Raw genomic sequence first — 71664 nt, 5'->3', positions numbered from 1 at the left:
GTTCAAAACAGGATAGAGACCCATGTGTACAGGGCGGCTTCACACTGATGGCTTTCCAGGGTGATTCCAATCCCCATCGCACACAGGGTTCTGTGATCCAGGTGAGTGGGATTTTTACTGCCGGACACTTTTGGTTGTGGTCCTCCAGCAGGAAACAGATGGTGCATACAAACGAGGCCATTTGAAGATGGTTTAACGAAGGAAATGGAGGGGTTCCGACATGAGATAATTTATTTTGGATCTCTTGTGGTTCTGAGGGGTGACTGGGAATAGTGGGGTGGATCTTGCTTGTGATTTCTCATGTCGTCACAGTCATCTTGATAGGGTGCATTCTGAAGGCTCTGATGGGCTAAACTCCCCAGCTGGTTTCCTCACCTACCTGCCTGGAACCTCGGTGCTTCCCTAGGTCCTTCTCCAGCAGAATAAACTGGATTCTTACATGGAGGCTCAGGGTCCCAAGAGCAGGAAGCAGAAGTTGGTAGACCTGTTAAGAACTAGATCCAGAACTGACACGGTACATTTCCCCCCAACTTACTCAAAACAGTCACAGAGTGTGCCTAGATTTATAAGGGTGGAGAAATAGACTCCACCTTTTTTTTTTCATAGATTTTTATTGATTTCAGAGAGGAAGGGAGAGGGAAAGAGAGAGATAGAAACATCAATGATGAGAGAGAATCATTGATAGGCTGCCTCCTGCACACCCCCTACTGGGGATCCAGCCGACAACTCAGGCATGTGTCCTTGACTGGAATTGAACCCGGGACCCTTCTGTCCACAGGCTGACACTCTATCCACTGAGCCAAACCAGCTAGGGCTAGACTCCACCTCTCAATGGAGAAATGGCAAAGCCACATTGTTGAAGAGCATGTGGAGTGGGAGTATTGTTGTAGCCATTTGTGGGACGTAGAGTGTGAGTAGGGAGTGAAGAAATCAACAGGGGAGCTCTCCCCACTGAGGCCTGAAAGGGAAAGGGGAAGAAATGATGACAAGAACCTAGAAAGAAGAGTTGTGTGGAATGGCCTCCTGACAGTAGCCGTGGCCTTCAGAAATGCAACCTAACAGGAAGGGAGCCAAAGGATTAATTACCCAACCTGTGCACACCCTCCCCCTACTTCAAATCTCCTGCCAGTGACCCACAATGGCCAAGGGACCCCATTGATGGGGGATCAGCCTGCTGGGGCACAGAGAAGGGTGGGGAAGGGCAAAGAATGGGTCTGTAGAGGCAAAGGGATGGTAAGACCAGTGGACAAGAAAATAGCTAGAATCTGTTACCTGAGGGCAAGAACGAGGTTCAGGACCAGAATTGCTACTCATGGGACTGGCAGGAAAATTGCCTGATTTTGAGCAGCTTGAAGGATGTCTAAATACCGTGGTGCATTGGAAAGCAGTAAGCCTACTGCTTTTGGCAAGAAGATGCTGCTGCAGCTACTGATCACCTTACCTATCAGCATCATCTGGCCAGACCCCTCTTCCCTTCTCCAGCCTCATTGTCTACTATTTTCCTCTTATTCATAGCGCCCCACCACTTCCTCGTAAGTCCCTACCCCATCAAGGCTTTCAGCATGGTATGTTCATGGCTTGGACTCTCTCCCTCCCTTCTGGACAAATATTTTCACAACTTGGACTCTCTATTCCTCCCTTTTTCTGGACAAGTATTTCCACAGCTTGGACTCTCTCTCCCTCTCTTCTTCTGGACAAATCCTTATCTTCACAACTCAACTTAAATGCAACTTCTTCAGGGAAGGCTCCTTCAACATCTGTCCTCACCCTGGGCTGTTCTTCCTGCACTTCTCCTCTGTGGCACTTATCCTAAGAGCAGTTTACATATCTACTTGTGTAATGATTTGCTTAATGCCTATCTGAGTCACTCGATTCCAGTTCCCTGAGAGCAGGCTCTGTATTTTCTTGAACCTCAAACGGTAGAACCTCAAACAGTGCTTAACACATAGGTACTCAGTAACTATATGTGAATCCGTTAGTAAATGAATATGGTAGAAAAATCAGCGATGATTTCTATAGAGTTGGTCTTTGGTGTGATTTTTTTTATGTGTTGTTTTCAGCAATAGCCACTGTTTGGATATATTTTGTTGGAGATAACATATGGATGGGGATTAAGAATTAGGAAGGCTAGGTATGATTCCAGGAGCTGAGTCAGTTAGCAAGTATTAAGCAGCTATCAAAACACAATCAACTGCCCTGGCTGGGTAGCTCAGTTGGTTGGAGCACTGTCCCATACACCAAAATGTTGTGGATTTCATTGCTATTCAGAGCAAATACCTAGATTGTGGGTTTGATCCCTGGTCAGAGTGGGTATGGGAGCCAACTGATATCTATCTCTCTCTCTCTCTCTCTCTCTCTCTCTCTCTCTCTCTGTCAAATCAATACACATATCCTAGGGTGAGCATAAAAAAAGCACACCACAATCAACTAAGGAATAGCCTTAATGTCTTTCAGCTGGTGAACGGATGAACAAAATGTGCTATATTTATACAGTGGAATATTATTCAACCATACAAGGAATGAAGTGCTGATACATGCTATGACATGGATGAAACTTGAGGATGTATGCTAAGTGAAAGAAGTCAGACACAAAAGACCACACAGTGTACTATTTCATTCAGAGGAAATATCCAGAATATCCATCGGGGTAAAAAGTAAATTAGCGGTGCCAGGGGCAAGGTGCAGTGGTGGGGAGTGGGAAGTGATGGCTAATAGGTATAGGGCTTCTTTTTGGAGTGATGCCAATGTTGTGGAGTTAGAGAGTGGTGATGATTCTACAACTTTGTGAACATACAAAAAAACCAGTGAATGGTACATTTGGAAAAGATGAATTTTATGGCATATGTATTATATCTCAGTTTTTTTAAAACACAGTCAACCTATATAATTATACAAATAATGAGAACTTCTGAGATAGGAGGGATTGGATTGGAGCATGGTTTAGACTCTTGATTATCCTGGACATCAGAATGGCAAGACACAGAATTACTTCCCAAGAATCTAGGCTCATTGTCTGGTGGCTACCTCGGTGAGTACAAATGACACTCGTTCTCCATGAATGTGGGACTGAGATTTCAGCCATCCACAAATGAAGGAACACCGAGTTCCGACCAGAGAAAAATGACTGCGATAATAGGGCATGATTTCAATGGTTATGTAAAGCACAAAACAAACAAGATGGTGTTATTTGCCAGGCTTCATGCCAGCAGTTATTTCAATCAGCAAATAGATGAAAGTTTTATGTCCTTTTTAACCGTTAGAGCTCTGATATGAAGTGAATGGCCATTACATTAAAGCTCCACTGGTCCTCCCTTCTAACCAGGAGAAAAACATCAGATGAACGCAAATGGAGGGACCTTCTGCATCGCAACTGCCAAGGTCATGAAAAATAAGAAAAGTCTGAGAAACTGTCATAGGTCAGAGGAAACTGTCTAAGATCAGATTAGTTTCAGGAGACAGAAAAAAAAAGGATATTAGTAGAAAAACTAGTGAGGTCCAAATAAAATGTGGAATTTAGTTAATATTAATGGACCAAGGTTTATTTCTTAGTGTGACTAAAAATGTATCATAGTAACATAGACATGAAAAATAGGGAAAAACTTTGTACTCCTTTTGCAACTTTTCTGTAGATCTTAAACTATTCTAAAATAAAAAGTTTAGTTAAAAAATTTAAAGCTCAACCAGGTTCACCTCTCTGTTCTGACAGCCTTTTCTCAGATATAAGTTATTTGTGTTTTTTTTTCTTTTTTAAACATATATTTTATTGTTTTTTTTACAGAGAGGAAGGGAGAGGGATAGAGAGTTAGAAACATCGATGAGAGAGAAACATCCATCAGCTGCCTTCTGCACACCCCCAACTGGGGATGTACCCGCAACCAAGGTACATGCCCTTGACCAGAATTGAACCTGGGACCCTTCAGTCCTCAGACCGACGCTCTATCCACTGAGCCAAACCAGTTAGGGCAGTGGTGTGTTTTTTTCATTTTGATTTTGTAAAAATTATATGTGGGGACAAAGTACAAAGCTCTCTCTATGAATTAAGATGGCATTATGAGTGATCAAAGTCCAATCTAGCCTCCTAATCCCTCCTAAATTCCTTACCCCACCCTCCCTAACTATGCAAAGGCTTTGGTTTCCTTCATCTACCATTTCTTTCCTCTAATTTATGTACTATCCATTGTCACCTGGCAAGCAAGCATTGAACATGGCTCATATGAGGCTCCATGCCAGAGGCTGTGGAGAAGTACAGGATAAGGGGTGCCCCCGCGTACTTTCTCAGGGAAATTACGGTCCGCTAGGGGAATTAAAACCTCAGTACCCAACTGATGAATGATCATTGATAATGGGTTAGGACGAGAACGCACAAAGTAACTATTAAGGAAATAAGCAGTAAAAAGCAGGTGAATAGTCCATGCTTAATCCACATAGTTAATTCAGTATTTTCTTAAAGTTATCACCAGCTGCCTGTCTCTTCATGTTTTCTATTTATTTATTTTTTCCTATTTATCGAAGAAAGGACTCTACTTTTCAACTTACGTTGTCCTCTAAAGAGAGGCAGACTTGTGTAGTGAGATCTGGAACTCCAATTCACCACTCATTACCTGTGTGACTCATGTCCACCTGTAAAGTGGGCAGAGCCCAGGCCCGACTCCTCGAACGGATTTGAGGATTCTGAGCTGATTCAGCTAGAGTGTGTCAAATAGTGCTTGGTATGGGATAGTTGTCCAGTGAGTATGCTCTGTTATGCCGCCCTGCATGGGTAAAGGAAGGGTGTAAGAATTAGATCTCTAGACATGAAGAGCCCAGGCAATCATTAAAAAATAAGTTTAGCCTTGGCCAGTGTGGCTCAATTGGTTGGGCGTCATCCTGTGCACCGAAGGGTTGCCGGTTCAATTCCCGGTCAGGGCACATGCTTGGGTTACAGGCTTGATCCCTGGTAGGGTGCGTGCAAGAGGCAGCCGATCAATGTTTCAGCCTCACGTTGATATTTCTTTCTCTCCCTCTAAAACTTGATAAAAAATAATATTTTTTTTGAAAAAGTAAGTATATAAAAATTTTATAGTTGTAGGAAAATGTTCATAATACCATGTAAAATGGGACTCACTGAACATTGTGATACATAAAGCCTATGGATGTACGCCTGGAAAAAGATACATTTCAAAATGTTAATTGTTGGGAAAATGGTTAACAGTGGTTATCTTTGGGTCGTGGCACTATTTAAAAATTAGTTTTCTATCCAAAAAGCAGAAAGCTTTAATGTAGAAAGGTGGTTGCCAAGAGCTGGGAAGAGGATGGAGGGAGAATGAGTGTTTAACGGATGTAGACTTTCAGTTTTGCAATATGAAAAAGCTCTAGAGATCTGTTGCCCAGCAGTGTGAATATACCTAACACTACTTATTGAACTGTACACTTAAAAATAATTAAATTGATAGATTTAACCCTTTGAGTGCCAACCAATATCCTAGGAACTATGCTAAAACTGCCAAGGCATTTTTGCTGATTTTACAGCAGTTTAGGAAAAAAATTATGAATCGCAAGTAAATGAAGTTACATAGTCAAAAACTTAAGGAAACCTTTACTACATTGACATATTTAGCAATATCATCATCACTAATAAAAGCAGACTTAGAACTGGACGCCATTTCAAAGCTTTGATAGCGCTCCCGGCACTTTTGGCGAAAGACAGGAGGAGCACGATTGCGCTCCCTGGCACTCTAGGGGTTGATGTTATGTGTTGTTGTTGTTTTTTACCACAATTGAAAAAATACTTTTCTATGGCAATCACAATCCTATCTAATAAAGAGGGAATATGCTAATTGACCCTCATGCAGTTGAAAAGATGGCGGCACCCACAGCCAATAAGGAGGGAATATGCTAATTGACTGACCCACACTCAAAGATGGCGGTGCCACAGGCACAAGATGGCCACCAGGGTAGGGCAGTTATGGGCGACCAGGCCAGCAGGGGAGGGCAGTTGGGGGAGACCAGGCTGGCAGGGCAGGGCAGTTGGGGGCAACCGGGCTGGCAGGGGAGGGCTGTTGGGGGTGACCAGGCCAGCAGGGGAGCAGTTAGGCATCGATCAGGCTGGCAGGGAGTGGTTAGGGGGTGATCAGGCTGGCAGGCCGAAGCAGTTAGGGGCAATCAGGCAGGCAGGCAGGCAGGCAGGCGAACGGTTGGGAGCCAGCAGTCCCAGATTGTGAGAGGGATGTCTGACTGCCGGTTTAGGCCCGATCCCTATTCAGGGTCCCAGATTGGAGAGGGTGCGGCTGGGCTGAGGGACACCCCCCCCCCCAGTGCACAAATTTTGTGCACCGGGCCTCTAGTAGTTTTATATTTAAGAAAAAAATCAATGAAAGGTGTTCTTTGATTTTGAAATGAACATCTTAACTGTGGCTGGGTGGTGCAGGTTGTATGAGTATTTCTACAGTGTACTGGCCTTGGCTGCCAGCGGAGTTCACCTGGTAGTTGTAACTTCCTAGATAGAGCGGGGTGGGGTCCTCTCACTTGTTCCCTACCCCGCTCCACCCTCGCCCCCTCCCCAGCTTTCTACCAGAGAAAACATGAGCTACAGAAGAGGGGTATTACCAAAACTGTTTGCTTTGTCTGTTTTTCCTTCTGACGTAGGTTCAGTTGTCAGCTACTGAATGAGGGCGGTACCACAGCCCCTGCCCCCTCAACCCACCTTGGGTCCTGCAGAATCTGCGTCAGCTGCTCTGTTTGCAGACTGCCCTCCACTGTCTTGTGCTGCTGGCTCTTTATTGATCTGTAAACCCGAGTCTGAGCCAGACTAGTTGAGACAGAGGAGGCTGGGCTGATGATCTCAGAGCAGCTGTTTTGTTGCCTTGGGTGGCTTCCTAGGCCCAGGTGTTACCTAAGGAAAACATGAGTCCCCCTGCAAGACAGGTGAGGGACCGATAATTCACAGACCACCAAGAGCTAATAAATACTTAAAAAGTGACCCCCCTCCCCCCCCCCACACACACTAAAATAAAAATAACAGAAATAACAGCAACCTTTTCTTTCCTGTCAATCAAGGAGCAAAGGTGTTTTTTTTTTTAAGAAAACCATTTCCAGGGTTTGCAAACAATGACTGATAGGTAGGAATTGGCCTTTCTGAAAGCGAGCTCACAATGTGTATCGAGAACTGTAGAAACATTTGTTCTAGGAATATCCCATAAAAGTTTCAGGAAGACTCACTCGGGAATTCCGTGTAAGGTAAAGGGGACGTTTCAAATTAACAAGGAGAGAGACTTCCATTTCTGACAACACCGAGCTGAGGATGACTTGAAAAACCTGTAATTATAAAAATATTGAGAAGCGTTGGATAAAATATAACAAAATGCTTGAGCTCCAACGGTAAAAAGAGGCCAAGCAACAGGAACAGAACACCAGTGACAAGGGCGGGCTGACCAGCGGCTGCCCTAGGTTATTTATTTGAACAATCTAAGGCTACCGTTTGAATGTCCGGGTGAGGACAGGACACCAGGCCTTGAGGCGGTGTGGGTGTGTGGGAGGAGGAGTTGAACCTGAGTCTCATATGTAGCTGGGGCCCTTGAAAGTCCAACCCTTGAGGGGCAGAAATCAGTCACAATAGCTTCTCCCTTCAAGGAAATCCCACCTTGACTCTTTGCGAAGGCCAATGTCAAGAAGGGTCTTAACCTCGGAGAGTCTGTCCACCATGAGAACGCTCGGCTGATTCCCTGTGTCACCCCTGAAGGTAGACATGTTATCCAGAACAGGCAGTCTCAAGTCCAAGAGGTTGCCAAAATAAGACATATTTGTATGTTTTCTCTCCCTAGTGGCCTACCTGTGGATCAGTTTGGCAGGTCTATCAGTGTTTGAAATATGATTCTATCCTCCAGGAAACTATCCCATAAATCACGCGATTCTTATAACAATTGGGTTCATTATGCTTCATCTGTAATAGAAAAACGTAGAAGCTTCCCATGTCCAAAAGCCAGGAATGGTTAAACAAACACTATTAAAAGGAGTGAAGTGGATCTCAATGCATGAACAAGGAAAGAATATCCACACTACACATCATTTATTAAGGCGTTTTAAAAAGTAAACAGCATTGTCCAATAAGAACAGAGTGCAAACACATAGTAATTTCAGATTTTCTAGTAAAAATATCTTAAAACATAAAAAGGAAATAGGTGAAAGTAATTTTAATAATATACTTTATTTCTCCCAATGTACCCAGAATACTAGTTAAGCATGTAATTAATAGATCATAATTGATGAGATAGCTTACATTACTTTTATAGGTCTTTGAAACCTGGTGTGTATTTTATACCAACAATACATCTCATTTCAGACAAATCACATCTACAAGCACTCAAGAGCCACTTATGACCAGTGGCTGTACTAAGGGACAGTGCAGCGAGAGAACAAATGTAGAGTATAAAATGGAGTTAAAATATATATATAAACTCCAGGGCCAGTTATATAGTACTGTACAGACAAAGGAAACACTTGGAAAGATACACAAGAAATGGTTATAGGGTCTATCTCTTCAGAGTGGGATTGTGGGGAAAGAAGGTGTTCAGAGTTTAGAAAATCTATATTTGAATTTATTACATGAGGACATATCATGCTTTAACTACTCAAAAAAAAAAAAACACCACCTAAAAGTAAAATGTTTATTTTCTTCAATGCAGTAAATCAATGTACAGAAAAATTTATCTTAAGGAAATAATAACTATACAAACCAACATTTTTGCGGCATTACTCACAATGATATAAACTAGACTCCACATTGTGTCCAACAATAGGAAAATTATTTAATAAATTCTGATACTTTATGATGGATGTTTTGCATAACATGGGAAAATAAATATTCATGACACAATTTTAAAATTCACAGAACAAAAACTATCCAAATGAATTAGAATAGATATATGTCCAAACAAAAAAATTGTGTACAAATGTTAATAGTAGCATAATTCATAGTAGCCAAAAAGTATAAACAAAGCAGTGTCCACCAGCTGGTGAGTGGATAAATAAATGCGGTACATCCATGCATAGAATATTAATCAGCTATGAAAAGGAATGGAATATTGATACAAGCACCACATGGATGAACCTTGAAAACATTTGCTAAATGACAGAAGTCAGACACAAAAAGCCACATATGGTATGAATCCATTGATATGAAATGTCAGGAATAGGCAAATCCATAGGGACAGAAAGCAGATTTGTGGTTGCCAGGGGCTGGGAGGAGGGGAGGGGGAGTGGCTTTTCAATGAAAATGTCTTGGAATTAGATGGCGATGATGGTTACACGACATCGTGAGTACCACTGAATCTTCTACTTTGAAATGGCTAAAACGATGGACTTTTTGTTATGTGAAAAAGATGTCTATAGAATAAGATCCCAATGTGTCAAGAATGGTGGTGGGGTTATAAATGCTTTTTAACTCCTTTCTGACTTTCTGCAGCACACACGCACTATATTTTAAATGGAGGGCAATGGAATAAAAGCACTTAGAAAAGAATGGTCTCTCTGGATAAAATCTGTGTGCTTTGGAAACAATGCCATGTTCTCGCTGTATTAGCTACTACACAAAGGGCCGGCCTATCTAACCTGTGGAGTACGCTCCCACCTATGCGATGTGTAACGGCATTTGCTACAACAAACAAGCCGTAGGTGCCGAGTAGTAGAGTTGACTCCAGTCTTTCCTTTTCTGTATCTGTGGATGTTGTAGAGATGGGGTTATCTATTCATCTTTTGAAACAGGGTTGCCCTGATGATGTACCTTAATGCTCAGGGCTCCAGCTTCAGAACTTGAACTCGCTTTGCGCAGGCTGGCTTCCCGCCCTTTTAAGAAATCCTGGTGATTTCTGCCACTCCACTGGTAAGATGAGGTGGTAAATGCTTGCTTCACCGGAGTGGAGAAGAGAATGTATTAGATAAGATCTTCAACGCACTAAGAAACGAAAAGGTCCAGAAAAACAAAAGGTTATTCAACCCCTCTGGAGACTGGAATCACTGAAAAGTAGATGGAGGAGAAAGAACTTACATAATGACCCCTCATCACCCAATAAATAAACAGATAGGATCTGAGGAGGGTTAAAGGGGGTGTCACCGAGGTTTCTCTTAACCCTTGAATGGGTGGCATTTTTCATAGGGTCACAGGAATGATGGGATCTCGGCTGTGCTTGCTTAGTGATGTTTTGCTTAAATCTCACCTGATGTCTTATTCTTCCAATAACCCCATAGCAGGCAAATGAAAGAAAATGCCCAGGATAAGGATAACATTGCACAGGTTTTGGTTGCCCGGAAGACCCCGTGCTTTTAAGATATTTGCTGAGTGGGCCTTAAGTCACTTCAGCTGTCCAGTTTGTTTTGACTGGGGTAGAACTTTGTAGACTGACAGGGAAGGGAGCCCCAGATGTAGGAAGCAAACAAACATGTCGTGGGACAAGTTGCAGAGCATGATCCCATCTGTGTTTTGAAAATCTAAAATCTATATGTATCTATGTACCCTCTACCTACCTACCTACCTACCTACCTACCTACTTATCTACCTAGCTGCCTATCATCTCTCTACCTTGGTGAATGGATAGAAAAGGCCCTATTATTACCACTGCTTACCCCTGAGAGCGAGAATGGAGTGTGGGTTAGCAAAAGGCAAGGAAGGACTCTCACTTTCTACTTTGCACATTTCTGTACTGTTATAAAATGTTAATAAGTTGTTTTGTAACAAAAAAATTAATAAAAATTACCAATTGTAATCACAACTAACACCCCCCTCCCCCCGCGCACACACACACACATACATACAGTCCTCTCCAGCATCTCACCACATGCCTAGAAAGAGTTAACACAGAAAATTCCAGGTGTTTGATGAGGACAAATTCCTGATTTGGTCCCTGGGGGTGGGAGGAGGGTTAGAGGTGAGAAGCGCCAAAAAGTGAAAAGGGGAGGAACGCAGAGGGTTGGCTGCCCGGCTCTCCACCCAACCAATAGCACAAAAGCTTCAGGCCCAACGCCCACCTGTGGAGGGTATTTCAGGAGACAGGACTTGCATCGGAGTTCATTGTCACCTGTCAGAGAAGAATTAAGACAGCTTTCTGGTTTGGCTCCCCGGAGGCTGCTTGCTACTCCTTCACTCAGAGGTAAAATTTAAAGCGTCAGCTGTTCTGCTGGTGGGGATGGGGGTGTATGCTTTTTCCTCTGTGGTGTATTGACTTCTTTTTCCACAGGGCAGACGTGTGTTCATAGCAGTGGTTCTCAACCTGTGGGTCGCGACCCCTTTGGCGGTCGAACGACCCTTTCACAGGGGTCGCCTAAGACCATCCTGCCTATCAGATATTTACATGATGATTCATAACAGTAGCAGCATTACACTTATGAAGTAGCAACGAAAATAATTTTATGGTTGGGTCACAACAGGAGGAACTGTATTTAAAGGGCCAGAAGGTTGAGAACCACTGGTTTATAGGATAGCGCTTGATTTTGACAACACTATTAACACCAAATCCCTAACGTGGAATGAGTCTTCCTGGTTCTTACTTGCAGAAGGCAAGATACAGTCCGTTGATGTGTTAGGGAGACGTGTTGCTTGGACAGGCACTGCATGGGAAAGAGAAAACACCTATTCTTTGATTGTTTAAGAGTTATCGTGTCAGTCCCCCTGTTTCATTGAGAGCCCGGTTAAACGTTTATGAGGACTAGGGTTGCAAACAGCGAATCTCACCGTAGATAAGTATTCAACAGAATGCTAACATTATAGAATGGGCTCTTGTTTGATTTTCCATCTCAGCAAAAGGTCTTAAAACTCCCCTCATTCATAACACAGCTACTCTTCACGAGAGAGCAGCAAAACAAAGAAAAAAGTTTGAAAAGGGATGTCCAATGAAATCACCCCTATGTTTAGGTCCAAATATAGCCTCCCAGGATGGTGCTCTCTGCTTAGTATCCCTGCGACCTCCTTTCCTCTCCCTTCTCCCCCACAGACTTTGCTAGTGATGGACCCATACGTGATCGAGATGAATGGCAGCGGCGACCACCCCTCCGTTCTGGATGTGCATGTCAACGTCGGTGGGAGAGGCTCCACGCCAGGAAAAGTGAAAAGCAGGAAGGCGCGGTGGTCTGTGAAGCCCTCGGACATGTCCAACAACACTTTCAATCCCATCCGGGCCATCGTGGACAGCATGAAGGTGAAGCCAAACCCGGACAAAACCATGATTTCTCTGTCAATTGGTGAGTTGGGGACACTCGACTGAGGGGTGGGCATTGTTCCCCTCTCCCCCATCCTCGTAGGCTGATGGGAGAAGACGGGAGAGGAGGGTGAGTCTGAGCACTGGGCGTGGAAGAGTAACCTCTTGGTGGCTTTTCTTTTTCCTCCCATGAAAAGGGGACCCTACTGTGTTTGGAAACCTGCCCACGGACCCAGAAGTTACCCAGGCGATGAAAGATGCCCTGGACTCCGGGAAGTATAATGGCTACGCCCCCTCCATTGGTAAGCTTCTCCTGAGATCCTAAGTGGCTTCTGAATCTTTGGTGCACTTCCAATAGGAATACATTTCTAGCAATTCTCCTTGCTTTCCCGACGCGTGGTTCCTCAGGAGAGGCTAAGATAAATGGCCGGCTGGATTTGGGGAAAAGGGTCTAGGATGCTTAAACACAAGCTTCAAGGTCCAACTTCTTGCCTGGCTTTCTTGGGCACACTGGTATCTCCCTCTAGGCTCCCATCACATACTTTATTATTCTTTCTCAAATAATGCTCCTATCCTATCATGGCTAATTCTCAAATGAAGGCCTCGAACTTGGCTGCTTGTTTACTGAGCTCTCTGGGTCCTAAGTTAATCGGCTTGGCTTTATTTCTCCTCCTCTGTGTATTCAGGCTTATCTTATTTACTAGAGGCCTGGTGCACGAAATTCATGCACTGGGGTGGGGGGGGTGGGGGAGGCAGTCCTTCAGCCCAGCCTGCGCCCTCTCACAGTCTGGGAGTCCTTGGAGGATGTCTGGGTGATGTCAGCCAGACACCTTAGTGCTGCCGCGGAGGTGGGAGAGGCTGCTGTGGAGGTGGGAGAGGCTCCCACCACCGCCGCTGCGCTCGCCAGCCGTGAGCCCAGCTTCTGGCTGAGAGGTGCTCTCCCTGTGGGGGCGCACTGACCACCAGGGGGCAGCTCCTGCATTGAGCATCTACCCCCTGGTGGTCAGTGAGCATCATAGCGAGCAGTTGAGTGGCCTTAGCATATCATTAGCATATTATGCTTTGATTGGTTGAACAGCCAACTGGATGACCAGACACTTATCATATTAGGCTTTTATTATATAGAATGGTCCTGATCACACTCCTAATGAAGTTGTAATTGTTTCATATTAAAGAGGAATAAATACCACCCACACCACCAACAAAGAATAGACTGTCCTATTGAAGAATAGAGGGTTGTTTCTGACAGAAAGAAATTATTCTTATTTATGTTTAACCCTCTCCATCTATGAAACATTTCTACACTACACATTTTGGTAAAATACGTGATTCCTTGGCTTTGTTTCAGTGTTGCACATTTTTCTCCTGTGTTTATGTGCACATAGAAACATATTCTTAAGGCAGAATAAAAGTTCAGCTTCATGCTAAAATAGAATTTTAAAAACACTTCAAAGAGGTTTCAGGGGCATGAGTTTTAGGTTGCTTATTTACATTTTATAAAGCTTCGTACAACAAAAATAAAGACAAAATAAAACCAAAAATTAGGTTATAAAGAACGTTTGTAGTGATTTTTATAACCAAAGCATTAGAGAATTGATTCAACCTGAAAAACCAAAAACAAGTTTCATAAATATTCAAAGGATATGAGCGCTCAGGCCAAAGAAAACACAGATAAGAATAGACAGTGTATCTTGGGAAATGCTCTTCCTTGTTAGTAATTAAAGAAGTGCTGATATCTGTAACTTCAAGAGATCTTCCTCTACCTTTTAAGTTAACAAACATTGTAAAATATTGCCTCTGGCCCTGCCAATGAAAGACAATCTTTTTGAAGAGCAGTTTTGCAAAACATGGTCATTTGCATGAAACTGTCTATACTTTCAGCTTCTAAGCCAACATTTGGAAGTAATGTATGAGACTATGATTTTAAAGGTAAAAATTGTACAAAAACAGTAATAGGGATATAATATGAAAAACTTAAGATGGACTGAATGAAACACACTCTTTGATTATAACTTTTCAAGAAATATAGTCCCTGGGTGGGACTAGGGAATAATTGAAATCCTGTATTTTATGGAGAATAAACACATAATCATAGTAACCAAGACGGTGCAGAGTGTCCTATAGTTTGGTGAGCTCTTTCTTGTTATTATTTATATAGTTGTGCTTATTTCACAAATTTCAAATATAAACTTAATTTCCTTTGTCAATAGCGGCTGAGAGCTAACCTGAGTAGTATGTGCTCTGAGCAGGGGCGAAAGGAAGCCTACAGCCCTGTGACTCTGGTAGAGCTGTCAGTCCTGGGATGGAAACATCCAGCTTCCTCCTTCTGTTTCTTTCTTCCAGGTTACCTGTCAAGCCGGGAAGAGGTCGCGTCCTATTACCACTGTCCCGAGGCACCCCTGGAAGCTAAGGTGAGCCTGAGACAGGGTTCCAGCTCTGAAGCAACACTGGGCAAACTATACCCTTTTCATTGTTTCTGTTCTGCAAATAAAGGTTTCTAGGGAAACAGAAGCCGGGGATAGTTTCCCTTTAACAACTCGAGGACTTCTTATATAATGAGGACACTAATCAGTGATTACATTTAATGTCGTTACAGTATGAGGATGACACTGCATACAGTTTATATGGTATCAATCTCAAGGAGGCTCAAATGACTCAGAGATCATTCCATGTTTGATTCATAAATACCCAAGAGTTAAAACTGTCAATTTTACCAATAGGATCTTTTTATTTTGGTAATCCTCACTTGAGGATATTTTCCCACTGATTTTTAGGAAGAGTGGCAGAGAGAGAGAAAGACAGAGAGAAACATCGATGTGAGAGAAACACATCGATTGGTTGCCTTCTGCATGAGCTCTGACCAGGGTTCGGGCCTGGGAGGAGCCTGCAACCAAGGTATGTGCCCTTGACCGGAATCGAACCTGGGACCCTTTGGTCCGAAGGCCGACTGAAGTTCTATCCACTGAGCCAAACCGGCGAGGGCCCAATAGGATCTTTTTAAAGCTTCCCTCATTCACTTTAGGTTCCTCAAATAGGAAGACTGAGCTACCATGACATATTGAATAGATGGCAGTGCCAAGTTTAAATACCACCCTCACCTCTATTGTTTACCCTTCACCTACATTTTAGAGAAGAGCTAGGCTTCAAATCTCTGGTCAAAAGTAAATAAATAACCAGGTGAAAATACCCAAGGTTATAATGACCACTCATGGAAGTTGGCTGAATCAGAGATGACCTGTCCTTTTTTTTTTTTAAATGATTTGTTTACTTATTTTAAGTAGCCAGCATTTTCAACAATCTTTAGATCAGCGGTTCTCAACCTGTGGGTCGCGACCCCTTTGGGGGTCGAACGACCCTTTCACAGGGTTCGCCTAAGGCCATTGGAAAACACATATATAATTACATATTGTTTTTGTGATTAATCACTATGCTTTAATTATGTTCAATTTGTAACAATGAAAATACATCCTGCATATCAGATATTTACATTACGATTCATAACAGTAGCAAAATTACAGTTATGAAGTAGCAATGAAAATAATTTTATGGTTGGGGGTCACCACAACATGAGGAACTGTATTAAAGGGTCGCGGCATTAGGAAGGTTGAGAACCACTGCTTTAGATAGAGACATATGTATAAGGCTGTTAAATTCTTTTCTTTCTGGCTTAGTACAATCCTTTGTACTAAGTACTACTCCTTTACTTAGAAGTTGTGAAAGTCAGTTTATCTTTGTCCCCCACACACCCATCTGACAATTTCCTTTCTCCTGTTGCTGTTGGAACCGCTAACAAAATGAACCTTTTATTTTTTTTCTTCACAGGATGTCATTCTGACAAGTGGCTGCAGTCAGGCTATTGAACTTTGTTTAGCTGTGTTGGCCAACCCAGGGCAAAACATCCTCGTTCCGAGACCCGGTTTCTCTCTCTACAGGACTTTGGCTGAATCTATGGGGATTGAGGTCAAACTCTACAACTTATTGGTAAATGACTTTTTAATTTTAGACACAAGTGCTCAATTACTACTAATGTTAGCAGGAAAAGATCTGGAAGTGGGTGGTTGAAACCACAGACATATTTTATTATTTATATTACGCCATTGATTTAAATGAGTTTTCTCCTTAAATTTCTCAGAATCATCTTTTTTTAAAAAAAAATATATATGTATAATTTTTTTTATTGATTTCAGAGAGGAAGGGAGAGGGAGAGAGAGATAGAAACCTCAGTGATGAGAGAGAATCATTGATCGGCTGCATCCTGCACGCTCCACACTGGGGATGGAGCCTGCAACCGGGAATCAAACAGTGACCTCCTGTTTCATAGGTCAATGCTCAACCACTGAGCAACACTGGCCGGGCTCAGAATCATCTTAACCTCACCCTTTCTTCCTCCCCAGCCAGAGAAGTCTTGGGAAATTGACCTGAAGCAATTGGAATCTCTGATTGATGAAAAGACAGCTTGTCTCATTGTCAATAATCCATCAAACCCCTGTGGGTCAGTGTTCAGCAGAAGTCATCTTCAGAAGATTCTGGCTGGTGAGTCCAGCAGGGGAGAAGATGAGGATGCAATCCTTTAGTCATTGATCCAAATGAGAAAAGAGTCCGTCACTACGTTCCAAGCCTAGGATGGAGGTTGGGGCGCTCCACTAGGGTCTCTAGTGTGCCGTTGGAATGGTAGGACTTGCTTAAAAGAAGGAGAAAGAGAGGAAATACTTGACACATCACCACTCCCATCATATGGAAGAAAGGGTCTGAAATATCTAGTTAATTAAATGGCAAATTTAGGCCTTGTACCCTGCAAGAATATGTATCCATTTAGTTCTTAATGAGCAAGACAAAGTACAAAAACATGAAAAGCAAAGTACAGTAAGCTCAGGTAAATAATAAATGCACAGGCAATTCACATGAATGATTTCTGCATGTTTCTTTTATTTTCAGTGGCTGCAAGGCAGTGTGTCCCCATCTTAGCTGATGAGATCTATGGAGACATGGTGAGTCCTGGGCAGGAAATCTCACTGCAATAATCTCCATTCCAAATTATTTCATGGGACCTTCAGAGGTGGCATCTAAATAATCAGAAGCAACTCCTAATCACTTCAGTACAGCCAATCAAGATCCCTGTACTCTTCACAGATACATAGATCTATGACTCCTCAGCCGGAGGTCTGAAATCCAGAAAAGCTATGAAAATCCAAAGATTTTTTACAATTCATTTGGTGGCAAACCCTGACTTGGCTGATATAAAGATATTTGTAGATTTCTATTTTTCTCACTTGTGGATCTGTATGAGCGTAGGGGAAGGGGCAGAGACGTTAATATGCTTGATTAGGTGTGCTATCCCAGAGTGCTCTGGGACTGTTACATAATAGATGGTGACATGTGCTATATAACCTTTCTAAAATCCAAATAATTCTGCAACATATTTGGGCCCAGGGATTTCAGCTAAGTGTCTGTGGACCCATATTATATTTCTAAATCTATAGCTCCAAAGGTCATGCCTTCTCTAGAACTGGCTTCAAGGCGTTGTCCATATTTCAGGGCTAGGGCCAGTTTCCTCACTTTAGGCTTCCTTTAATCCAGACCAGACACCAGGTTCAATGTCTTCCCATAGCCCCCTTGGAAGCCCCTTGGGGTCCCAATCATGCTTCAGCGTAGGGATGAGCCCCCAAATCCGAGTGATATAAGGAAAAGGGGAGGAGGTGTGGGATTTGGAGGAGAGTAAGCAAGAAGACAACTACAGCAAGCTCTTCTCCACAGGTGTTTTCGGGTTCCAAATTTGAGCCTCTGGCCACCCTCAGCAGCAACGTCCCCATCCTGTCCTGCGGAGGGTTGGCCAAGCGCTGGCTGGTTCCTGGCTGGAGGTTGGGCTGGATCCTCATCCATGACCGCAGGGACATTTTTGGCAATGAGGTGAGAGCCACGTGGTGTGTCTACTGTGGGGTACATACTTACTTGGGGTGCACAGTGAGTGGGAAGTAGATTTGTTTTTTCCCCCTTTCTTCCTGGCCCTGTCGTAATGGGTGCCTGGAAAGATGCTAGATAAAGATGGTACTGCTTCCTCTCCAAACTCAGTTTTTCTTTCTGTACCTGGCTCTGTGAAGAAGTTATATCTGTCTCCAATTTTTGGACCACCAAAAGGGAAACAATAGCAGTAATAACCCTAATACTGTTTGCAGGCATACAATGTGCCAGTACTTTATATGCATTATTTGAATTTAATCTTCCCAACAACCCCATGAGGCCAGTATTAGTATTATCTCCATTTTACAGAGAGTTGAGAAAAACGAGGCACAGAGAAGTTGTATACTTTTCCTAGAGTCACACAGCAGGATTGTGGCAGAGCTGGGCTACAAACACAAGTGGTCTGATCTAAGCATGACACTAGGCACCATCACTTCTCCAGAAATATAAGAACCGATAGAAAGAATGGTCAGCACCAGAGTTCCCAAGGCCAGGGTGCTTAAGAAAGGCTAAATACTGTGTTTGCTGGGGGGGGGCTTTTAGATCCGAGATGGGCTGGTGAAGCTGAGTCAGCGGATCCTGGGCCCCTGCACCATTGTCCAGGGAGCTTTGAAAAGCATCCTGCGTCGCACCCCTCAAGAGTTCTACCACGACACCCTAAGCTTCCTCAAGGTAAGGGCAGCCTGTGGTCTTTCACTTTGGGGGTCAGGGAATGCTACCAGTGGAATTAGGAATAATGGGTCATTTCTGGAGCAGCGTTCCATGATGGTACGTCCAAATCCGGGGGTGGCATCCGTGCAGGTGTCTGTCCACCCATACATTTCCTACTTCTGGCAATTCACTCTGCTCCTGGCCAAAGTTTCATGTAGCAGGTTTTTGCCTTATTGACTCCTTATGCCTTAACTTTGATGTGAACTCTCCTTAAAAATAATGTTTTTTAAATTGATTACAGAGAGAGGAAGGGAGATGGAGACAGAAACATCAATGATGAGAATCATTGATCAGCTGCCTCCTGCACACCCCCGACCGGGGATCGAGCCTCTAATCCGGGCATAAACCCTGACCGGGAATCGAACTGTAACCTCCTGGTTCATAGGCAGAGGTTCAACCAATGAGTCACACCGGTTGCTCTGGGTTCTTCTTTTAATGACTTTTTTCTTTTACTTAACTTTTAATCTGCCTTCTCTTGTAGTCCAATGCTGATCTGTGCTATGGGGCATTGGCTGCCATCCCTGGACTCCGGCCAGTCCGCCCTTCTGGGGCCATGTACCTCATGGTAAGAATGCGGGGGGCAGTCACTTGTGGAAAGCCAGTGTGCAGGGCTCACAAAGAGCTAGGCTCCTGTGTCAGTCAGTTTAGGAATTACTGTGTTCCTAACTGTTCCACGGACACATGATCTAAGCTCAGTGTTAGACAAAACAAAACCCTCTTAAGATGAGTTAATTCCTTAATATACTCACTTTGTATATACACATAGAGAAGAATAAGACAGAAGAGGCTCTCTACACATTGTCGTTCTCAATTTGGAATGATACTGGTTCCCTAGGGATGTTTGGGAATGTACGGGAATCTTGTTTTTAGAATGACCGGGGGGTGCTGTTGGCATTTCGTGGGCCAGGCCTGCTAAATATCTTGCAATGGGTGGGAACGTTCCATGCAATTCTGAATTGCCTGACCCATGAGGCTTATAGTTTACTTTTCGAGAAATACTGGCATTCTATTTCCAGCTGTCATTTATCAGCATACAGGAAGGAACCGCTCAATAAACTAAAATATTAATATAAATATATTCTCTCTTCATTATGAAAAATTCCATGAGTTCGTAAGGGCTAGAACTTACTTATCAAGCTAGTTATCAGTTGCAGAGTTCCAAGGTATTTTTTAGAGCCGTCCCTACCTTACTTTCTGGCATAGGGAGTTGGCCCGTTTTCCCTCCTTCTGCTAAGTTTGCCTCTCCCTGTTATTGGTATAGGTTGAAATTGAGATGGAACATTTCCCAGAATTTGAGAATGATGTGGAGTTCACGGAGCGGTTAGTTGCTGAACAATCTGTCCACTGCCTCCCGGCAACGGTGAGTGTTTCTACGCCTCCCAGGACATTCTCCACAGCCTCAGGAGCTCTCCCTGAGCTGGTTTTTATCACCACCTTTCCTCCCCCAACAAAGTGTATTCTCATTTGATAAGATCCAACCGGATGTGTCTTGCGGCCTCTATTTAAAATTTGTTTCTCTCCGTCATTATCCCATCAGTACTGGGAAGGGGAGGGGCAATCAAGCTTTTAAGATGAATTAACTCAGTGACTGACTTAGTGTCCCAATGATGCCCCGAGTCAGTGGCGCTGCTTCTTGCTGTTGGGGCCCTGGCCATTTTAGGGTGGTCCCGGACCGGGTTGCACAGCTCTGAGAATAACAGGCTCTTCTTTTTGCAGTGCTTCGAGTACCCGAATTTCTTCCGAGTGGTAATCACTGTCCCTGAAGTGATGATGCTGGAGGCCTGCAGCCGGATCCAGGAGTTCTGTGAGCAGCACTACCACTGTGCTGAAGGGAGCCCCGAGGAGTGTGACAAATAGGCCTGAGCCCACGCTCCTGACTACGTCCCCTCCAGGGAGGGCCGGACTGGGCCCTGCTGCTCCTCAGGGAGTCAGGCGCCCCTGTTGGGAGAGGAGCCTCAAAAACACATCGAGGGTTCAGAATTGTCCCTGCTTTACCCCAGCCATATCCATGTGCACGCTCTGAATCCCAGAGTCTTCTCTCACTCTGCCCTGCTGGAGTGACTGATTCATTAACTTGCCCCACTTCCATGACTTCCTCCTTTTTTTCTGAGAGTACCAGGTGAGCAAAATTCACCAGCAAGCAATAGAGACAAGAAAATTCAGAGCTCCAGATGAGAGAAACAAAAGAGTGAGAGAACTTGGGCCCCCAACCATTTCCTCACACTATAAGAACATAGTCTCTCTAGTCAGATCTGAAGCCCAGTTCTGTTACTGCCCAGCTTAAGGTATTCCTCACTTTATGTGCTAGAGTTATGATGAAAGAAGTTGAGGACATATGTATTTGGTTTATTATATTCTAAACCCATTAGGAAAATTTGCTAATTCAAAGGATCCTTTACAGAAACACTTTTTTGGGGGTACAGAATTACTTTTCAATACAAATCAATATCCTTTGATGATTGCCTTTCTAAATTTAGATATGTGTGTATCAAGTTTTCTTAAAATGAAGACACATCAATACTAAAAAATAAAAAAAAGGGAGGAATCATTGGATCTTCCAGAAACACTGCTCTGTAAGGGTCACAAATATCCCTACTTGTCATTGTTATAGAATCATTGTTACTTTGCCTGTAATGTTATTGATTTATTAATATATATATTATATTATCTTTTCATATGTTTTCTAAGGAACATTTATATTGACAAGATCCTTTATTTTGGCAAAGGCATAAATTATTGTCTCTTTTTATACAAAAAATAAAATTTACTAAGTACGTTCTCTGGTTTTGTGTTTTTTTTTCCTCTTCTGTGGAGAATTTCTATCCCCAGGTGCTGCTCATTGCTCAGTTTGATTGATGCCTTACCCATCAGGCTTCATTTATTTCTTTGTAGCTGTACTACTGACATTTGGAGTTACTTAAGAAACACTATTCCTAAAATATTTTATTTGGGAACTCAACTTCTGGCTTCCTACTTACACACAAGGCAAACTAAGAAGCAACATTATTAACTTCTGGCCTTAGACTTTACACTTTCAACCTTTTGGGCCCCCAATCTCTGGTCCCAATTTCCTACACTTGTCCAGATCCACTAACTCCCTTGGGAACGAAGGCGAACTGGTTCCGTTAACCCAGGGAATGAAGGTGCCCAGGGTCTCCTTTCATTATGAGCTTTTCTTCTGCAATCCCTCTTTAGGCACAGCTGCCTAATTTTTTGCCTCACCATTTCCTTTAGAGGAGGGAGTCTGCAGTTATCTTGCAATTGTTGGGGGCAGAAATATACTATAATTCCGCACGAAGGGACATTTTCCTTATCTGAAAGAGGAACTTCAGTATCAACAGCTGGCAGTCACAACCAAGTAATTTCCTTTACAAAAATAAACATCACATGTCCCCTGTTCAGGGACCTCACACTTCAATTTACCTTTCCATTTTCTTCAGCAAATCCAAAAGGAATATGCAATGATTGAGATGATAAAGATTGGTTTCCTGTATGGTGCCACTGCTGATAATTTTCCGAAAAAGCCTGGCTCCTCTTTTCCTGTATACCCCGTGGCCCCCCAATTCCCCCGCCCCCCCCCAGAGATCTCTGTTCAGAAATAAACAGGAAGACTTGGTGGGTTACACAAGACATTTCTTCTTCAAACATACATATTCTATCAAGCATTACTCAATTCTACTCAGACTTCTTACATTTCCGAATTTCCTTGGTGTCTACATTTTGATGGAGTCAAACATTTACAAAACAATCCATGCGCATTGGACAAACTTAAAACAATACAACCCACTTCCCCCATCCCCCCCCAAAACCCCCACTCTGACCAGTTAGCAGTTGCTGGTTCATTCTTTGAGATTACCCTGTGTATATGCATATGTAAACGTGTGTGTGTGTGAGTGTGTGTGTGTGTGTGTGTGTGTGTGTGTGTAGGGTAGTTTTCCTTTTTACTTCCTTTCTGCAAAGTATCACTCAACTTTATAATTCAGTTTCCTATTGAAGAAATGACATTTGAGGCATCCCTCACGTCCGGGATGCTTCTGTAAACATTCTTAAAAAATTGTATTTTTTTAAAATGTGTTGATCTGAGAGAGAGTCACGGACTTGTTGCTCTAGTTATGCATTCGTTGGTGGATTCTTCTTTGTGCCCTGGCCGAGATCCAACTGCAAACTTGGATGGGGAGGACCAACTGCGCCACCCGGCCAGGGCCGTCCTGGATGTTTCTAGATTAAAAAAAAAAAAAAAAAAAAAAAAGGAACCTCGCGCCAAGGCTGCTTCCAAACAAGTTAAAAATTCCCCGAGAGGCGACTTCCAGCTGCTTGGCGGATAACGGAGAAGAAAACAGGAGAGGCGGCGGTGCCTGGGGTCCTGGGGTAAACAAAGGATGCACAACAAGGCTGGAGACACGGGCTCCGGACGGCAGGTTCCCCTTTCCCGCTGGGCCGGTGCAGCGCCTGCGGGAAGCTACCCACGGAGGGTGCAACAAGGCAGCCCACTCGGTCCGCGGCCGCCACCGACGCCCCACGCGGGGGAAGACGCGGGAGACCCGGCTGCGCAGGCGCGGAGGCGAGCGCGGCGGGCGTTGCGCTGCGCTGCGCGGGGCGCATGCGTCGTCGCGAGGCTGCGAGGCGCCGCTCTGGATGCTGGCGCCGCACGGGAGGAGACGGTGAGGGTCAGTTCCTTTAAGCGGGCGCGGACTTTCCTCAGTGATGGCTTTGGGTTTTATTTCCTCCTGGACCCGCGCCCTGTTGAGTGATTCTCTTCCTCCTCCGTGTCCTGCTGCTTGGGCCGCGGCCAGCAGGCGGCTCCGGGAAGTCGACAGGCCATCCCTCGGTAAACCCTTAACCTTTCCCAGCTCTGGGCCCGGCCCAGCAAGGCCGAGGTTTGTGCAACAGAAGCAGAAATGCCGTCCCAGGAGCGGTTGCCGGTTTCCAAACGTTTGGTCCCTGGAACTTTGCCCCCAGAGAACCGTGGACTTCACGCTCCCACGTGCCTGGTGAATGTCCCCATCTCGCAGCCAGCATGTCCCGGCCCCGCCCCGCCCACCAGCGCATCACCACGCGCCAGGGGCCACGCTTTACGCTACAAGTCGAAGTCGAATTATTGCGTCTGTTGGAGGAGAACTGAGTTCCCAGTACATCTTACCGGTTTTCAGCAATGTTGGTGTATTTACGAACAAGTTCCAGACCGTATCGTGGCAGCGGCAAATATGGATGCTCCCTGTGGGTCAAATTGTTGCACAGCGCCTTCCATCCCATTGAGGTATGTTGTGTAGGAGGCGATGCCAAGTCTGCAAGGAAAAGGATCAGAAGTCGCAAGTGTGTCTTCATTTTTGTTAATGCTCCAAGCAGGGGAAAAGCTGCTTGCTCCGTGAGACATTTGCTCATTGATAACTGAAATCCAATGTGTATTATAAAATTCGGAGTGCATTGTGCCCCGTTACAAAAATAAAGCCACTTGGAGTTTTTGCTTTGGCAGCCCATATACTAAAATTGAAACAATGTAGAGACGTTAGCAGTTTGAATGCAACAGCACATTAAGAGGATTATACATCCTGACTAAGTGGGATTTATTCCTGGAATGCGGGAATAAATATGAAAAATCAATCAATGTGATATACCACAATAACAGAATGAATGACAAAAAGATGACCACCTATAGGAAAAAATCTTTTTAAAAAATCTGTATGAGATAATGGATACTAACTGAACTTCATGTGGTCATCACCTCACAATATACATATTCATATACAATATACATAGTCAAGTCAGTAGGCTGTACACCAAGCATGTGAAACTCAAAGGCTAACATGGGCCAATAAAATGAGGCATACGGCCCATGGGCTGCACGTTTTGACATGCTTGCTGTACACTTTAAACTTACACAGTTTTGTATGTCAATTATAGCTCGATAAAACTGGAAAAAATTTAAACCACGAAAATGTAAGTTTTATGGGGCAAGAATTTTTTGGTCTGTTTTAGTCTCTTCTATATGCTCAGTAACCGGAACAGCCTCTGGCATATAATAGGTACTCAATCATATTTGATGAATGAATGAATGAGAAAATACAAAGACTAATGTATTGCCATTACTTTTTATCTTTTAAGTGAACTACAGCAAGGAGATATGAAGATTAACTAAAGATAGTACTAACATAGAAGGAAGATTCAGGGATAGAGGTATTTATTTATTTATTTATTTATTTATTTATTTATTTATGAGAGAGAAAGAGAAAGAGAAAGGGAGAAAGAAACATCAATTTGTTGTTCCACTTATTTATGCATTCATTAGTTGTTTCTTGTATGTGCCCTGACTAGGGATCAAACCCACAACCTTGGCATACCAGATGATGCTATAACCAACTGAGCTCCATGGCCAGGGCAGAGACAAAGATATTTAGAAAATTTATTTTCAAAGAGGTACAAGGAAGTGGTCAAAAAGCACTTGAAAAGTTGCTCAACATCATTAGCCATTAGGCAGATGCAAATCAAAATCACAGTGGGGTCATACCCACTACAATGGCTATCATAAACATACACACACACTCCCCCAATAGCAAGTATTGGCCAGGATGTGAAGAAATTGGAATACTCATACATTGCTGATATGAATGTAAATGATTCAGCCACTTTGGAAGACAGTTTGGCAGTTTTTCAAAAGGATGAACACACAGTTACCATGTGACCCATCACTTCCACTCCTAGAGAAAAGAAACCAAGAGAAATGAAAACCTGTGTGCACATAAAACTTTTACAAGACCGTTCATAGCAACATTATTCATAATAATAAAAAAAATGGAAATAACCTAAATGTCCATGAGCTGATGAATGGATAAATAAAATGTGATATAGCCATAAAATGGAATATTTTTTGGCAGTAAAAAGAAATGAAGTACTGATGTAGGCTGCAACATGAATGAACCTTGAAAACATTGTGCTAAGTCAGTGCTTCTCAACCTTCTGGCCCTTTAAATACAGTTCCTCATGTTGTGACCCAACCATAAAATTATTTTTGTTGCTACTTCGTAACTGTCATGTTGCTACTGTTATGAATCGTAGTGTAAATATCTGATAGGCAGGATGGTCTTAGGCGACCCCTGTGAAAGGGTCGTTCGACCGCCAAAGGGGTCGCGGCCCACAGGTTGAGAACCGCTGTGCTAAGTGAAAGGAGCCAATCAAAAAGACTAGTTTGTGTGATTCCATTTATATTAAATGTCCAGAATAGGCAAATTCAGAGACAGAAAACAAGATTAGTGGTTGCCTAGAGTTCAGGGTGAGGGTCTATGTGGGTTCTGGGTTGGACAATGACTGCTTACAGGTATAGGGTTTCTCTTTGGGGTGATGAAAGTGTTCTAAAATTGATTGTATTGATGGTTGCACAACTGTGAAAATACTAAGAATCATTGAATGGTACACTTAAATGGGTGAATTGTATGGAATGTGTGGTTTCTCTAGACATATACAAGCCAATTGAAATACAAATTTATGTTCCTCCTCCAGTACAAAAGATAGCATGCAATCACAGTTTTGTACCTTGCTATTTTTCTTTAAATATATAAATATATAGAGAAATTGTGGAGCTTTCCATATGTGCACACAGAACAATTTTTCTCTTTCCTGCTACATGGTTATCCATAGTACGGTTATCACCATGACTTTTGCCCATAAATTCTGCCCATCACCGCAGGATTGGTTAATAGCTAAGTTAGTTGCTTAATAAATAAATCATGGTGTAATTTGGGGAACGCCAGGAGAGAAGCCCAGGGCCAGAGCAGCTTTCCCATGAAGCAGTGGCAGGCTGCCGGCAGAGGCTTGCCTGGAGGGTGAGTGGTAGAACCTGTCAGGTGGAAAAGCTCAGGAGCCATCCTCCAACACTAGTGAGGATGGTGCCCCTGCTGGAGGGAATGCAGTGTTTCTAGAGGCAGTGGGAATGACACTAAGGCCCGCCACTTGTCCTCAGGGTCCTCACTCAGCCCCTCTACTGCTCCCTTCCAATATTTCTGCATCAACTCCTGCCTTTTCCTTAAGAACCATTGAATCCCAGAGGTTTCCACTGGCTAAATCCTCCCTTTCTGAGACGTCTTATCCCTGCCTCAGTAACCATAGGGTGATGATTCCCAATGTACATCTCTACTCTAGACTTCTCTTTTGAACTTTAGACTTGCACATCTATCTGCTCTCTCCCATCTCCATTTGGAGGTCTCAGAAGCACTACTAACTCTTCGTTTCCAAGAGCTCAGTCATATCTCCCCAAATCTGGCCTTCTCCCAGTGTTACTTCTCTCAAGGAATGGCATCTCTGTCCACCTGCACAAGCTAGAAACCTAAGAGTCATCCCCAGCCTCTCCTTTCTCTGCATTTTCCCATACCCAGTCCTCCCAAGTACACCTTAGATCTGGCCTTTGCATCTCCACTGCTCACCCTATCAAAGTTCCACTGGCTACCACAATCTCCTAACTGGTCTAACAGCATCTTTTCTGCTCAGCTATCCTCTCAACATGGCGGCTGAAATTTTGTCTTTTTTATTTTTTTTTTTTAATATGAAATTTGATTTTGTCACCTGCTTACCCCCTTTAATAATGTTCCATCGCTTTAAAAATTGAACAGAATCTCTAGCATAGCCTTCAAGGTCCATGGTCTGGCCCTCCCTGCTTTCTCCTCCATTCTCACTTTGTGCCACATCCTTGGGGCTTTCCTACGGTGAGGTCATGCTCCCTCCTCTTGCCATCGGCTTTTTGCTCACGCTCTTCCCTCTGCCTGTATCAACTTCTATTCATTCTTCGAAGCACAACTCATGGAAGTCTTCTTGTGTCCCTCCACTTGGGACACTTCCTTTTCATCATTGCTGTTATCATCTTCTGTCACTGTGCATTCCTTTGAGTGGTTGCAGCATCCGATTAATGTCTGTCTCCTTCACTAGGCTGAAAACAACCTCAGTCCAGCAGCCGCCTGGTTTTGCTTATCATTGTCACCCAACAACTAATTTCGAATTAGTGAACGACTGCTGGTTCCGTGACAACCGTGAATGGTGCCCCTTTCCCATCTTTAGCCACAGCCGTTCCCTTGGACGCACTGTAGACCACAGTCCCATTTCTTACTTCCTGGGGCTGCTGTGGAGGGAGAAGCATCCGCCAGCCAAGAGCTTGTGCTCTGGAGGCAGCTGTGGACCATTTGCCAGCTGTGGACCACTACCTCTCTGAACCTCCGTTTCCCAGTCTCTAAAAGCGGGTTACCACTTACCTCATAAGGTTGTGTGTTTTTTAAGTCACACCCAATACATTTAATATATTTTTTCAAAAATATCTGGCACACTATTCATTTTCAAAGTTTCAAATTGTCCCCACAATGTTGTGTTTTTTGTTTTTTGTTTTTTTGTTTGTTTGTTTGTGTTTTTTTTTTTTTTTTTTGCCTTTCATGATAGTGACAATTTTGAAGAGGTCAGGCTCATTGTCTGGTAAAATGTCCCAAATTCAGCTGGCTCATGATTAGATTCCAGGTAAACATTTTCAGCAATGATGTTGTGTTCTTCCCCATACATTCCACCAGGAGGCAGACAAAACCAGTTTATCCCGTGATTGGTGATAGTAAATTCAGTCACTTGGTTAAGGCGCCCTTAATGTCACAGAGCTGTGATGGGGGATTAAATGAAGGAATGTACCCAAGGGGTCTGGTCCATAAACCTTACTTCTTGCCTATTCCCCTTCAACCTTCACTTTCGGGCAAATACACAACATTCCTGACTACACTTTCCCACCACAAGTGCCTCTTGGTGGGACTGGTGGTTATCACTAATCTGAGACTACTTTAAAAAAAGTCTTCTTATGAAATTTTCAATAAAAGTAGGGAGAGTATTATAATGAATCTCAATGTATTCATTACTCAGTTCCAAAAATTATCACCATTTCACTAATTTGTTTTCTTCCCCCCCCCCACTTTTTATTTTTCTGGTGCATTTTAAAGCAAACCCAGATCGTATATGAATTCATACATAAATACTTTAATACGGTTCATCATTAACAAATAGGGACTTTTTTCCTTTCTTCTTTCTTTCCTTCTTTCCTTCCTTTCAATCACCATTAACACCTAAGGAAATTGAAGATAATGTCTTAATGTTATCTAAAAACCGAATCATATTCAACGCTTTGACATTGCTTTGGAGTTTTATCTTTTTACGCTTCTTTTCTTTTTCCTAATGCACAGGTCCAGGAAGTCTACAGCTGCCACTTGGGAAGACAGTTCACTTAGGAGTTCTCCTCATTCTGCTGGTCCAGTTTGGCAGGTAAGTGCTAATGGTCGATGCACATTTTTGGAGATAGTAGGCACTGGTTCAGTATGTCCAGAAATTGCTGTGGTGCTTCTCAAACTGTACACAGATCACCTGGGGGTCATATGAAATTGTAAATTCTGATTTCACGGCTCTGGAATGGGGTCTGAAGTTCCGCATTCCCCAGCAAGCTTCCAGGTAAGGCCGATGCTGCTGGTCGGCAGAAAATACTTTGAATAGCACAGTGTTCATGGAAGGTGAAATCTTGATGGTTTGGATGTAGGTGATAAGAAGGAAACAAGTTAAGTAAAGCCTTACATTTTTTGAGTCTTTGATTCTAATCTCTAGCAGTTTCCAAGCCCAGACATTCCACTCCACATCTGGGAAGGAGAAAAGCAAACTTGAATTAACATGTTGAACGCCCCCCCCCCCCTCACCCCCCGCCAAAAAAATTGCTGTATGTTTGTTCCAATTTCTCCTATATAGTCAACAATCCTAGTGTCTTGTTTGATGCATGGAAGCATTCCCCAGACTGTCACACAGACTTTCTTCTTATCCTTTTCAAAATGTTTGTTTCTAAAGGCAGGCAGATGTGTAGTTAAAGAGCAGAGACAGACCAGTCTCTGCAGGTGTGGCCTAAGAATTTGTAGTTTTAATAAGCACCCAGGTGATGGAGACTAGACTAGGTGAGGGAGAGATTATTTGTTCTCATGAGAAATGGGAAGAATGGTTGGAAAGTTTCAAATAATTTGCTCGTGGATTTATCATGTTGGTGTGAGATTTGCATCACATACTTATTGAGCATCTTCTATGGGGAAAACAAGACAGAAATATCCTAGCAGTAGGGGAGACAGAAAACAAACATGCACACAAATAACTAAGACAATTTCAGGCGCTGAAAGATGTTACAAAGAATTGTAAAAGAATTAAAACAGCCCTAGCTGGTGTTTCTCAGTGGTTAGAGCATCGGCCTGTGCACCAAAAAGTTGTGGGTTCAATCCCTGGCCCCATTTGGGGCTCGTATGGAAGGCAATTAATCGATATGTCTCTCTCATATCAATGTTTCTTGCTCTCCCTTCCCTCCCTCCCTTCCTTCCACACTGTCTCTGAAAAACAATGGGGGGAGGGGGAGGAGGATCCTCTGGTGAGGATTAAAAAAAAAAAGAATTAAAACAGACCCTAGTTTTCCACATTGTAATCTTTACCATCTTTCCTTTTTCTCTCTCTTCTTCTTTCCTCTTTCTCCCCTTTCTATTTCTTCCTCCCCTGAACCTGAATTAGCACTCAGTGACAACAGGGCTGAGAAAAACCGCTCTCAAAATTAGCATGGAACCAGTGAGTGAATTGAGGTGGAGGCAATTGGGACCCAACATGCTCAGCTTTCTGTCCCAGGTAACGCTTGTGCCCTGCAGGTGGAAATTGGGTTTTGGAAGGAAATCCCAATCCAGTCCCCTGCCTGAGAAAGAGCTGATGTGCTGGCCATCTGCCTCCCCCCCCCCCAGGTAAAACCATAATCCTAAACTAGAAGCTGAGCGGGAGGGAGCCCTATCTTCTTGGAACCTGCCTGGAGTAAAGCTTCTGTCACATAGAGTTAGGAGGAGATGGGGTCAGGTGATGGCTCAACTGCCACAAACTCTTACTGTTCTTATCAAGATTTACTGCCCAGCTGCTGTGGCTCAGTGGTTGAGTGTTGACCCATGGACCAGGAGGTCAAAGTTCCATTCCAGTCAGGGCACGTGCCCTGGTTGCTGGCTTGATCCTCAATAGGGGGCATGCAGGAGGCAGCTGATCAGTGATTCTCTCTCATCATTGATGTTTCTATCTCCCTTTCCCTTCCTCTCTCTGAAATAAATAAAAATGTATTTTTTTAAATTCACTAAATTTTCTTGAATAAATGTTTCTCTGTTTGCTGTATACTCCTAGGACAATATCCAGAGACTTTAAATGGTTGCTTTCCATAATTTTCTCTAGTTAAATGATGCTTTCAGCAAGGTGTGTCAGACAGCACTGCTATTGTAGGAGTGTGGTCACCTTAGAGCAGCGGTTCTCAACCTGTGGGTCTCGACCCCTTTGGGGGTCGAATGACCCTTTCACATGGGTTGCCTAAGACCATCGGAAAACACATATAATTACGTATTGTTTTTGTGATTAATCACTATGCTTTAATTATGTTCAATTTGTAACAATGAAAATATATCCTGCATATCAGATATTTACATTATGAATCATAACAGTAGCAAAATTACAGTTTTGAAGTAGCAACGAAAATAATTTTATGGTTGGGGTCACCACAACATGAGAAACTGTATTAAAGGGTCGCGGCATAAGGAAGGTTGATAACCACTGCCTTAGAGGTGTTCATTTCCCCGATAACTTTAGTATGAAAATTTTTAAACAGCAAAACTGAAAGGTTTTCACAACAGATACCCATAGTCTCCTTACCAATATTCTACCAGTAACATTTTAGTATAGTTATTTTATTATATATCTATCCATCTACCTATCATTCACTCTGATGTATTTTTTGATGCATTGCAAAGTAAGTTTTAGACATCAGTAACTCCTAAATTTCTAGCATATGTGTCATTAATTAGAATTCAATATTTTCAATTGCAACTAGCATTCAATATTATATTAGTTTCAGGTGTATAGTATAGTGGTTCGACATTTCTATAACTTATGAAGTAGAATTCAATATTTGTTTGCATTTTTTATTTTGAGATAAAATTTACATACAATGAAATATATAAATCTTTTTTATTTTTTTTATTTTTTTTAATTTTAATAATTTTTATTTCTTAAAGTATTACAAAGAGTATTACATATGTCTCCTTTTTTCCCCCCCTTGACATTCCCCCGGCCCCTACCCCCCGCCCCGTGTCTTGTGTCCATTGGTTAATCTTATATGCATGCATACCAGTCCTTCAGTTGGTCTCTTAATCCCCCCCCCACCCTCCCCAGGCTTCCCACTGTAGTTTAACATTCTGTTCAATGTTGCTCTGCTTCTGTATCTACCCCTGTTCATCAGTCCATACTGGTCCCATTTATTTGTCCCAACCTCACTGGAGTAGTCTCAACCTCACCAGGGCCATCTGAGCATCACCAGGGCCGTTTCAACCTCACCGGGGTCGTCCCTACCACACCGGGGCCGTTTCAACCTGACCGGGGTTGTCCCTACCACACCGGGGCCGTTTCAACCTGACCGGGGTTGTCCCTACCACACCGGGGCCGTTTCGATCTGACCAGGGTCGTCCCTACCTCACAGGGGCCGTTTCAACCTCACCGGGGTCGTCCCAACCTCACGGGGGCCGTTTCAACCTCACCGGGGTTGTCCCTACCACACCGGGGCTATTTCAACCTGACCGGGGTTGTCCCTACCACACCGGGGCCGTTTCGACCTGACCAGGGTCGTCCCTACCTCACGGGGGCTGTTTCAACCTCACCGGGGTCGTCCCTACCACACCGGGGCTGTTTCGACCTGACTGGGGTCGTCCCTACCTCACGGGGGCTGTTTCAACCTGACCGGGGTTGTCCCTACCACACCGGGGCCGTTTCGACCTGACCAGGGTCGTCCCTACCTCACGGGGGCCGTTTCAACCTGACCGGGGTCGTCCCTACCTCACGGGGGCCGTTTCAACCTGACCGGGGTTGTCCCTACCACACCGGGGCCGTTTCGACCTGACCGGGGTCGTCCCTACCTCACGGGGGCTGTTTCAACCTCACCGGGGTCGTCCCTACCACACCGGGGCCGTTTCGACCTGACCAGGGTCGTCCCTACCTCACGGGGGCTGTTTCAACCTCACCGGGGTCGTCCCTACCACACCGGGGCCGTTTCGACCTGACCAGGGTCGTCCCTACCTCACGGGGGCTGTTTCAACCTCACCGGGGTCGTCCCTACCACACCGGGGCCGTTTCGACCTGACCAGGGTCGTCCCTACCTCACGGGGGCCGTTTCAACCTCACCGGGGTCGTCCCTACCTCACGGGGGCCGTTTCAACCTGACCGGGGTTGTCCCTACCACACCGGGGCCGTTTCGACCTGACCAGGGTCGTCCCTACCTCACGGGGGCCGTTTCAACCTCACCGGGGTCGTCCCTACCACACTGGGGCCGTTTCGACCTGACCAGGGTCGTCCCTACCTCACGGGGGCCGTTTCAACCTCACCGGGGTTGTCCCTACCACACCGGGGCCGTTTCAACCTGACCGGGGTTGTCCCTACCACACCGGGGCCGTTTCGACCTGACTGGGGTCGTCCCTACCTCACGGGGGCCGTTTCAACCTCACCGGGGTCGTCCCTACCACACCGGGGCCGTTTCGACCTGACCAGGGTCGTCCCTACCTCACGGGGGCCGTTTCAACCTGACCGGGGTTGTCCCTACCACACCGGGGCCGTTTCGACCTGACCAGGGTCGTCCCTACCTCACGGGGGCTGTTTCAACCTCACCGGGGTCGTCCCTACCACACCAGGGCCGTTTCGACCTGACCAGGGTCGTCCCTACCTCACGGGGGCCGTTTCAACCTCACCGGGGTCGTCCCTACCACACCGGGGCCGTTTCGACCTGACTGGGGTCGTCCCTACCTCACGGGGGCTGTTTCAACCTCACCGGGGTCGTCCCTTCCGCACCGGGGCCGTTTCGACCTGACCGGGGTCGTCCCTACCACACCGGGACTGTTGCAACCTCACCGGGGCCATCCCGACCTCACCGGGGCCATCCCAGCCTTACCGGGGAAACAGGAAGTTTGGCCCTCTGTCCCCTGCCGGCGGCTCCCCACTAGACAAAATCTCCAGGCGTTCCTGGTGGTTGAACATCCAGCACTCCTGCCCTCCACCAAGTGCACAGACTGCCTGTCTGCTGTCCCCCAGCGCCCCACAAGAGACTGGGACCAGTGGGCATGTTTGTGCGCCTGCTGGTACAGCAGTTCCACAGTGCCGGCCGAGTCAGGCCCAGCCCTGGCCGGCCCCAGACCCGACTCTGCCCCCCGATTTCGTCCCTCCCAGATGCAAGGAGCTGAAATCTGCAGCCTGCTGGGATGGGCTCTGTACTTGGTGCCTCTGCACATCCTACTCAGTCTCAATGCGCTTCTTTCTATGCGAGGAGTTGAAATCTGCAGTTTGTTGGGTTGGGCTCTGTACTTGGTGTCACATCCTACTCAGTCTCAATGTTCTTTCTCTCCTTCCAGTTGTAGAGCTTCCACTGGGCCAACTTTCCCATGGTTCTGTATGATAGGTGTTTGTCTGATATTTGGTAGTTTCGATGTTGTTGTGTGAGGTAGCACGCACAGGTCTCTTCCTTATGTCGCCATCCTGGTTCTCCTGGGTCTGCTTCTTGAGTGTGTCTCTCATGGCTGCGAGCAGTTGAAGTCTGCAATTTGTTGGGATAGGCTGCAAAAGCGCAGGTGGGTCTTTTTGTGCACCTGGCACAGCTTGGATGGGGATGTAAATTGATTAGGGCTGAGACTCAGGGAGTCGCCATGGCGGAGCAAATAGCACTGGCTGAGTCTCCGCGGCCCCTTGACTCTCTGCCAGGGCTTTGTGTCCCCCAGTGCCGGCGAGCAGCTGTGCAACAGAGTCTCCCTCGCTTTCTGATGGCTGCAAGGCCGTGCTGCCTCTCCCCGTAGGGTCTGGTGCTTCATGATCCCGCCTGGACCAGCTCAGTGGATTTGAAAGTTTGCAAAAGCAAAGGCGTTTCTACTTGTGAGTCTGGCACAGCCAGATGGGAATGTAAATTGTGTAGGGCGGGGTCACAGGGAGTCGCCGGGGCGGAGACTCAGCGGCCCCTTGCCTATCCAGGACTCCAGGACTTTGCATCCCCCAGTGCTGGCGAGCAGCCGAGCGCCAGAGCCTCCCTCGCTTTCTGACCGCTGGAAGGCCGTGCTGTCTCTCGCCTTGGGGCCTGGGGCCTCAGAGACCCGCCCGAACCAGCTCAGTGGATTTGAGAGTTTGTAAAAGCACAGTCATTCCCTCTTGTGCCTCTGGCACAGCCCTGAGGGTAGGGCGGGGTCACAGGGAGTCGCCAGCGTGGAGGAAATAGCGATGGCGGCGTCTCCGCGCCCCTCGCCTCCCCGGGACACCAGGACCTCCTGTCCCTCGGTGCCGGCGAGCAGCCGCGTGTCAGAGCTTCCTTCGCTCTCCGACCACTGCAAGGCCGTGGCCGCCTCTCCCTGTGGGATCTGGGGCATCAGAGACCCGCCCCGAGCAAGCCCAGAGGATTCGAGGGTTCGTAAAAAACCGAGAATCCATTTGCAGCCCGCGTGGCGTGTGACTGCGTACCTCTGGTTTTGGTGCCTCCGCAGCTCCCACTCAGTCTCACTGCGCTTCTTTCTTTTCTTCCAGTTGTAGATCTCCCACTGGGCCAACTTCCCCATGGTTCTGAGTGGCGGTTGTTTACTTCATAGTTGATAGTTTCAATGATGCTGTGAGAGAGCAGCACACACAGGTCCGCTCCCTACGCCGCCATCTTGGTTCCTCTGAAATATATAAATCTTAAGTATAGCCATTGAGTTCTGACAAATTCATGCACCTAGAGACAAACCAAACTCCTATCAGGATATGAAACATTTCCATCACCTCACAAAGTTCCCTCATTTCTCTTCCTCAGTCTATCACCACCTCTTCCCTGTGATGATTTTCCCTCACCAGGTTAGTCTTTCCTGTTCTGGAACTGTACATAAAAGAAATCATGCAGTATAAACTCTTTCCTGTTAAACTTTTACTTACCCTAATGCTTTTGAGAGGCATCCATGTTAGAGGAATCAGTTAATTTCTTTTATTGCTGAATGGTATTACATGGTAGGAATTTACCAATTCGTTTATCCAGTCTCCAGTTGACAGTCACCTGGGTTATTTACTGGAGGGACTGTAGGCAGAGGGTTGACCTCTAATTACCCTTTAGATAGGTCACTGTGGTTAGTTAGTGGAAGGTGAGCTATAAGGACAGGGCAAGAAGAGACAATAGAGCAATCAGGAGGCTCTGTCAGTAGTTCCGGTGATAGTTGAGGTTGGCTTGGGTGCACATTGTAGCATTGGAGATGGTGAGAGGTGGTCTGATTCAGGGTGTATTTTGGAAGTCAAACTGATAGGAATTGCTGATGAATAGGATGTGGAAAGTGAAAGAAATGAAAGAATCAAAGATGACTCTATTCCCTCAAGCCATTCCTTTAACCATACATTGCCAACATGATGGTGGAGAGGCAAGCCGGAAACTCTCTGCTTGGAAATTTGGCTAAAAACCAATTGGAAGGCAATCAGTAAGCAAATATTTGCCAAATGCTTCCAGGTGGCACTTAATTAGTTCATATGCTGTACCCTGTGAACACATGCAGCTCTTCAGAAATCCAGCATAATTTGCAGTGTCTCTTGCCATGGTAATATCACTGTTAGAAATATAAGTCAACTTAATTTTTGAATCCCTACTTTATTCCCCCTTGCCACCTGCCACCCCACTCGGCCCAGCACTTCTGAGCTGTTGGCCTTAAGATTCAACTTCCCTTTTTTTAAACAGGAAACTTTTAAATGTCAGTTCTTTCTTATTTTAATCTTTAAACATGTCACTGTGTTTCTCATAATAGAAGATTCTGTGATTGACCTTTTGTCTAAGTGTTACATAACGAATGAGACCTTTACAAATAATACAGATGAGATCAAGTTAAACTCATTAAACAAGTATTTATTGAGTGCCTACTATGTGCTAGAAATCGTGCTCAGCATTGGTTATACCAGAGTGAATAAGACAGTGTCTGCCCTCAAAGAGCTCAAAGAATATGTATATTGGAGGGGTTTATTATAGCTGATCGTTTTTATGATAGTAGAAAGCCTGTACAATGGCACTCAAGAGAGGCTTAAGAATAAAACCAGAAAAAAACCCCAAAACTCCCAGAGGAGGTGTTTTTGTTGAGAACTGAGAGGTCAGAAAAAAACAAGCCAGAGAAATTGGAGTGGGATAGAATAGGGTATTCCAAATGGGAGAAGCATGACGTAGGATCCAGATGTGTACATGGTTGGGTTCACGTGAAATGAAAGTTAGCAAATGACCACTGAGTGAATGAGCAATATGAAATTTAATTTTTACTGTTAGTTAGAGCTGTTTGAAAAGAGGGCAGAATCCAGAGTGGAGTGGGTTGAGGAGGAAGTAGAAGGTGAGGAAACAAAGCTAATGAATAGAGACATCTCTTCAGAGCAGTTGGGCTGCGAAGGTGAAGAGAGAGAGGCTATTAGTTGGATAAGGATATGGGGGTGACGGAGAGGTGGGTTTTTTTTCCCCCAAGAAGAAAGAGAATTGAGTAAGTTAAAATGTGAGAGGAGTCCTTTGGAGAGAAGTTGAGTTCAGAAGAGAGGGAGTGAATAATAAAAATGTGTAGTTCTTGAAAAGGTGAGAGGGGATGTAATCCAAAGCTCTGATGGGGAAACTGGCCTTAAACAGGAGATAGAACAACATCAATATTGTAGCACAAAACAGGAGGGAAGACAGCATGGTAAGGGAGGTTAGATGCTGGCATTGAAGAGTTGAGAAGTCCATGTCTGATGGCTTTTCTTCTCTCTGGGAAGGAGGGGAAGGTATGTGGTCAGAAGATGGTTGGGGAAGGTTCTTGTGGAGAGGGGGAAGGGTTTGCTGATGACTGTTGAAGTGATCATAAACTGATGTAGGTGATCATAAACTCCTTGTAAAGTAAGCTGCCTTTGTGTGATTTTCTCCATTCGACGTTTGCCCGCTTGGGCTTGGGAGAAAGCTAGGAGAAATCAATGTTGGGGCCTTTGGGGTTATGATTGCTGGAAACAATTCAGCATTTCTCAAACCGGACTTTTTCCAAACATTCTCCTAACAGATGTTGCTAGGTATATTGGTAAAAAAGTTGTTAGTCCAAGAAATTTGGGAGCACTGCTTTATATTCTATTCTTAATATGCACGTGAACATATTTGAAGTTCTGAAGGTCTTAACCCAGTTAAATTTAGAATAGCCAACTTTTTCAAGCTTAGTTGCATCCAGAATGCTGTGTGTGTGTGTGTGTGTGTGTGTGTGTGTGTGGCGCATATGTTAAGGTATCATAGTTTGGTTTATGATGGGTTAGATAATCAAGAGTTTCCTCCATTCACCTTATCTTTACAGGAGCCTTTATTCCTTTCATTTAGCACATTTACTTGATCTGTAGTTAGCTATTTAAATCACATTGATTTGGGATGCAATCAGTGAATCCCAAATGTTCTCCTGAGATGTACCTCATTCTTTTTTAAAAAATATATATATTTTTATTGATTTCAGAGAGGAAGGGGAAGGGAAAGAGAGACAGAAATATCATCGATGAGAGAGAATCATTGATCGGCTGCCTCCTGCACACCCCCTTCTGGGGATCCAGCCCGCAACCCAGGAATGTGTTCTGATCAGCTGTCGAACCATGACCTCCTGGTTCAACACTCAACCACTGATCCACGCCGATCAGCCTGCTCTGTATTTTTATAATGTCTACTCTGCCACTCTCTTTGAGATGACTTGAGTGGGGACCAAAAGAGCCCTGGCTGTGGCATCTCCCCAGTCAGGACACTTGGCTGGTAGTGTGCTATTTGAGTGAGATTGAATGTGATTGAATGAGGATGGAAGAGAAATCTATTTGAATCGTCAGCTCTTCATCCTTCATGTATTATTCTCTGATTAAAGTAGGGTTTCTCAACAACTGCACTATTGACATTGTGGACCAGAGCATTCTTTGTGGGGGAGGGAGCTTTTCTATGCATGGAGGGAGGTTTAGCAGTGTTCCTGGCTCCTCCTCACTAGATGCCAGGAACACTGCTACCCCCAGCCCCAAGTTGTGACAACCAAAAATGTCTCCAGACATTACCAAATGTCCCTTGGGGCAGGGAGGTGGAGCAGTGATGGGAAGGGGGTGGTGAGGGAGGGAGGGGGAAGGGATTGCCTCCAGTTAGAACTTCTGCTGAAGAGAAACTAGAAGATCAGGAAGCTATTGATCTCCTAATCACTATCAGTATGATCAGCAGTGCCATAAAGGGCTCGTGATCTACTGTTAAGCATCACCTTAATGAGGATGTTACCAGAAATGATGGAAGACAGTCCTTGAGAGCCAAGACCAGGTGTCAGCATGATATTCACAGCTGACATTTAGGGAGTGCCTGCGTGTGTGCCAGACACTTGCTAAGTGCGCTCTGTACTGCCATTATTGTACCCACTCTACAGCTGAAGGATCTGAGACATGGAGATGTTAAGGGACTTGCCTGAGCTCACCCAGCTGGTAATAAGAGTCACCTGGGCAGCATAGTTCCAGAGCCCATGTACTCATGAGCACATAACCCTCCTGTCATACTGTCCTTCCTATAACATCTGTACTTCTTCATTCTGTACAAATTCAGCATAGCACCGAGCACATGACAGGTTGTCACTAGACCCTTATTGTTTCTGTCCATATTGACATTGGCATTTAATGGGGCACTTTGCTCCAGATGTCTGCTGCACAAGCGTCTGTACTCAAATATCACTTTCTCAGTAATAACGTTCCTTATCACCATCTTTATAACATTACTGCCCTTCACCCCTAGCTCCTTATCCTAATCGACTACTTGTAATACATATGATCATATATTTATTGCTTGTTGTGCCACTCCCCAACTGAAATATTAGCTGCATGAAAAGAGGGGCTTTGCCTGTGGTTTGCTGCTGTGTCCATAGCACCTAGGACATACCTTGGCATATAGTAGATGCCCATTTAATGTATGAAATTAATGAAGAACCCTTTAATGGAAATGCTATATTCAAATCTCCTTACTCTGGTTATTTACCATTACTTTTCCCTCAATACTGCATTTAAAAAGTAACCTTTCTCTTAATGATCGGGAAAATTTGTGCAGAAGAGGGGCAAAACCCTCGACAGGTTATTGGGAATCCTAAACTAATGTCTATCAGAGATTTATTGTTATCTGGCCTTTGTCACTCACATATATTCATCTTAAATTTTGCTTTGCTGGTCTGTGAAAGTAATTAATAGAAGTCATGATAATGTACATAGTCTGTAAAATTAATTTATATTTAGCTTGGGTTTAAATCACATAGTAAATTATAAACTGTATTTAAAAATTTTTTAATCCACACCTGATGATATGTTTATTGACTTTTAGAAAGAGGGAGGGAGGGAGAGAGAGAGAAACATTGATGTGAGAAACATTGCCTCCCATATGTGCCCGACTGGGGATCGAACCCACAACCTAGGTATTGACCAGGAATCAAGCCCAAAACCTTTTGGTATAGAGGACAACACTCCAACAATGGAGCCAGCTGGCCAAGGCTATAAACTATTTTTTGAGAAACATGTTACAGACAATATAATGGAAGATTTTTGCACAAAAATAATCAGAAGTTGATTCAACCTTCCCATCTCTCTCCATAACTACTATTCATAAGTTGAAAAGGATAGTTTTAATTAACATTTACTAAAAACTTAGCAATTGTTCTCATTATATGGATAATGAAGCCATCTAGTAACACAGTTAAATGACAGTCAGTCTAAGCCCTTTTGTTTCAAAATGATCTCTTTCTCACCCTCCAAAAAACTATCTAAAATGTTTTGACTCTTTTCTCTCCCCAAAGTGGAGGGCTTAAGGTAGGTGCCCAGTATGGTTTTTGTGAAAACATCAATTGCTGACCTGAAATAAGGCAGTTCAGTCCACTTTGTTTGATCTAGACACGAGAGAGCTCATTCCCCAAACTTGCATACTAGCCCTGAAAATTTAGATAAAATGCCCCCTCATCTGTGTTTAAACACCCTCAGATCCCCTGCAGCTACATAGGCTGAGGAGGCAAACAGATGCCTTTCTGTGGCTTGGATTTAGGGATGGAACAGATGTCTCCAAATTAGGAAGGATGTTTAGCAGAACACCATCTTCTAGGCTTGTCACAGGTTCTCAGCTCCTCAAACTCCCCATATACCACAGTTGGTGTACTGCCACCTTCATCACTGAATTCCACTGTCAGCCACCTGAGCACATGAACAGGAGACTAAGTGCTCACTAAGTCTTGCTCAACACTGGGTCTGATTTTTAAAGAGGTTATATAGCATGGCTTTATGCTACAGCTACACTGTCTTATGTTTGTGGAAGCAAGGATCTTTGCCTGGGAGATCCTAGGCTCTTGAGGTGTGTCTAGAGTGGCTTGGATTTGGATGTTAGAATAAATTCACTCCTTTAAAGCCCCATATAAATTAGCTTCAAAGACACAGCTGGCAGAGGTAGCTACTTAAGCATGTAGAAACATAAGAAAAGATGAAATGATGTTACCTTTCAAGTTTGGACAAAATGAAATATTTTAAAAGTTAGGACTCAGAGGTCCATGGAGTTCCCAGATAGATTTAGACCTTCTTCCAATGCCTTCCAACCTGAGGGCAGCAGCAATATCAGGAGTAAGTGGAATAGACACTTGGCATGCCATGAAAAGTCACCTGTCTTGGAGCAAGAAGGCCAACGGTGCTGGTGCCAATTGCCAGGCTGGCCATGAAAGAGTCACCTGGTCACTTATTTTATATAATCCCATCCCCTGTCCTGGGAGATTCCAATTCCAGCAAAATGCGTTTTTAACTGATGATTCTGATACACAGCTAGATCTGGGGAATGTTGCAAAGACTGAGAGAAACAACTTTTCTTGTTAGGAGAGGTGACCAGGAAGGGCTCAGTATCACCAGTCATACTGAGACTGAGGTCCTCTGGCTGAGGGATCAGATTTAAAAAACTCCTTGCCCAGACTCTAGAGCAGCGGTTCTCAACTTGTGGGTCGAGACCCCTTTGGGGGTCAAATGACCCTTTCACAGGGGTCGCCTAAGACCATCGGAAAACACATATATAATTACATATTGTTTTTGTGATTAATCACTATGCTTTAGTTATGTTCAATTTGTAACAATGAAAATACATCCTGCATATCAGATATTTACATTATGATTCATAACAGTAGCAAAATTACAGTTATGAGGTAGCAACGAAAATAATTTTATGGTTGGGGATCACCACAACATGAGGAACTGTATTAAAGGGTCACGGCATTAGGAAGGTTGAGAACCACTGCTCTAGAGTGATGCATAAGGTATCATTACAACTTATGCCTCACACGAGAAAGAAAGGGCTTGGTTGCTCGTTGTCTACTTTCTACAAATTCTTAAGAGGGCAATGTATCAATTAGTATTGATCAGTTTAGACTTACTTTATCATCTGACACTGGACATCTTGGTAACTTTTCTATGTGTGGGTGATCCTATATAATAAAAGGCTAATATGCAAATCGACTGAATGGCAGAATGACAAGTTGTTATGACGCACCCTGACCACCAGGGGTAAGACGCTGAATGCAAGAGCCGCCCCCTGGTGGTCAGTGCACTCCCATAGGGGGAGTGGTGCTCAGCCAGAAGCCAGGCTCACAGCTGGCGAGCCCAGCGGCAGTGGCAGGAGCTTCTCCTGCCTCCGTGGCAGTGCTAAGGACCCCTCGGGGGATGTCCAACAGCCAGCTTAGGTCTGCTCCTGCTAAGCTGGAAGGCGGACATCCCCCGAGGGGTCCCAACTGTGAGAGGGCACAGGCCGGGCTGAGGGACACCCTCCCCCGACAGTGCATGAATGTTGTGCACCGAGCCTCTGGTAGATAATAACAAGAGAAAAAATATCTATGGAGATGATTATGCTCTTAGGTTGGGATCCTCTAAGGAGCATTTACTATGAAGAAAATTAGAAAACATAAAGTGGACATTCCAAACAGAATCTTATTTTGGAATTTTAATGTTAACAAATGGTAGCTTCCCAGGTCAAAATCTTCTATGTATTAGGAAAACACTGAGGAGATATGACATGGAAATCAGGCCCAGCCACCCCATAAACTTAAGAGCTTGCTCTGTTGTGCAGAGATTTTGTTTTATATTTGTGATAACGGATAATGGATAACTGATGTCCAACCTCATGGGTAAGTGTCCAATCCTGTTCCTCACCCCCTTTTTGAATCCACTGGGAACTCTGAGAGCTCAGAGTTCACATCCCTGTGGAATGGACTGATGGGCTCTTTACTGGAAGACCCATTTCCTGTCTCTCCCCTTTCCCATCGGGCAGGATATGGACAGAGAAGTTAATGGATTTACTCCACTGATACTGTGTGGTACCAAATAGGACCCCAGCCACGAAGTCTCTGAGGTATACATAGATAGGAAGGCTAAGGAGAGATGGAAGTATTCCTTCTCCAGTGGTGGAATGTGCTAAACACACACACACACAGTTACTGAGTCTCTTTTCTAGACCTGAATAGAGCTATAAAGCTTTCTTGGCTTGAGCATGTCTGGGCACAGCTTGTGCTCACGTGTACATACCAGCAGAGAATAAGCAAGGTTCAGACATAAGCAGCCTTCAGTTAACATGGCTGAGGCTGGTGCCAATGGGGACAGAGCCTCCTCAAGGGGTCCAAGTAGACAGAAGACCCAGCGACAGGTTTCTCTGCTCTTGCTCAGATCTGACGAGGCGGTAGCCCAGTAAGTTCATGGTATCACCACAGACTTTCTGAAGTCGAGAAACCTTTTCATAAGGCAAGGACTGGCGCCAGGCCTGAGAGATACTGAGGGCATCCCTGGAATCCGTTTTGAAGGAGTGGCTACCCGTGCCCTTGCCTCGAGTGATATTGTGCACCCAGGCCTGGAGGTGTGGCAAGAATTTTAACCCTGCATATTCATACATTCGGGCAGTCTGGGCCAGGGGGTCCTGGACCACATCCTCATAGCGCATGAGCAGGTAGCGCTGCTTGAGGGCTTTGGGCAAGGTCTGAGCAGCCTTATAGATCTCCAGCTGGCTTTGACAGATAACCTGCATCACATAGTAGGGTTTGTCGTCCTCCTTGAGTTTCTGCTGCTCCTGTCCCATCACAATTTGGCTGTCAATCATGAGTTCATTTGTGGTGTGTTCTCTGGAACGGAACACCGCCCGGGGGTCCCGAACCAGGTGTATGATGTGCAGATTGAGGGAAGGGTCCCTCAGCAGCGGGTAGAGCACCTGCAGGTTGAAGAAGCGCACCTCCTTGAGCACCACGTGGCTGTAGTTGCGGCAGGCCTTCTCCACCATCTCAAAGGGCTGTTTGCTGCACAGGGTCTTGCAATGAGCCCTCGATATGATGGTATCCCGTGGGAAGGCGTTGCAGGCAGGCGGGGAACACAGAGCCCGGCTGGTTTCCCACTGGAACAGGCTGGACTGTATTCGGGGACCCGGTTTCATGTAGGCATCAAAGACGCTCATGTCACACAGAAAGATGGACCGTATCAGGTCCCGCACTGCCATATGCAAGTTCCTGGAGGTGCTTTGTGGGAAGGTCATCCAGACGTGCCAGGCAGGCTCCATCAGGTAGAAGACATCCGGGTGCTGTCCAAAAAGCTGCCCCACAAAAGAAGAGCCAGAGCGCCAGGAAGACAGGACCAGTACATGCATGGGCTTGGGCTCCTCCCTCGTAGACAGGGAGTTGAAGTTGTGGTTGTACAAATGGATGTATAGAATGAAGATGGCCATCTGGGAAACCAGGAACAACAACAGTGGCCTCATTTTGGGGGGCGGTACCATCGTGCTGAAGTGGAAGACCTTTAAGGAACAAGCAGAGGGGCTGTGATGGGCTGTTGTTTTGGTGTCTGCCTTCTCTTCCCTCCTCAGCCAAAGCCACCTTCTCCCCGGCCCCCACCAGTGAACAATGCAGAGAGCTGGAGCCTTCTTGCAACCAATTGCACAAATCCCCCTCAGAATCAATTCCTGTCTCTTGCAATCTGTGTGTCAATAAGCTCTATTTATTTTAGGCTCTTTACCTTCTCTCTCCTTGTCTTTCTTGTCCTTTGTGCTATCAAAAATTTCTAAACTCTGCCATATTTCATGATAGGGGAACAGCTCCACCCTAGCACCCTGGTGACATGCACATCTTCACTCAGGCCACTAGGCAAAGCTTAACTGCAGTCTGGCCCAAATTGTGGTTGAAAGCCCTAAGATTCCTTCAGAAACTAAGGGAGATAAGCTGGCTTATGAAGAACTACCATGAGGCCACCCTCTTTTCTTGAGATTGCCACCTTACCTTTCTTTATCTCAATGAAGCACAGTACTCGGTCCACTGAAGGTTATGGCTGCAAGCTACAAAGCTGCTTGGCTTTAGTTTGGAGTTATCTCCTCAGTGTCACGTGGTCCCCCTGATTTGGTCTCATCCTGTGGGACTAGGAACATGGGAGCTGACCCAGTGCTGACCTCACATTATGTGTAGGTAATAAATTATCTGAAGCTATTTAGGTAGAATTGTCTCTTTATAGCCAACTCTATAAAGTGTGGCGAGCCAACCTGAGCTGCAGTCATGCTACTGTGGCCTGTTAGGGACTTGCCACTTGGGGGATGCTGGGCCACTTGACACAACCTACTCAGGGCTGCCCAGTATGGTTGGGCATGTTGTGTGCTGGACAACCCTAGGGAATGCTATCTCATCAAGAATTTAAGATATTTATTATTTAAAAAATGTTCTGGTAGGTAACAGTAAACTAATTTTGTCTGACAGAATAAGTATATTAGATTGATTTGCTAGTTGTTAGATCCTATATAATAAATGGGTAATATGCAAATTGACCAAACGGTGGAATGACCGGTTACTATGATGCACACTGACCACCAGGGGGCAGATGCTCAATGCAGGAGCTGTCCCCTGGTGGTCAGTGCGCTCCCATAGGGTGAGCACTGCTGAGCCAGAAGCCAGGCTCAGCAGTGGTGGCAGGAGCCTCTCCCGTCTCCGTGGCAGCACTAAAGATGCCTAACTGACAGCTTAGGCCTGCTTCTATGGGACATCCCCTGAGGGCTCCCAGAATACGAGAGGGCACATGCTAGGCTGAGGGATCCCCTCCCCCCCACCCGAGTGCATGAATTTCGTGCACTAGGCCTCTAGTGTTAAATATTTAGAGAAGTGAATTTCACTTTGTGATTCTCTGTAAGGCTCATACAATCCTGAGCTACTCCTGTCACAGTCAGGGCTCGCTTTGTGTGAAAAGACCATGGTTCTCAGCGTCATGTTAGAATACTATTCCAAGGGAGATCTTAACCCTCTTCAGGGGTTAAGATGATTCTGGATCATTTTGAGTGACTTACTAACTATTAAGAGATAAGATAGCCTTGGCTGGTGTGACTCGGTTGGTTGGGTGTCATTCCATGCACCAAAAGGTTGCTAGTTTGATTCCCAGTCAGGGTGCATGCCAGGGATGCAAGCTTGATTCCCGGTGCGGGGTGTGCAGGAGGTAGCCGATTGACGTTCTGCTCTACATTGATGTTTCTCTTTCTCTCTCCCTCTCCCTTCCTATCTCTCTAAAAATCAATATTTTAAAAAGGAGCTAAAATAGCTTATTTCACAAAGGATAAAATATTAATAGTAGTGCTAATTTGCATATCACTATATAACCCAGAAGTTCTTCCTTCAAGCTTTAATAAAGAAGAGAAAATATATTTCTAGACAGTAACTGGAGCTGGATTCAGGGTTGCTATTTTCCTGGTGACAGGTCTTATCACAATTTTAAAAAAAAGTTTTTACTAGGTAATAGTCACATGGTTCAAATTGTTTCTAAAAATATCATTAAATATTGGGGGATCACTTCATGAATTATATAAATGTCAAAGCACTATGCTGTACACCTGAAACAAAAATAAAATCATACTGAATGTCAACTGTAATTGAAAAATTTAAAAAAACCCCACAATCAAATAAAACACACACACCAGTATACAAAAGAAGTATCATTATCATGGACATTAAACCCACAGATTGAGAATTTAAAAGAAGACTTCCTGAGATTCTGCAGGCCGAAAGTGACTAAGGGGATACTTGCCAGCCCACAGCTTGCCTGTCACTCGGTCTGTCACATACTGCACGGTAGGCAAGGGGAAATCCTGTGACAAGGAGCTGTGTCTGTGGAGGAGGCCTGGTCATAAATTAGGAAACTTCTAGAGCTATTTGTAAACACAGGTAAAGACATACTTTTTAAAGAGGCCACAGTATTGTCCTGGGGAAAAGAACACCTAAAACGTTGATCTGTTTCTGAAGCAGTAACCTCTTCTCTATTTACTAACAGCTAATATTTACCTATTAGCTGGTGTTTTGTCATCACTGTCAGTGAAAAGTCTACTAACACTGTCCTCCATCTGCCCATTTCTAAACTTGCTCCCAGATAGCAACTGAGTTCATTTATTAAGTCCTTTCAGTTGCTTTTTTTTAATACATAAGAAAATTCAAATGTATATGTGTTCTTCATTTTTCCTTCTTTATAATGCAAAAAGTAGCAAGTTAATCCACCCTCGCTACACCTCACTTTTTTAGCTTAACAGTATGTCTTGGAGAGCTTTCATGGCCATATGTAAAGTGTTTCCTCATTCTTTTCTACCAATAGAATAGAATAGAATACTATTGTGTGGATACACCACAGTTTATTTAACCAGTTTCCTCATTGATGGACTTTTGGGTTATTTGCCATTTCAAAAGCCTCAATAATGACCTTTATATTCACACATCATTACTCATGTATGTAAGCTAATTCCCCAGCAACAGAATTGCTAAGTCAAAGAGTGCTGATGTAAGTATCTTTGATATCTATTGCTCCTAAAGCCTTCATACTGGTCACAAACCATGCTGTAGGTCCTGAGTTCCAGAGATTCTAGGGAATGGAGTTCAGAGGAAGAATTGGGCAGCCACAGAGGTGACATTTGGAGTTTATAGTAGAGCATTCTTGGCCAGTTCATGGGCTTCCCATGGAAGTCCCCTGAACCTTCTGGGAAGTGTGCAGTGACCCAAGCCAAACCTTGTGTGTCGGTGGCACAGAAACCCCTCTCTATCATTCATTACAACAATGCGTTTCCTCCCTGTGTGCCAAAAGGAGCCAGCGAGGATCATCTCTCCTTGGTGGCCAAAAAGTGCTTTGCTATGTTCGAGGGAAATGCCAATGAGTGGTAATCCCTGTCTTGGTCCTTACTGTTAGAACAGGAACAGCGAAGGTGTGCTCCTAGTTCTTTTCAAATTGAGCCCAAGTGGAAATGATTAGACACTAGGCCATTATTGGTAATGCTCCTACCCCTTAAAGACTCAAGAGGTAACTTGAGCAAGAGATGTTCTCCCAAAGGCCATGTGAGCATGAGGAAAAGTTTGAAACAATGGAGCAAAAGAGAGGAAAGTGAAGAAGAGAAGAACTTGACCTGTGCACAGTTATAAGGAAACAGATAGAATTTTATAAGCAGGGCCTGTCATCAACTCAGGAAAAAGCTAACCTTTCCTTGGGATTAGACAAGTAAACGTTTCAAGTTACCCCTTTCCTCCCCATAATCCCAGCTTTGAGCCAACTTGGTGTCCTGAGCAGGACCTTCTGACTCTGTCCCCATATGTCCTCAGAAGTTAGTCGTTCTTGCTTCTCAGGAATTCCCATGGAAACCCTTTGACTTCTTTCTCTGTTGGTTTGTTTCTCCCATGGGCACTCTCCCTGGCCAGAAAGAAAATATGCTTTTGTCAAATGAGTTCCATCTTTTATCTCTGGGATCGAGGCAACATGACGGGCTGACCAGAACTGCTAGGGAATGCTTTAAGGTGCATCTTGGGCAAAGCTCATCTCTGCAGAGACTGTAATAAATGGTAGAGATGGACATTCTTTTTTCTTTAACCCGGGGATATGTTTTTTTATAGATTTGAGAGAGAGAGGAAGGGGGACAGAGAAAAACATTGATGTGAGAGAGAAACATTGGTCAGTTGCCTCTAGTACACACCCTGACCAGGATCAACCCGCAACCTGGGGATGTGCCCTGACCAGGAGTTGAACCCTCAGCCTTTTGGTGTACTGACGACGCTCCAACCCACTGAGCCACCTGGCCAGGTGAGAAGGACATTCTTGAGACCCTGGGAGAAGCGAGGTGACGTGGCTCCGGAAGAAAAGGGAACCGGCAATCTCTTCTAACCTAGCCACTACCTTTCCCCGATTGTTCTGCACTCATCTCCTCTGTAGTCCTTGACGTTAAAAAGCATTTTTAGGAAGTCTGTGACCTGCCTCCACCTCAGAGTCCCTGCTCCACCTTCCCAAGTGTTCTTTTCTGCCTGTTCAATTGCATGCTCGAATCCCGCCCTCCCTGTTGTCTGAATCCTAAATCTGCTCATCTCTAGCCTGGCTTTGCCAGTGGGTACTAGTAGCCTCTCTCTTCTGTTCCTCAGCTCTCCACATCAGCCACTGCTGCCCCAAACTACCTTTTTAACGTGCAAACCGGTCACTCCCCTCCTTAAAATTCTTCAACAAGCTGAAACCGGTTTGGCTCAGTGGATAGAGCGTCGGCCTGCGGACTGAAAGGTCCCAGGTTCGATTCCGGTCAAGGGCATGTACCTGGGTTGCAGGCACATCCCCAGTGGGAGATGTGCAGGAGGCAGCTGATCGATGTTTCTCTCTCATCGATGTTTCTAACTCTCTATCTCTCTCCTTTCCTCTCTGTAAAAAATCAATAAAATATATTTAAAAAAAAAATTCTTCAACAACTTTTGGGAGGAAGCAGAGTTTACCACCCCAATTTATGCCTTCTGGAATTTTGATTATTTTAAGTTAGTTATTTTTTTTAAGAAACAGAGACTCAGAAAGAACTTTTAGCCTTTGCCCTGATTGAATAAAATCATTCAGCTAGAAGACCTGCTTCAGGCCGGGAGCCTCTCATTGACAGATAGCTCTAGTTTGCTATAAACTAAGTATGATCAAAGTCCTCTCTGTGTCCCATTGTTAAAGATGTCCCAGCAAACATTTCTGTACTAAATGTTTGCTTTTACATCTTTTTTTTTATAGTGCTGTACGTATTTATTTAAAAAAAAAAGACACACCCATGCGTATAATTGGACCTGTGCAGTTCAATTCCATTTCAAGGGTCAACTGTATTTGTCTTTTTCCAACTGGCTTATTTGCTTAGCATAATGTTCTCACGGTTCATACATGTTGTCAGGATTTCATTCCTTTTATTTAGTTTTATTTTTTTAAATATATTTTTTATTGTCGATAGTATTACAGATATCTCTCATTCCCCCGCTTTCTCACCTTCCTCCCAGCCCCTACCCACCCTCACCATCCCACCCCCCGGGTCTTCACTACCCTATTGCCCATGTGCATGGGCTATGCATGTAAGTATGTAAGTTCTTTGGTTTATCTCTTCTGGTCCCCCCAACCAGTCTGTTCCATACCTCCATGCTTTGGGTCTTATTTTGTTGGTCAATTCATTCTGCTCATTAGAGTCCACAAATAAGTGAGATCATGTGGTATTTGTCTTTCTCAGACTGGCTTATTTCACTTAGCATAATATTTTCCAGGTCCATCCATGCTGTCCCAAAGGGTAAGAGAGCCCTCTTTTTTATAGCTGCATAGCATTCCATTAGTGTAATGTCCCACAGCTTTTTTATCCATTCATCTACTGATGGGCACTTGGGCTATTTCCAAATCTTAGCTATTGTAAATAACGCTGCTATGAACATAGTGGTGCATATATTCTTTCTGATTGGTGTTTCTGATTTCTTGAGATATATTCCCAGAAGTGGGATCACTGGGTCAAATGGAAGTTTCATTTTTTATTTTTTGAGGAAACTCCATACTGTTTTTTCATAGTGGCTGCATCAGTCTGCATTCCCACCAGCAGTGTACTAGTGCTCCCTTTTCTGCACATCCTGGCCAGCACTTGTTGTTTGTTTTCCCATCTTTATGTGAATTACCTTCCTGCCTTTTGAAGTCCTAACCACAACCCCTCCAGCTCCCTTTTCCTTAGCTCAAGATGGCGTATAAGCCTTAACTGCCCGATCTGTCTTTGGGCCTGGTACTCTTTTGGAACCCCCTATGAAAATGCGGTCATTTTCTCCTGTTAATCTCCCTCATGTTAATTTGATTATTAGTTCAGCCAGAATTTAAAAGTGTAGAAGGAAAAATTATTTTTCCTCCTCCACACTTTCTAACCCATACAGTATTATGTCAAAATCCCCAAGTCTTGTACCCAGGGTCCTTCATGATCTGATCTTTGGGTTACTCCCCTCCTTTTGGTGCCATAGGCTCCAGACTTTACTTTCAGTTCTTCCCAACTTGCCCTGTTGTTTAGAAGCCCCGAGACATTTGCAAGACTACTCCTCCCTCGAGATTGCCCACATAGCTGCTTTCTCCCTGAAAGTTATCTCCCTTCCTCTAAGATTTAGTTGTTCCCCAAACTTTCCATTAGCATCCACCTCTCACTCTATAGTAAACAGCTGTAGAGGAATGTCTCCCCGCTGGTGGTTGTAACTTAAGGGTAAAGTTTATGTCTCACGTTATTTACAGATACATAAAACTTACAAGTGATTAGGGTTCAATAAATACTTGTTGAATAAATAAATAGTTGACTGTGGGAAGAAGCATTTACTACAAAGCAGATAACCGAACAAGATGCATCAGAGACAGAAACTTGTCCTTTTCTAAAATGTACACGAGCCAAAACCGGTTTGGCTCGGTGGATAGAGCATCGGCCTGCGGACTGAAAGGTCCCAGGTTCGATTCTGTTCAAGGGCATGTACCTGGGTTGCGGGCACATCCCCAGTAGGAGATGTGCAGGAGGCAGCTGATCGATGTTTCTCTCTCATCGATGTTTCTAACTCTCTATCTCTCTCCCTTCCTCTCTGTAAAAAAACAATAAAATATATTTTAAAAAAAAATAAAAAATAAAAAAATAAAATAAAATAAAATGTACACGAATGTCTCTTTAGTACCAGTTACTAAAATTTAGGTGAGTCCATTGAGTATAGAGCACAGAACCAATAATGTCTTAATTGCATGAAGCAAGATACTAATACATACATCAGAGGCATAGGTTCAATCCAATATGGCACAGTTAACCTCACTCCAAAAACATAGTTTCTACACTGAGCATGTATTAATTAAAACTAGGGGGAAATGAACGTTATGTTAAGAAACATTTATTAATAAGAAATAAAAGCCCCCTTGCAGAGCAACAGAGTACTCAGATCACTTCTCTTGCCGTAACCAGCTCTGTTAGTAAAAGAAGAAGAAACCCTCAGTATATCCCATCATCACTGCCCCCCCTTTAAAAAAAATAATTTAAAAACATGTTGCCTCAGTGATGGGCAAGTGTTATCATCTTGGCACACAAAGGACACCCCATCATTGAAGAGTCATGAGAACTTTAGGATCTTGACACAGGGGTGGCGCCTATGTCAGGCACAGGGACCGTGAGGCACCAGATTGGCGACCCTCTTGAGCAGCCTGATTACAGAGGGCTGAGTTATAGATGTCCCCCAAATCGGTACCATGTAGCCTTTTAGAAACAAAATAAATCTGAGAGAAAAACAGACAGACATCAATTTTTGAGTCCTGTATTCCAGCCCATGGCACATTCCTAACTTAGATTCCCCAGTGAGATTATGCCTCTACAACCAGGAATTATAGATGGCAGAAGATATGTGCACAAATAGAGAAGAGAGGGAACAAACAGAGCAGAGCTGGGTTGAGGAAACCAACACCCACACATACAGCTGTAGGCCTGGGAAAGCTGTGGAGATAAGCACCCAGCACAGGAGGAGCACAGGGTGTCCATATGGTAACAGACTGTAACTAGACTGAAAGGACCAGGAAGACAGGAACTGGGTCCTGGCCATTGCTATGTCTCTAGTGCCAACAACAGTGCCTGGGACATAGAAGGTGCTCAAGAAACATCTGTTGAATGAATGAATGAATGAATGAACGAGCATTTGTAAAGCTTTTTTTACTGTTTAAAGTGCCCTCATTGACCTGGTTAGTAAGGAAGACGGAGGCCAGATATTTTTATTTTGCACATATAAAATATTTCAATTCTAGTTAGAAGTTCCAGACTTGTCCAAGGCTGTACAAGATAGAGATCTCTTCTACCTTGGTGGATGTGCTGGTCTCATAACTTAGTCTTATTTTCCGTGCTAATGGTGCTCCACAACTTTGAAAGCTCTTTTAGCCACAGACATAACACTAATCCAATGAGATATACTAGTATAGACACACCATTTTATTGCACTCTGCTTTATTGCACGTCACAAATACTGTGTTTTTTTATTGTTGTTCTTAATCCTCCTCATCAATTTTTTAGAGAGAGTGAAACGGAGGGAGGGAGGGAGGGAGAGAGAGAGAGAGAGAGAGAGAGAAAGAGAGCGAGGGAGGGGGGAGAGAGAGATATGTCTATGTGAGACACATGGATTGTTTGTGTCCTCCCCCCGCCCCCCACCCCGTACATTCCTCGACTCTGGGATCTGAGCCAGGATCCAACCTGCAATCTAGGTATGTGCTCTTGACTTGGAATCAAACCTATGATAAGTGCATGGACCAATGCTCTAACCTCTTATCAACACCAGCCAGGGACAGATGCTGCATTTTTTAAAAACCTAAGGCAAGACCTCCACCAGTAAAAAGATTACAGCTTGCTTTATTATGAGACTCTTGATTGCTGTGATCTGGAACAGAGCCCAAAATGTCTCTGAGGTACGACTGTATGGGACAGTGGTGGTCCACGTCCCCTTTTTTTTTACAATAAATAAACTGAACTTTGATGAATTGATTCAGTGGTGAAAATGCCCTGCCAGAACCAGAACCCAGGTCTTTTAGGTTCCAGGTCCCAGAATGTTCAATTATCACACTACCCTTCACCTAAGTTAGGGGAAACCTGCAGCTCCCTGCACCTCTGGTCTGCCACTCCCCAGCACCTGCACAGCGAAGCCGGAGGAGGTACGGAGACTTGACTTCCGAAGCAGAATCTGAACAAGTTAGATGCTTCAGGGGACTGGCTACAAAATACACATCAAAACAGCCCTGCTGGCATTCTAGGCTCTTTCAGACCCTCTTAGGGATGGAGCCATGTGGATGGAGGAGCTACTGGCAGGAGCTTGCGTTTTCTCTGGGTGATTCTCCAGGTGAGTCTTTGTCAGCTGCCCTCCCTTTACGTTATCACTGAACTCCCAGTTTAGCTGTCCCCGTGACCTGATACCCACTCCTATGGCCCTGGGATAAGGGCCCTGCTTTGGAGGTGTATACAGAAAAAAACTGTTCTTACCTTGTTACTGGCTTAAGCTTCCCCACTGCTTTAGAGGCTCGCTGCTAGCCAAGCCCTGCAGCTTTTCTCCTCTGACTCACTCTCTTCTCCGCTTCCTCCTCCTCCTCCTTGCATTTTGCATACCCAGCCCGTCTCAAAGGAAATTCCACTGCCCTCTCCTTCTGCCAAAGAAATGACCCACCTTCCAAGGCAGGGTTGAGAAAGCCTTCACTCCCAGGGAGCCTTAGGAGGCTCGAGGGGTGGGGAGACTGAGGTGGGCTGGCGATGGTCCTAGAATGTTCACTCCTGTAAGCAGCTGAAAGGTTAACGCCCTTAGGGCAGAGTGAAAACCAGAGGGCCACCCTGGAAAACTGGGAGCTGAGGTTGATAAGCAAATCACCCGATAGTTACAACCAAAATGCCCCAGAATATGAAACCTGTCTTCTATCTTAACCTTATCTCTTGCAAAAACAAAGGGTGGGGGGTGATGAGAAAGCCATGTCTGGATTGCATCTGACTGCTCACTCCATGTTATTAAGGGGGTTAACTTTTTTTTACTTCTATATCATATTTAACATTTCTGTCCTTCTTGCAGGAGGTAATAACTAGGTGTGTTACCTAAATGTAAAAACTGCATGTAGGGGAGGACATAGGAGCATTGGCATTTAGTCGGGGCATAGGAAAAAAAATTTCCCCCCAAGAAAAAAAGAAATGAATTAACATCAAAGAATATAGCTTCTCACTAGCTGCATGTCGTTGGGCAAATCACACAGCTACTCTGAACTATTTTACACAGATGGTTGGGAGTGTAAAACAATAGATGAGAAAACTTTACAACATGTACACAAATACATGTAAATTGTGGTGGAGTGTATAAAAGTCACTGACTTTGGATTCAGACATCTGGGCAAGTCATTCCACCTCTTTCAAGCCCTGGAATATCAGTAAAATAAGGTGTAAAATATCAGTGTGAAATATATATTCACCTTACAGAATTTTTTGTGAACAATTATGATTGGATTAATGCATATAATGTCCCAATGTGATATTATGACAATAGTGAGTTAAAAAGTGATAGTTATTATTGAATCAAATAATACTTCTTTCTTCTTACACAGCTGTTGGCTCATTTTCCAGGCCTTGAAAGAGAGGGCAGGCAGAGATGTCTGAGTTCTGGGGTTATCTAGGAAGTATCTTTACTGGTTTCCATCAGCTGAACCCCTGAAGGCTTTATCGCTGGCACAGATGACCAGCCCTGTGGCGGTTCCTTGTTTTGATTGCAATTGTGTGTCCCTTCCTCCCCCCCTATTTCTCTCTGGCGGGGAGGAGAGAAATGTCTCTTCCCTTGTACTCTGTGCAGAGATAGAACTTGAAGAGCCAGAACTGGGCAGTTGGTGGTTTTGCTTGTATTCTTATTATCAAAGTAATACTTGCTAATTATTAAAAATTTTGAAAAATATAAATGTATAAGGAAGACAATATAAATTCCTTTATCTTTTGCTAACCAGAGAAAGTGATAGTTGATCCACCCTCCCACACACCCCCTCTCTCCCACTCCATGAACACAGAATCTGTATACTTGAGATCACACTGGAAAATATAGGCTTGTACTTGTTTTCCTTTGGTCTTTATTTTAAAACACTTACATTATGAAAGTAGGGCATAAAGGTACAATTTATTAATATAAAGATACGACCACTTTTTTAAAAACTTTTTTTGTTTTTGTTAAAACTCACCCGAGGATATTTTTTCCATTGATTTTTAGAGAGAGTGGAAGGGAGGGAGAAAGAGAGAGAGACACTTGGACTAGTTGTCACAGGGGTTGGGGGGCAGGGGATTCAAACTCCTGTCCAGGTATGTGTCCTTGACCAGGAATCTGCCCATGACTCTTTGATATGCAGGCTGACGCTCCAACCACTGAGCAACACCTGCTGTGGCAATTCCTCGTTTTTCTTTATAGTTTATCACCTTAAGCAATACAATTAAAATTTCCCCAGTTTGACCTTTATTACATAGAATCATGCCCCATGTATTCTTTCGTGCTTTGCTTTTTAAATTTTCACATTATCCTTATAAGATTCATCATATTGTTACATATAGTTATAGCTTTTCTTTTGTTTTTATTACTGGACTAGAGGCCAGGGGCACAAAATTCATGCATGAGTAGGGTCCCTAGGCCTGGCTGGCGATCAGGGCTGATGGGGGCCTTCCGGCTGCCAGCCAGGGCCTCCTTTCCCCAGCTGCCGGCCACCCGCGGGGTCCTTCCTTCGTTCTGCACCACCCCCTGGTGGTCAGTGCATGTCATAGTGAGCAATAGACCTCCTGGTCTCCTGGTCAAACTCCTGTGGGGACACTTTGCATATTGGCCTTTTACATATATAGATAATATTCCCTGTGTGAATATATCACGATTTGTCCATGATGTTGTTAATGGACAGACATTTAAGTTGTTTATGGTTAAGAGCTATGACTACACATTCTAGACCCGTCTCCTGACATGTTTCCATAGGGACATGGGAGGGGGTTGGCTTTGATTTTTTCAGTTCACACTGTATCAGAATCATGTACCCATGTCAACAAATATTTATGGAAAACATTACTCTGAGAGGATTTACCACATGCCAGTATTCTAGTGCTCTGTTGTTAGACATTTAGATTGTTTCCAGTTTATCCCCTATTACATATAAGTCTGGGAGGAATACAGTGATCTCAATAATTTTCGAAGCAACTAGCACAATCCTCAGTACAAGTAACGGCCCCAGCTCTTACCTTCCATGTAATACCACATATCTTAGCCCCTTTGGTCTGTGATTTATAAATCAGGAAGAACTATTGGAAACGTTGGGCTGGAAGCAGCCATTAGAAATAGGTGTGCATAGTAATTAAAAATCCAGGGTATCCAAAACAAAGGGTATTCCCAGTAAGTAAGATGGAGCATGAAGACCGTGAAAGAAGACAATTACGGCTGCTGTTTGTTCAGAGCTTGCTATAAGTGAGGTACTGCACTTCACACGTAGGTGGATATCGTATTCAGTCTTTCCCAGGATCTTATGGTGTATGATCCATCTTTTCCAGATGATAGAATGGAGGCTTAGAGATGCTAAATCAGGGGTCCTCAAACTTTTTATTTTTTATTTTCATTTTTTTAAAAATATATTTTATTGATTTTTTACAGAGAGGAAGGGAGAGAGATAGAGAGTTAGAAACATCTATGAGAGAGAAACATCGATCAGCCTCCTGCACATCTCCTGCTGGGGATGTGCCTGCAACCAAGGTACATGCCCTTGACCGGTATTGAACCTGGGACCTTTCAGTCTGCAGGCCGATGCTCTATCCACTGAGCCAAACCGGTTTCGGCTATTTTTTTATTTTATTTTATTTTTTTATTTTTTATTGACTTCAGAGAGAAAGGGAGAGGGAGAGAGAGATAGAAACATCAATGATGAGAGAGAATCATTGATTGGCTGCCTCCTGCACATCCCCTACTGGGGATCAAGCCCACAACCCGGGCATGTGCCCTTGACCGGAATTGAACCTGGGACCCTTCAGTCCGCATGCCGATGCTCTATCCACTGAGCCAAACTAGCTAGGGCGCTCAAAATTTTTAAACGGGGGGCCAGTTCACTGTCCCTCAGACCATTGGAGGGCCGGACTATAGTTTAAAAAAAAACTATGAACAAATTCCTATGCACACTGCACATATCTAATTTTGAAGTAAAAAAAACAAAACAGGAACAAATACAATGTTTGCATTTGCATGTGGCCCGCGGGCCGTAGTTTGAGGACCCCTGTGCTAAATAATATATCCAGTTTTATGGCATACAGTGTAAAGTCTGGACTGAACCCCAGGTTTGGGATCAAAGTCCAGGCCTATTCATCAAGCAGTGCTATGTCCCTACATTATCATGGAGCAGGACTATTGAGTCTATTTACTTTTATTGTGCTACTGATAACTGTCAACATGCAGAGCAGAACTCTTTCTAATTATAGGAATAGAAATTTAACATTCATAAAGAGCAAAGAATTGCCAAAATTCCCTGTCCCACCATGTAATCCCAGCCCTTGCTGACCTCACAGGGGTGTCTACTAACCTCTGTAAAAGTAAAAGAGAGAAACAGCATCTTTGTAATTGCTGATGAATACTGATTGTTTTTTTCTTTTTCTAAATCTCACCTGAGGACATTTTCCCATTGATTTTTAGAGAGGGTGGACGGGAGGGAGAAGGGGGCGGGGAGAGAGAGAAACATTGATATAAGAGAAAATCATCAATTGGTTGCCTCCTGCACATGCCCTGACTGGGGTCAGGGATTGAACCTGCCACACAGATATGTGAACCTTTGGTGTGCGGGCCAACACTCTAACCACTGAGAAACACCAGCCAGTGCTTTAGTGGTAGTTTTAATCCAGACCTTTCTAATGTTCTCTTCATGCTTTTTTGAAGCCTGCCCAAATCTGAGGTCACTCAAACACAGCAAAATCCCTAAATAATTCATATCACCTAAGTAATTGATTCCATCTTTTCCTTGATAGGAATCCATGCTGATAGAATGCCAAGCAGCCAAAGAAAAGCATCTTCTGGTCACTACTAGGTGGTAGTCAGCAGGTTTAGATATTGGGCTCCCAAGGACCTACAGTATTCAACAGCACCAGGAAGAAATTTGAATGCCAGTGTCTGATATCCAAGCTTTCTCATGGAAATTTCACAGAGAAAACACCCTTTCTCTAAGGCAGCACTGTCCAGTGGAACTTTCTGTGATGGGGAAATGTTATGTATTGCACTGTCTAATTCAGTAGCCACTGCCCCATGTGGTCATTGAACACTTGAAATGTGGCTAATGCCACCATATTGGAAAGTACAGTTAAGGTTGCACAGATCCAATCTCTTTATTTTTGAGTCTCAGAAAATCTGATGAAAGGTGAAGACCTTCTCTCCAGAAAAATGCATATTTGCTCATCATACAAACACAAAATCATGTCCAGTTTCAAGGGGTTCCAAGTTAAGAATACCTACAAAAGGTGGCATGTATTTCATGTGCTGTTCAGCAGAGCCTTGTGCTCCCTCCTTTGTCCTTGGATCCTTACCATCTAAGTCTGGGTAAAGGGACCCTGGGTCAGCCACTGAGCCAGAGCCTGATTTTCTCAGGGGGCAAGGAGGATCTTCTGTGGGAGACTACCTTTGCCCAGACCATAGCTCTTTGTGTACTAGGATCAGAGTTCCTTCATTGCTATACTTGGCTACGTGTCTTTCCTGTCCCCTGTGACACTAAAAGAATAGTCGGCTTTCCTTGAGTCCTTTTCATGTGTCACTCTAGCCTTCCTCACTTAACTCAGTATGCATCAGCCTGCAATGTGGATGTCCAGGCTGAAACCTGAGTGGCATTACGCTCTCTACTTTGGTCACCGGCCCTGTGCTGCTTACCAGAGCCTGGTATCAGGCCTGACTAGAGTGCTGGCTAAGTTGCTGGGTTTAGAGAATGGATTCTGGAGGACTGGGACTTTCTGCTTTGGCTAAGCATATGCAGGCTGTAGAGGTTGGACCCTCTGCATTCTAGGGAACTAGTATCTTCTGAAGAAATGTGTCAGGAAGGCAGTTTTGATTGCAATAAATCCTATTATCAAATGGACAATTGCCTTCAATAGAACCTGCTTCCTTGAGTTGGGCCGTGGAGGTGGACACCTATATAGAGATTTCTGGCAATAGGATGGATCGCTGTATCAGAAGTATTTGTTGCAACAGTGGGAGAGTAAGTTGGGTTAAGGTAGGTCAGGATTTGTGTCAACAGTGGGAGAGTAAGTTGGATTAAGGTAGGTCAGGATTAGGGAAAAGGTGAACACAGTTTTAAGTTTCTTGGTTCTTGCTTTCTTGAGGCCCCTTAACAGGGCAGAGAGGGTGAGAAAAAATGGGGAATAAAGACCCAGGAGTTCCTTATAAAGTCCAATCTTGTATGTCTTTGATGGTTCAGGAACTTGAACCATCATTTCCTTACCTGGAATAAGGCCAGGACGTGACCTGAGAATTCTACATCCAAGCTTTCAAAAACTTCCCAAGGACTAGAGGTAATCTATGATGCAATTTGGGAAGGATAAAGGGTGTCTTTTGGTGGACTGTAAATCTGTGTGTCACATGATCCTCAAGGTCTGTCTACTCCTAAATGTCTAGTTTGCTTCCCTTCTCTTTATGACCACAGCCATTGTCTTTGCTCAAGTTCTCAATTTTTTCTTGCTTGAGTTTCTGTCGACTCAACTATTCCCTCTAGCTCCAGTCCTGCCTCCTCCAGTCTCTGCTGCACCTGTAGCTAGAGTGATCTTTCATTGTGTGGATCTGATTCCTATTCCTTCTCTGATGAAAACTCTGCAATGGAGCTCATTCTAGACAAGCTCATCCTTGGCATGTCATTTAAGAGCTGGTGTCTCTCTACTCTCCATCATAATCTCCTTTGTGCAATAAATTCCAAAAATATTTTGGGGTACCTTTACATATCAGGGTCTGCTCTAGGCCCTGAAAATTACAGTGAACAAAAACAGAATTCTCTGCCTTCCTCTGGCTGGTTTGGCTCAGTTAGTTGGAGCATCGTCCTTTATAATGAAAGGTCATTGGTTCGATTCCTGGTCAGGGCACATACCCAGGTTGCGGGTTCGATCCTCGGTCGGGGTGTGTACAGGAAGCAAATGATTGAGTTTCTCTCCCACGTTGATATTTCTCTCTCTTCCTTCTCTCTCTAAAATCAATGAAAACATACCCCAGGGTGAGGATTTTAAAAAAATTCTCTGCCTTTGTGGAACTTGCATTCTATTGGGTAGGGGACAAACACATCAATAAAATGTGTATCATATCAGCTTGTGGTAAGTGCAATGAAGAAACATAAAGAAAGAAGAAAACAGAGATTGTGACTGGGGGTGGGTTTTCCCCATTTTAAGTAGAGGGGTCAGGGAAAGTAACATTTTGGGGAGGACTTGAAGGAAGTGAGAAGAACAAAAAAGAAAATATCTGAGGAAAGACCATTCCAGGCAAGGGAACAACAGGTGCAGAGGTGATAAGGCAGGCATCACAAGGAAAACAGTGTGCGTGACCGGTCAGAGTTAGGGGTGGGCGGGGATATTTAAAAAGGAAGTTGAGAAGTAATGATGGGCAGGGTGGGGCCAATTGTGTAGGAATGCAGTAGTCCTTATTAGTGGGAATTTGACTCTTATTTATAGTGAAATGAGAAGCTACTGGAAGGTATTTGTTTAGGAATGACTTGTGTCCTAAAGAAATCATTTTGGATATAGTGAGGACAATAAACCATAAGAGAGGGTCACAGACAGAAGCTGAAAGATTAGCTAGGACAGTGGTCGACAAACTGCGGCCCCTTGAGTGTGGCTCTCCCACAAAATACCACGTGCGGGCACGCACATACAGTGCGATTGAAACCTTGTGGCCATACTCAAGGGGCCAAAGAGCCGCATGTGGCTCGCGAGCCACGGTTTGCTGACCACGGAGCTAGGAGGCTAGGCAAGAGACCAGTGGCTTGGATTAGGGTAGTAGAAGTTTTAGGTAGTGGATTCTGAAATATATTAAAACATTTTTTTTAAAAAAGGTAGAGTCAAATAATTCACCAATGGATCAGCTGTAAGGAAGAGAGTAAGAGAAGAGTCAAGGCTGACTGAAGAATGTGGTTGCCATTTTCAAAAATGTGAAGAAATGGGTTAGGGGTTGAAAATCGGGAGTTTAATTTTGGATGTATTAAGTTCAAGATGGCTGTTGGATATTTAAATGGAATATTGAGGAGGCAGTTGGATATATAAGTCTAGAGTGCAGAGCAAAGGTCCAGGTTGGGGATATACATTTAAGAGTCATCAACCTAGAATGGTATGTAGAGCAATGAAGCTGGATGAGAACACTCGAGAAGAATGAGAAGATAGAGAAGGGGACAGGGAAAACCAAGAATGAGTCATCAGCAAGTTAAGAGGAAAATAGGTGAGTGTGGTGTTCTGGAAAGCAAGAAGATGTTTCGAGGAGAAAGAAATAATCAGTTGTGTTAAAAGCTTCTGAAAGATTAAGAAGGATAAAGACTGTATATTGACCATTGGTTAAAGCAACATGGATATCATTAATGACCTTGACAAGAGGATATTCTGTGGAGTCGTAAGCATGAAAATATGATGAGAGGAAAGGAATTGTAGATAGGGAAGATAGCCAACTCTCCAGGTTAAAGGGGAGGAGAAATAGTTGGAAGGGAAAGTACAGTCAAGAGACAGTTTTTTAGATGGGAGAAGTAACAGCTTGTTTATTTGCTGGTGGAAATGATCCAGGAGAGAGAAGAGAATGGTTATAGTAACGGTGTACACAAGTGGAGAAGTTGGCCAACATTTGGAGCAATACAATTTCATCCTCCTGCAGATAGGTGCAGGATGCTATTCTGGGACTTTGTGGATATTGTCCTATTGTTTTCATTTTCTAGGATGGGGAAAGAGTTATGGAAAGTTTGAAGAGAGAGGAGAAGATAAGGAATAGCCATCTATGAGGATGGTTTAGGGTTATGTAAGAAGGATTGATGAGTGACATCGATGGCCTTTTCAAAGTGAGTGCCCACAGTTAGTTTAGATGTGCGAGTTCTCCAGCCATGTCCAGTGGCTGCACTGTGCTGGCATTGGTGGGGAGTTGGATTTCGTCAAAGCTTGTGTTCTGTCAGGAAAGTACACTGAAGTATGAGAGGGGAAAGGGAACCAAGGGTACATTCAAAGGAGTGATTATAATAATGGGCCGTGGAATCTAAGGTGGGTGAGAGGTGAAACAAGGGCACGAGAGGAATAACTTAGATAAGGAGGACACGCTTTTGGGAGGAAAGGAGGTCAAGATTTTAGAACTTAGCATTTTGGGAGGACCATCAGTAATAACAATGAGAACAGGTGGGAGCAAGGTTGGAGAGTGACAGTGGCCTTATGACTTGGATGAGGTTAGCATAGTCTGTTTAACATCAGAATCAAACCTAAGCTAGGAAGGAGGGAGGCAGAGTGGTCTGGAAATAGCAGTGAGGAGCGAGGAGGACACCTACTCTACTGTGAAATGGGGGAGAAAAACAGCCAACTCTTTCGAGGGCTGCAGAGGAAGCAGTGCCCTCAAAGGAGTCCTAGGTTTCCCTTAGAGCAGGAAGGTGAAGAAAACAAATCCGGACTTTGTAAAAAGAGAGATTTTGTTGCTACTGATAATAAATTCTTGGGGGTTTCAGGAGGCGGAGGTAGGAAATGGGGTCAGAAAAAGGATGTACAGGGCCCTTTGGGGTGAAATGCAAGAGATAAGGAACTGACCTAGGATCCTGGGCTACTTGTGTGACTCACATAAACCAGGATAAAGGGAATAATGATAATGATAATGGATAATGATGATTTCAAAGTAGATGTTGGTGGTTAAACTGTGAATACCTGGGGCTGTGAAGGATTTGCCAGGAAAGTCTAAGGTGCCCATCTTTACTCATAGCAATGACGATGTGGAGGCCAGGGGAGGGGTGTTGCCTTATCCAGAGCACCTGAAATTCTAGACTTTGAGAAGCCATCCTGGAGATAAATAGTATCACCACTTCTGCTAAGGATGTGAAGCCTTTGGAATCAGCTTGGCCAAAGAAACAGGAGTTTTGATTGAAGGAAGAAAGGAAGGTAATGGTGGAGCCTGAAACACTGAAGGGCAGTGTGGTTCTGCAGAGGATTTTGCAGCAATTCCTGGATGCTGACCCAGATGACAAAAAGGCTACAGGTGCTCGGTTGGAGTTGTTGCTGTGACTCAAGGATGCTGTTAGATGCCATCTTTCTGTAGAACTTCAATCTGCTGTCTATTGCCTCATGGTCATAAGAAGGCTGCTGCATATCTAGGACTCACACCCAAATTCCAGATAGGAAATGGGGGGAAAGTTTATAGGTGGAGGGTATATACATTGTATGAAGCAAAAATGCAGGAGTACTTACAATCTTCTAAATTATTAGGTCTTGTGGGTTGATCTGAGAAAAGCACCTCCCCTTCTTTATGATTTAGCTAACTACCATCTCTTTCAAGGTTCAGCTCAAGTCAGCATGAGTTAGGTGCCCCCGGTCTAACTATTTAGAGCCTGTGATAGATTGCAGTGACCTCCCCAATTCTCCTGTTTTTGTATTCATGCCCTGTGCCATGAGTCTGATTCCGGTCTTAGCCATGAAACTCTCTTTGATCAATAGGACATTTTTAAGCAGAGGCATAAAAATCCCTTGTGTGGTTAGGCGTGCTCTTCCTCTTGTGTCTAAACCACTGCCATGAGGGTGAGAGACACATAAAGCAGAGTTGAATCATCATAACGAGGCTATCCTAGATCAGCGCAGCCACCCCCCAAACCCAAGGCACCCAACCAAAATCAGCAGAACTGTCTAGGCAACCACCCCAGATACCTGAGAAATGAACAGTTATTGTCTAACACTGAAGCTATTTGGTTGGTTGTTACTCAGCATTACTGTAGCATTAGATAATTAATACAGAGTCCCTTGGGCATAGCTCTGTCACAAGTCTTAGCCCTGTCTCTCCAACTAATGGTGGGGAGTCATTTTAGGAAGGGCCACCTTTTTTCACAGTGCCTGGCACATGGAAGATGCTAAGTGCAAGCTTGGGAAAGGAATGAATGAATGAACCTTTGTTTAGTCTTTAAGAAGGAACTTTGATGCTTTGCTCACAGCAGGTGCAAAATTCCTAACCACACAGTGTAATCAAATGAACCCACCCACAGAAAACCTGGTTCAACAAGATATGTGAAGCTACAGTATAAATAAATTCTCATCACAGATTAAGGTGCTTTTCTTCCTCAAGTACAATGGTCATTTCTTAAACATGGGGTACTCTATTTTATATTTTATTAATACTGCGTAGATTAGTTCACAGGTAATCTAAATCCTATAAGTACACTTTAAAGGGTAGAATGTAAATAAGTGGGTATGACTCAGTCTAGATAGCCTTACTATTATCTTCAGTACACAATACGAAACCATTATTACTGTTATTTCCTAATAAAGTCAAGAAACTTGAATTGCTTTTAAAAATGTTATTATTTATATTAACATAAAAAATAAAAAGAGAGGTCTGCAGAGGAAAATATATCTCGTAGCCTAGCCATGTATGGGGTGGGATCGTGAGAACATCATCCTTATAAAAGGTCAGCAATCGGTTCTCTGCTTCTCCTGTTCGTCAGCCACATCTTCCTGTGCAGTGCCAGCTGCAACCCTCAGACATGATGGTGAAGATCAGAGTGAATGGATTTGGTCATATTGGGTGCCTGGTCACCATCGCTGCTTTTAACTCTGACAAAGTGGATATTGTCACCATCAGTGACCCCTTCATTGACCTCAAACATATGGTGTACATGTTCCAGTATGATTCTACTCATGGCAAGTTCAAAGGCACAGTCAAGGTTGAGACAGGAAGCTTGTCCTCAATGGAAAGTCCATCTCCATCTTCCAGGAGTGAGTCCCGCCAACGTCAAATGGGGTGATGCTGGTGCTGAGTATGTTGTGGAGTCCACCGGTGTCTTCACTACCACGGAGAAGGCTGGGGCTCACTTGAAGGGTGGAGCCAAGAGTGTCATCATCTCTGCCCCTTCTGCGGATGCCCCCATGTTTGTGATGGGTGTGACAACTTCCTCAAGATTGTCAGCACTGCCTCCTGTACCACCAACTGCTTGGCCCCCCTGGCCAAGGTCATCCATGACAACTTTGGCATCGTGGAGGGACTCAGGCCACAGTCCATGCCGTCGCTGCCACCCAGAAGTTCGTGGATGGGCCATGTGGCGTGATGGGCTGCCCAGAACATTATCCCTGCATCTACTGGCGCTGCCAAGGCTGTGAGCAGGATTATCCCCGAGGTGAATGGGAAGCTCACTGGCATGGCCTTCTGTGTCCCCACTCCCACTGTGTCAGTGTGGATCTGATCTGCCACCTGGAGAAAGCTGCCAAATACGATGACATCAAGAAGGTAGTGAAGCAGGCGTCAGATGGTCCCCTTAAGGCAGTGGTTCTCAACCTTCTGGCCCTTTAAATCCAGTTCCTCATGTTGTGACCCAACCATAAAATTATTTTCGTTGCTACTTCACAACTGTAATGTTGCTACTGTTATGAACCGTAATGTAAATATCTGATATGCAGGATGGTCTTAGGCGACCCCTGTGAAAGGGTCATTCGACCGCCAAAGGGGTCGCGACCCACAGGGTTGAGAACCGCTGCCTTAAGGGCATTCTGGGGTATACTGAGGACCAGGTTGTCTCCTGCAACTTTAGTAGGGACCCAATGGATCTGCCTTCAATGCTGGAGCTGGTATTGCCCTCAAGGACCACTTGTCAAACTCATTTCCTGGTATGACAATGATTTTGGCTACAGCAGCAGGGTGGTGGGCCTTATGGTCCACATGGCCTCCAAGGAGTAAGAGCCCCCTGGACCACCAGCCCCAGTGAGAGGAAGAGAGACCCTCAGCTGCTGGAGAGTCCATGCCTCACATCGGTCCTTCAGCACACCGAGAATCTCCTGACTTCCAGTTTCCATCCCAGACCCCCTGAGGAGGGGAGGGGCTTGGGGAGCCCTACCTTGTCAGGCACTATCAATAAAGTTCACTGTACCCCCTCCCCAAAAAAGGTCACTGATCACATGGTACAGCATGTTTTGGGGATACTGAGCAAATTAATTTTGCTAAAGAAGAGGGTTTCTGCAGAGAAATAGTAAAAAAGGCTGGGAGTAACTAATATGTTATGTGCCAATTGCATCTAAATTTTTTTCAAAAGGCAGAGTATGGCAGGGCATTATGAAGCCAAATATATGGAAATCTGAATATAAGATCAGGGGCATTTTAAAATTATATTTTACTCAGTAGGAATGTTATAACTTTTGATGAAGGGAATGGCATAATTCTAGCAGTATGGTATGGGAAGGTTTTTGCAGAAACATGCTTAATAGTCATATTAAATAATATCAAAAACTATTATGCAGATACTATCCCCATTTATTTCTAAATCACATGTCTCATTAAAATCTAGATTAAAAAAAAAATCTAGATTTATGTTGGATGCAAATGACCAAGGAATTACTTTGAGATCATAGGTTTGCTCCTCTCTTCCTGACAGTCATTTAGCATATTGTCCATTGGGAGTCCATGAATTATTCCCCGCCCCCTCCACATCCTGCTGGTCCAGTTCTGTGAAAAACTAATTATAGCTATGGGTCAAGGTCAGGAGTAAGAATGAATGAGACTCCATGTAGCCAAAACCAGAATCAACATTGGGATAAACTGTTCCAAGTGCCTTTTCTAAGAGCACATCTCACCTGAGTTGTGGTAGCATTTACCTTCTGGGTGTGAAGGTGTCATTTTTTCCTTGAAAGGTGTTTCATAACCCATTAATTTTATTTGCCACATGGGTGTCACTATTTGTTCTTATTTGAGTTGAACTTAGAGTCAGGAAGTATAAATATCTTACCAAAATTTTATGTCCTGTTAGTGATAGAATGTCTTTTCACACTCCATTCCTCTATACCTGTTTTCTCTAGATGTTCTCCTCTCCACCTTACCCCCATTCCATCTTAAAAACTTCTATTCAGCCTTCTAAACCCTATTCAAACATGCCCACATAAACAAAAACTCTTTGAGATCAAATAGCTTGAGAATAAATGTACTGATAATATTTAAGTTTCTTCCCAGTTCTAAAATGTAAGGGTTCTCTGCTTGAAAAGCATTTTAGATCATATATAACTTTTGGAAGTCAGAGGGTCAGCAGTGAGCATCAACCCATGAACCAGGAGGTCACAGTTCAATTCCCAGTCAGGGCACATGCCCGGGTTGTGGGCTCGATCCCCAGTAGGGGGCCTGTAGAAGACAGCCAATCAATGATTCTCTCTCATCATTGATGTTTCTCTCTCTCTCTCTTCTCCTTTCCTCTCTTTGAAATCAATAAATATTTTTAAAAAGAAAATCATTTTTAAAAAATCTGGACATACTAAAAACTTAGATATACTCGATGTTGTATATACTGGATAAACTTTATATTTTCTGTTCATTTGCTGGTGTTTAAATTTGCTGGTGATTTCTTCGTGCTCTTGCATTGTTTTCCTGGTATTTTCCCAGTCTGATGCATGTGGAGAAAGAGGTCAGTGTAGGTGCTATTCTGACCCAGGTCACTTATTTGCTGTCAGATCTTTGGCAAGTCTTGCTGTAGGTCTCCATGACCCACAGCTGTTGCAGAAGAGTAACACTTGCCTTTGTGGGACAGTGAGGAGGGAAACACAAGACCCATACAACAAAGCCTTTTAAACAGTTAAAAGTCCTACTTGGGACCCTGGCTGGTGTGGGTCAGTTGGTTGGAGCATCGTCAACTTCCTTTTATTTATATTACATTCAAGCTACCCATAGGCATGGCCACGCTTGAGACCTTAGATTCACACCCAGTCCTTTGTAGTAAAGAACACTGTTGGCGACTGGCCGGCATGGTTTAGTGGTTGAGCATCCACCCATGAACCAGGAGGTCTCGGTTCGATTCCTGGTCAGGGCACGTGCTGGGGTTGTGGGCTCAATCCCCAGTGTGGGGTGTGCAGGAGGCAGCCGATCGATGATTCTCCCCCACCATTGATGTTTCTCTCTCTTCCTCTCTGAAATCAGTAAAAATATATTTTAAAAAATAAGACTGTTGGATTTTAATTGATAGATCTCTACCCCAGATGTCTGTAGGTTTACCTGGGGTTATTTGTTGCCTCTCAAGAAGGGTCTTCCAGGCTTCCATGCAGAGAGTATAAAGCCTGGTTGATAGTGTTTGAGAGCCAGGTGGGAGAATAGGGCTGGGCCGTGGTGAGGCACTGTGGTGCTTCTCTGTTCAGTGTGCAGACTTTCATTCATCTTCTTGTTTTACTATACGTAAACCCTCTGCTTTAATCTGGCCCTTTGCTATTTTCTTCCAGAGAATAAACCTCCTGTGTTACAGGGCTTGAGAGAAGTCTCTGGGCTGTGCTTGTGGGGATGGGATCTGCAAGTCTAATTGCTCCTTATATCTCCCCCTTTGGCTGTCTCCGCCTTGCAAAGTACCGTATCTGACGCCTAGTTCCTGAGCCTTTCCTGGAGGCCCCCCCAAAGTGAGTCCACTTACTTCCTGGTATTAGACATGAGTCCTAACCACCCTCCTCCCTACTCCACTCCCATGCAAGGCTTCCAGTTTTCCCTGGTTACCATCTCTATCCCTTTCCATCTTCCCAAACTGTATTGACATCTCTCATCTGTTTTCATCTTTCTCATGCTCTTATCCTTGTAGATTCTCATCCATTTTGTGCTTTCAGTGTGTCACGTTCCAGAAATGCCTGTGTTCACTCCACCCATATTCAATAAACAGGTGCTCTTTAAGTCCACCAGTGCCATGCAATGTAACACTCTGCAGTTGCTAAATGGAATAACAGCGACATGTCTGGACCTGTGAAGTGGGCAATATAGAAAATTAAATGAAAAAAGACAGCTGCAGGTTGGTATGTATGATACCATTTTCATAAAAATTTTATATATATAAACACACATATACATATGTTGTATATATAATATAAAACATATTCTCCTTAGCATTATCTGAGACAATATAAATAACTATATCAGAATAAATATACTTTTAGAGCTAGTTGGATATATTCATTTGGCAAAAATATTTCCAAGGGTCTGATTTAAAGTCTAGTCAATCTGGTAAATGTAGACATTTACTTTGGGGGCCATGGACCAGGAAGTAGCATTCACATTGTGTTCTATGTGAACAGTGCCCCCTGCAGTTGTGCAACTGTGGCGGCCCTTCCTGGAGGTCCCCCCAAAGAAGAACCTGACCTCTACAGAGTAGCAGCAGGGATTCACTTGCAAAGGAGGTGCTTCTCCCACGTGCAACTCCTAGTGTTACCTTAAGCTGTCAGTTGGAGTGTAGGCCTGCCTGGCAACTTTGGAGGGGCAAGCCAGGCACGGGGGCTGGGCAGAGGATGTGGCCACACCTAGATCTAGGGGTGCCCTGTGGACTCCAAAAGGCTCCTCCAGATGTGTGGGTTCTATGTCCAGCTTCTGGAGGAGGGCTGAGGGCTGTTGGCATCCCCCACCCCACTACCAGAGATAGGGAGCTCTGGGGAGTCTTCTCCATTGGCCAAGATAGTGTGTGTGTGTGTGTGTTTCTTGTGTGTGTTTGTGTGTGTATGTTCTTACACTTAGCGGCCAAAAGCTAGAAAGATGAATGGACAGGGCTCAAGGGCCCCCCAAAAGCTGGCAAGATAATTGTATAGAAAAAAAGCCCTCCCCTCCCTATCCCTGGCCGAGTAGCTCTGTTAATTAGAGCATTGTCCAGATACACCAATGAATGCATAAATAAATGGAAAAACAAATCGATGTTTTTCTCCCTTCCTCTCTCTCTAAAATCAACCAATAAAAAGTTTTTTAAAAAGAACCACAGGCTTGAGCAGGAAGGGGGATGGTCTTTGAGACGGGAGTCCACCATTCTCTCAGGTCTGTGGCACCTGAATTAACCTCTTTCATTTGGCACCAGCACCTGTCTCATTAGTTTGGCTTTCTTTGCAGCAGGCAGACAAACCGATTCCCGGCCAGAGCATGTACCTAGGTTTCGGGCTCAATCCCCAGTCTGGGTGTTTGCGGGAGGCAGCCGATTGGTGTTTCTTTCTCACAATGATGTTTCTCTCTCACTCTCCTCTCTCCTCTCTCTCTAAAATCAATAAAAATATATTAAAAATAGAGATAAATAAAAATCTGATGCTGAGGCCGAACCTTTAGAGAGTTGAATCTTTAACAGGGTTTCTCAACCATGGCCCTACTGACCTTTGAGACGAGACAATCCTTTGCCATGGGGGGCTTTCCTCTGCATTGCGGGATTTTAGCACCATCTCTGGGCCCTACACACTAGATGCCAGTTGAACCCTCTCCCAATTGGAATGACCAAAAGACATGGCCAAGTGTTACCTGGTGGGAGGAGCAAATCGCCCAATTGAGAATCACTGCTGTAGGGGCCAGGATCCAGGCATCATATTTTTAAAAATCTTCCCAGGTGATTCCCATGTGCAGTCGAGTTTGAGAATCAGTGCTCGGATGGAGTTTCCTCTGGGAAGTGTATCCTGATGGAAAATCCCGGGAATTTTAGAGAGGTTTCTGTAAACTGTGATTTGCTACTGACTCATCATGAATGGATCTATTGTGGGCCAGATGAGCAGTTCCGCTCATCCTATCTAGTAAGACTATTTTTTTCTATCAAGGGGACTTTGGAAAACAAAGAGGCTCTAACATCTCGAGAAGCTAGCAAAGCCTGCTGAGCTAGAAACACAGAGAACCTTTACAGCAAGCCAATGAAAGAGACCCAAACTAATGAATGGTCTAACCAAGCATGTCAAACTCTCAGCCGGTGGAGTTTAGCATGCTTGGTAAGCAATACTTGAGGACCCACAGGGTGTACCTTATTGATGCCAAGATAATATTGACTGGAGATGCCCTGTGGGCCAGGGTCTTGTGCTGGGGGATCTCTTTATATGCCACCAAATAAGACATCTAAG

General features: G+C 44.2%; 2 protein-coding genes and 1 pseudogene across 3 annotated transcripts; 2 read left to right on the top strand and 1 right to left on the bottom strand.

Moving 5' to 3' along the window:
- Window positions 1–11049: 11049 nt before the first annotated feature.
- On the top strand, window positions 11050–21607 carry TAT (tyrosine aminotransferase). The gene is made up of 12 exons (XM_070398149.1): window positions 11050–11120; window positions 11961–12207; window positions 12362–12466; window positions 14508–14575; window positions 15987–16145; window positions 16559–16697; window positions 17100–17152; window positions 17919–18071; window positions 18666–18794; window positions 19315–19398; window positions 20095–20193; window positions 20550–21607. The coding sequence occupies exons 2-12, from the start codon at window positions 11973–11975 to the stop codon at window positions 20688–20690; spliced, it is 1365 nt and encodes a 454-aa protein (XP_070254250.1). The 5' UTR covers window positions 11050–11120; window positions 11961–11972; the 3' UTR covers window positions 20691–21607.
- A 21041-nt stretch (window positions 21608–42648) lies between these two features.
- Window positions 42649–54227, bottom strand: CHST4 (carbohydrate sulfotransferase 4). 2 transcript variants are annotated; one of them, XM_070397862.1, is made up of 2 exons: window positions 54154–54227; window positions 42649–44673 (listed from the first exon to the last, which is right to left on the bottom strand). In XM_070397862.1, exon 2 carries the CDS (start codon window positions 44653–44655, stop codon window positions 43507–43509), a length of 1149 nt encoding a protein of 382 aa, XP_070253963.1. In that variant the 5' UTR covers window positions 44656–44673; window positions 54154–54227; the 3' UTR covers window positions 42649–43506. The 2 variants fall into 2 exon arrangements, with proteins under 2 accessions (XP_070253963.1, XP_070253964.1); XM_070397863.1 differs by lacking the exon at window positions 54154–54227 and adding an exon at window positions 45152–45236.
- Window positions 54228–65357: 11130 nt separating this feature from the next.
- LOC138996946 (glyceraldehyde-3-phosphate dehydrogenase-like) lies at window positions 65358–66541 on the top strand (annotated as a pseudogene).
- Window positions 66542–71664: the final 5123 nt, after the last annotated feature.

Source organism: Myotis yumanensis, unplaced genomic scaffold (assembly GCF_028538775.1).
Source record: "Myotis yumanensis isolate MYYU_CA2020_CCGP unplaced genomic scaffold, mMyoYum1.0.hap1 SCAF_18, whole genome shotgun sequence".
NCBI lineage: Eukaryota > Metazoa > Chordata > Mammalia > Chiroptera > Vespertilionidae > Myotis > Myotis yumanensis.
This window is presented reverse-complemented; position numbering and strand designations above follow the sequence as displayed.

Coding starts and splice junctions, on each gene's coding strand:
- CHST4 (XM_070397862.1), bottom strand. CDS start 44,655: ATGGTACCGCCCCCCAAAATGAGGCCACTGTTGTTGTTCCTGGTTTCC.
- TAT (XM_070398149.1), top strand. CDS start 11,973: ATGGACCCATACGTGATCGAGATGAATGGCAGCGGCGACCACCCCTCC. Junction 17,153..17,918: donor ATGAGATCTATGGAGACATG/GTGAGTCCTGGG, acceptor TCTTCTCCACAG/GTGTTTTCGGGTTCCAAATT. Junction 20,194..20,549: donor TCCACTGCCTCCCGGCAACG/GTGAGTGTTTCT, acceptor TTCTTTTTGCAG/TGCTTCGAGTACCCGAATTT.